This window comes from Amaranthus tricolor, chromosome 4 (assembly GCF_026212465.1).
Source record: "Amaranthus tricolor cultivar Red isolate AtriRed21 chromosome 4, ASM2621246v1, whole genome shotgun sequence".
NCBI lineage: Eukaryota > Viridiplantae > Streptophyta > Magnoliopsida > Caryophyllales > Amaranthaceae > Amaranthus > Amaranthus tricolor.
The window spans coordinates 1802515-1874603 of record NC_080050.1 but is presented as its reverse complement, the minus strand read 5'-3'; the positions used below and the strand labels follow the sequence as shown (position 1 = coordinate 1874603).

The following is a 72089-nucleotide window of genomic DNA, read 5'->3' as shown; positions in this document are numbered from 1 at the left end:
AATAAGTTAAGATGCATCCTATCTGTTTTAGTTTTGAACCATTTGGTAGAAGTCTTGTCACAAAGTTTATCTTTAAAGTTTATGAGGTTTGAGATTCTACTGTGCAACTATTTGGAATGACCCGCCAATTATAGTACTTCGTATTCGTTTTTGTTTTTTAAAAGGAGAGACCTTGCTCTCCTCGTATTAGTTTTTTTAAAGGAGAGACATTCCTCTCCTTGTTCATAACACTCGTCTTGAATCAATCGGCTCTATAAACTGTTTCTATTAGCTTGTGACTTCGTAGGATTATCTATAAAATAAAAATCACTAAAAGTGAATAAGAGGGGATAGGATAAATATGCACAATCTTCGTTTCTTTGAGTTTGTCCCATCATCACAAAAGCTCTCACATGAATTTGGTGAATGGGTTAATCGCAAAGGGACACAGAGTATATCTTGAGACCGTTGATATCTCAGACGAGATATCATCTGTGATAAACGATTTGGTTGTCTTTATTCCAGTTCATTGGTAGCTTTTGTTAAAATTACCATGAAATGAAAGAAAAAACTCTGAGCCATTTCTAAATAGCTTTAGTTTCTTTGTCAGCAGTTTTGATCTGATAATTTTATTCAGTTTCACCTTAACCTTGTGATTTTCAGTTACAGGATAAAGATTCTTCCTATGGGAAGTTATCCACGAATTATGGATACAAGTAACAACACTTATGACCTGTAAGTAGAAACTAGAAACTGCCTTCTATTTTCTTTAGTCTAATCCTTAAATTTGGTATCCTATATATTCATTGATACATGTATCTTGTTTAGATTACATTTTTATTTATAAAAAAAGAAATAGGTCATGAAATTAAGTTCTAAATTTAGCTAGCATCTAAGTCATTAAGGTCAAGAAGAATGTCTTACGATATTATCCCTAATACTATGTTTGGATAATAATTTTGGAGAAGGAGGGAGGGGGGGGGGGGGGGGGGGGGCAGGGAGGGAACGGAAGGGAAGTAACTTTTGTTTGTATAGGTGGGAAGTGAAGGGAAAGGAAGGGAGATGAGAGTTTTCCTCTACATCTTTCCGTCTTTGGAGATATTGAGACCGTAACAAAATTATTCATCTAGTTCCTCCAATTCCCTCCCATTATGTTATCTAACCAAGGGATCCTTCATCTCCCCAAATCCCTCCCCTTCCTTTTCCTCTATTTCCTTCCATCCAAACTCACTCTTAAGAGTTTAGACGTGTTGAAGCCTGTAGGAGTTGGGATGAAAGTAATTTTTAAGTGGTAGATGGAGTGGGACAGTAATGTCTCTCAGACAATGCTTTGTGACTAGAAGACCAAGCTTTTGTGGGACACAGGTTGAGAGGATATCCCGGTTAATAACAAACGTTGGCTATCAAGACACATGAGCTGATGAACAACATTGAGTAAACCGCTAATGTCAAACCCTTTTTGAGCCGAATCCAAAAAGCAAATTAGCTGGCAAATTATTTTACACGAGTCAAACCTCTAACTGCTTGACTACTCATGTGTCTTGGCATTGCTTTGCAAATCAATCTGTAACTAACTTTAATTTCTCCATAGTTGATACTTGGTTCTCGTGGTCTTATTATAATCAGTTTATTATCTTTTGTTCCTTTGATAGGTTTGGGCCCGTAAACTTGTTCTGGAGCACTCGTTATGACAAAGCAATGACACTATACTTAACATGCTTAAAGGACTTTTCCGAGTTTGCCCGGATGAAGGATTTGGAGAACAACATACCTCCTGATAAGTGCTTCAAGCTGCCATATAGGTAAGCGTCTTTTCAGCATTAAGTCTTAAAAAATAGCTTTTGTGTTTGCATTTTTTGCACACTTAACGGCTTGTTGACTAATTGACTTGTCATTAGGGCTTATTATTGTAGTTAAAAACATAATTGATCGGTTAGTGGTGACCTTGGTTTGCTTTCAATGCTACTATCGCCCCTTCATAGTGGTCACTCAAGGCTTGTTTTGTTAGCAGAATTGAGTTAGTTATTTATCTATCTATATATTTATGGAAAAATTACCAGAATTAATACAATCTTTTGTTTATTTCCTTACAATAACACTAACTTTTGATTAACCATAGATAATACCAACTTAGGTAGTGTTTTCCTAAAATGTTAAAAATCCTATAGGAGATTATATGACAAAAAAAATTGGTAAATTAATTAATAAACTAAAGTTGTTATTATTATAGGAAAAAAATCCTCTTAAGTTGGTGTTATTCATGGTTAATCGAAAGTTGGTATTATTATAGGAAAATTAACTAAATGTTGTATTATTCACGGTAATTTTTCCTATATTTATTTATTATACATTTAGATTTCGTTGCGTGTTTTAGTGACAGAAACACCTTATGCTTGGTCGATACACATTAAGAACCATTCGGTGACTTCAGTGCATTTCTTTATATGCACCTAAACACTCGATGTGTCATTTGGTTTAGTCTTCGGACACTTTCTTTGCTTTTCATATATATAATGACAAAGTGGAAGCCTATTTCTGATCTATTGGTCTTATTTCTGATGTGCTTCTTTGACTTTACTAAATGTGGTGGAGCTTTGCTCATTTAAGCTGGGATTTTGATCTCGATATTGTTTTTACAGGATCGAAAATGATAAAGTGGAAGCCTATTCAATCACACAGAGCTTTAACAAACCAGAGAACTGGACCAAAGCTCTCAAATACACTCTATGCAACTTAAAATGGGCGCTCTATTGGTTTGTAGGTAACACGAGTTTTCAGCCTTTGTCTACTTCCTCGCAAGCTGATGTTCCGGCTGCAGGCACTTCATATGTGAAGCGCAGTAACAATTCCAAGTCTGATTCTCGAAATCCAACTGGTCAATGATTTTATCGTCTGCGGTTTTCTACACGTTTGTATATACAAATGAATTTTTGTTTATGTAGCTGATCTCTACCTGTGTATTTCTTTTGTACAGCTTTTGAATTTCGTATATCATACTTTAAATGAATTTTAAATGTTTTTTTTTCTTATCAACATACTAGACTGATTCCCACACCGAACATAATTTATGAATTTTTGAAGAAAATTTACTAATTATATCCATAACTAAGTTATTCACTTTTTGAATTGAAATATATATGTTAAATTAATTTAATTTGAAAACTGTTTTCATTGTTAGATTATAAAAATGTATTACTATTATAATCATGCATTAAAAATGGAATTTTTAGAGTGGGGTATTATTAAATATATTGGAAAAAATACAAAGAATATGATAGTATTATAAATAAGTTGAAAAAAATTATCTATGTAAAAATCATTCAATGAACAATGCAAATTAAAATATTTACTTCAAAAATAATAGGAAAACTTTTTAAAAAAATTTATTACTATTATATATATATATATATATATATATATATATATATATATATATATATATATATATATATATATATATATATATATATATATATATAGATTTAGGATCAAATGAGAAGAGGTCTTAAAATGAGAAAGGTAAGAAGTAATCTAAAGCATTCATTTTTTTTATCAACGGACAGATTTAATTTGTTTAAGTTGATAGTTGCACGCGGTTTTTTCATGTAATATGAACCGGTTTTTTATTGATTAACCGGTTCAATATATAAAGAATCTTTTTTTTTCTCTCTCCTGCTTTACTTTCTCGACATTTTCCTCCCGTTCCATCTTCAAGAATTTTCGTTTGAATCTGCATCTTCCTCCCGTTCTTCAACACTTAAAATTTTCGTTTGAATCTCGACATTTTCATTGTTCTTCAATCGTTCTTCGAATTTATTTCAGGTATTTCTTCAATAAAACTCAACAATGTCGACATTTTTGCTTGTTTTGTGTTGTTGTTTCAGTTCTTGAATTAGTATATAAAACTCAACCGTTCTTGATTTAAGGGTTTATTTTCTTCGATTTTTGGTGTTTATTTGAATATTACTCTAGTATTTGATATTTAGGGTTAAAATCTGTTGATCTTCATTCTGCGATTTTCTCTTGTTCTGCGATTTTACATTTTCATTCGATTTTTAGGGTTTTGATTTTTATTCTCGACATTTTCATTGTTCTTCAATCGTTCTTCGAATTTATTTCAGGTATTTCTTCAATAAAACTCAACAATGTCGACATTTTTGCTTGTTTTGTGTTGTTGTTTCAGTTCTTGAATTAGTATATAAAACTCAACCGTTCTTAATTTAAGGGTTTATTTTCTTCGAGTTTTGGTGTTTATTTGAATGTTACTCTAGTATTTGATATTTAGGGTTAAAATCTGTTGATCTTCATTCTGCGATTTTCTCTTGTTCTGCGATTTTACATTTTCATTCGATTTTTAGGGTTTTGATTTTTATTCTCGACATTTTGATTTTTATTCTGGTATTTGAGTATTATTCTGGTATTTGATTTTTTAGGGTTTTTCATTTGGTTTAATTATGTGATTTAAAATCTTTTATGATGATGACTTCAACTTCGATTATCACACTTTTTTTTAGTTGTCATGGCAAAAACAAGAGGTCGCAGTATTCCAGTTGATATTCCCTCCACTTCTAATTTACATTTGAATTCCAACACAAGAAAGAGAAGAGCTGAGGAAACTGACAATGTACAACAAAGGTCTGTAAGGTAATTTTATCGACTAGTATGTTGAATTCCAACATTGTAATTCCAACAAAGTATTCCAGGTCATCAACATTGTAATTATTCATAGTCATAGTATCCTTTATTGATAACATAGTATCTTTTTCTAAGAACATTGTATATTTTTTTTGTTGTTGCAGATTGAGATCTACTTTTCAAACAAAAAGTAGACCTTCTCAATTGATCAAAATGATGAAGGTTTTCACTGAGAAACAAAAAATCTCAGTGAGAGAGATTGGTTTTGGTGGCCTTCTTAGTTTAAAGTTATGTAGAAATCCATCTGCAATGCTTGGTTGGCTTGTAGATTGTTTTGATCCCGGTAGTTGTATGTTTTCAATAGACTCTTTGAAGTGCTTTCCGATTTCTGAACATGATGTATATGATGTTTTTTGTCTACCTCTGAACCCAAACAATGATGTAGAATTAGTTTCAAGGTGTGCGAATAAGTATAATCCTGATTTTCCCTTGAAACAAGAATTTAGATCCTTTTTTGGTTTTGAAGATACAAATGCAGCAATTCCTTTAGAATTGCTTGAACGAATGATCCCTAAGATGATTGATGGTGGGGATGAGTTCAAGCAACTTTTTGTTTTGCATGCTATTTCTTCTTTCTTAGCCCCTACTCAAAACAGAACAATAGACCTTAAGATTGTAAAGTCCATAGTAGATCCGAATAAGATTAGTACTTTTAATTGGTGTAAGTATGTTCTTGATCAGTTTTGTGACTCTGTTGTTAGATATCGTAAAGGAAAGTTGCAATTTTTTTCTGGATGCATTGTTTTGTTGGAAATTATTTATTTTCATCGTTTGAAATTCAAGAATATCTCTTTGCCATCCTCTTTACCTCTTATCTCTTATTGGACTGATAAGGATGTGTCAAAAAGAATTAAGGAGGAAACATCTGCTAATCATTTTGGCAGTGGTTTAATTTTGAGTATATATCCTGTGAGTGAAACAATGGTTTTTGAGTATGGTCAAGCTGTTGAGTTAAAGGTGAACAACGTTGATATTGGACAACCAAGTGTAAATGAAGAACCCTTCAGAGATCAAACAGTGCAAGACGATGATAAAATTGAGTTTCAGTTGCCGTTGAATGCAATGCGTAATTCTGATATACGCCGATTAGCTGAGGATGTAAGTATGATCTTACTTATTTATGTTGCCTTCAACATTATATTTTTTAATAATAACAAATATTTTTTTTTGAAGACAGTAGCATTCACTTTTGCAACAAAGATTTTTCAAATTCCAAAACAGAACACAGTAGCTATACATAGTCATAGTAACTTTTAATCACAACATAGTATCTTTTTCTAAGAACATAGTAACATTCACTTTTGCAATAAATATTTTTCAAAATTTCAAAACAGAACACAGTAGCTTTTGGAAAATAATCATAACATAGTATTTTTTTTATAATGTCATAGTTACTTTCTTTTGAACAACATTTAACTTTATCTTTACTTATTTTTGTAGGAAATATGTGAGTTGCTGATGCTCATGAGGAGGGACACTCAAGTTGTCTCTGAGTTTTACATGGAGAAAATTAAATTGTTCTTAGAACAAAAACGTTCATTTTCTTCTCCTCCTGTCCCTTTTCCTGATGTTCCTTCTACCTCATCCACACCTTTTTCTGAAACCCAAAGTTTTTTTATGAATCCTACCGTGCTGAATACAATTGATGAAATAGTTGACACAGTTAAATGGGTTTCCTCTATTCCAAGGATGGTGAATGAGGTTTTTGTTGCTGATGAGGGTAATGTAGATGTTGTTAATGATGTACTGGATGAGGTTGAATTGGAACAAGTTAATGATGTGGCAAATAATGTCACTGTTTTCGAAAGCCATGGTTATGAGAATGTATTGATACATGGCAGGGCAAAGTGTTCCATTCCTTTTAGAGGTGTGAATGACAAATTTACGTATGTTTCACATCTGATGAAATCAAACAAAAAATATATGAGAACACTTGGTTCGTTACTTCAAGAATCAGTTGACTATTGTTTTGTTTCTGATAAATGTTTCGACAATAGGTGAGTCTTTTTTTTTGTTTTTTTTTTTTGTGATTTTTGTTTTTTATTATACTTATTTTATTCTTTTTATTTGACAGTGAATTGCTTGTGAATTTTGAGGACAATTTGAGAATTCAAAGGGAAGAGTTTTATACTCTAGGGGATCCCTCAAAGTGTACTCATGTTTCTGTTGTGGATTGTTGGTGTTTATTACTCAATGAAAATGAAAAGAACAAAGAATCTTCCAAAAAGTTCTTTTTTAATGCTAGTTCTAGTGTACGTTTTTTGTCATTTTTATTCTAAATAACTTTTCTTTTATTTTGAACTATTTTTAGTTATTTCATTGTTTATTTTTACAGCTAGCTTTGTTGGATTTTAATAATAGTGGTGGTTCTCAACAAATTGATTTAATTTATGATTCTTGGGTCAAATGGGTGGATTTCAACCAAGTTGATTTGTCTAAGTTTGATCTGGTAAGATATTTTTTTAATGATTGATTGACTTATATAGTCACTATTTTAGTTATTATAGCTACTAATAGGTAGTTAGTACTTGTGCAGTCACTTTTTTTTAGATATATTTATTGATTCAGTGATATATAATATACATATTGTTGTTCCGATACTGAAGGGCAGTCAGTACTTCTTACTTCTTTTGAATATGAAGTTAAGAATAGTGCAATGGATTGACAATGTGAACCATACTGCTATTTCAGAAGAAGAAATTAGAAAGCTAGGTGACACTATGGTATGTGTAGCATTTTATTATCCTGAAAAACCTTTTGCCTATGTTGCTATGATTATGAAATATTTATTAATAAATATTTAAATGAAACTTTTGTAGAAAGATTTGCTGTCAACAATTTTTGATGATAAGATGCAAGCTACTGATGTTATTCCATTATGGAAAATGGAACGAGTTCCCACTGATTGGAAAACGACTGCTAGGACTAACATTGAAAGTGATGTATTCATGATGATGAGCATGCTGTTTTTTGAGGGAACAGTTGATTTCCAGTGTCCAATATTGAATGCAGTTACGATTTTTCTTCTTAATATTATCTTTAAATGTATTTTTTTGAATGACATTCTAATTAAAAGATTCAAACTAAATGTATTTTCTTTTTATGTAGGCTCCATTGAGACATGTTGCAAGAGCTAAGATTGCTGGATCTTTGGTGTTATCTGATTTGAACAAACAAAGATCTAAAGTTTTAGAAGAGGTGTCCAATTTTAAGGATAAAAGACGCTCCATTGGCAAACAAGTTTCTATCAGAAGATTAAAGATTCGTTAATGTGAAGTACAAGATGAAGTTGTGAAGTTTTTAGTTGTACAAACATTTGATGGAACATAGTAGATAATCTAATTACTGTAGTTACTAGATAATCTAATTACTAGATAATCTAATTACTGTAATAATGTGAAGTTTTTTCATGAATATTTGTATAGTATTGGTGTCAAAAATCCGGTTTTGTCTTGATTGGAGCAGATAAGGTATTCATTTGTACGGTCCTCGGTTCAATTCTGGTTTGGCCCATCTTTTTCCCTCACCCTCTCCTGCAATTTAAAAAAGTAAAAGAAAAAAAAAAAAACTTTTGGTGTCTAAGTTAATGGCAATCTGTGAATTTATGATCATATCAAGGGATAAGCTGATTAGTGTGTATGCTAGATTGATACTATATGAAAATAACGAGTTCGATTTTATCAATCCGATTTTGAATTTTCTGCATATATTCATATCAAATCCATGTGATGTAAATATCAAGTGAGATAGTGATTAAGAAACCAAAACGGTTAACATCAGTTGTGTGGAATCATTTTGAAAGGGTGAAGAACGCTGATATATGTTATGCTGATATTTTTGCAACAAAGATTTTTCAGACTTACAAAAGTGAAGACAATAGCTATACATAGTCATAGTAACTTTTAATCACAACATAGTATCTTTTTTTAAGAACATAGTATCATTCACTTTTGCAACAAAAGTTTTTTCAAATTTACAAAACAGAAGACAGTAGCTATACATAGTCATAGTAACTTTTAATAATAACATAGTATCTTTTCCTAAGAACATAGTAGCTATACAAAAGATTTTTCAAAATTACAAAACAGAAGACAATAGCTTTCCATAGTCAATCTGTTCTTAAGCATCAATTTTTAATCTCTTCATCTATGTGTTCTTCAGCATCAATTTTTCTGCATAACAAAAATTTTGCACTTTCATTTACATAATCAAATTATTAAATAAGGATACAATAAAATATAAGCAAATTATATATATTTTATACCTTAAGTGGGGTATCTTTTGTTGATGGGCAATTTCGACTATCATGATAATCAAATTTACCACAAGTTTTGCACCTTCTTTTGGGCTTCTTGCTTTGCTCAATAGTTTGTTCCTTTTCCCCAATTATTCTTTGTCTTTTTCCTTTGTACTTTGATTGGATTGGGTTTTGTATTTCCATTGTCGAAGATGAACTTGTGCCTACTAACAATTCGATTTGTTGTTCTTTAGTAATGTCCACCCTCACATCATCACTTTCCTCCAATTTTCTACTAATATCTTTTAGGTTTTGTAAAAGTGATTGTAAATCACTCTCACTCCGTTGAGCTAAACCTACACAATTGAATATTTCACACCAAACTTCCCCCAACAACTTCCCCACGTTGTTACACTTTTTGCTCTCTTCAATCAGATTCCCATGCAAATCAAAAATAGGCTTCTTTAATGCTAGCTTCGTCCAACGATCTAAAACATATTGCTTTGGTATTTGTGTTATTTGTCTTGCACTCATAACACAAATCGCATGGGAACATAATATTCCTATCCTTTTAAATAACTTGCAATCACAATCTACCTTCAACTCGTCAATCGAACTTCCCAGTATAAATTTCACCTTGTACATCTTACTTACCGTTGAGTCCAAAACAGTTATACTTTCCACACTTTCAATCTTTTCAATATTTTGAATATAAGTTTTGAAACAAGACTTATAAACTTCATTTTGAAAAAGAAATTTTTTTTTCTAGTATAGACTTCACCGGCATGTTTTTCAATCGGCAATGGTGTTTTATATTGTGGGTTTGTGTGAAGTGATTCAGCATTGAGCTTATCTTGTTTGTACCTCTGTGCATCCATTGCACTTTCATAACTCATATAAAATTCAACAAGTGTCATGTGAGGGTTTGAAAAATGGTTGAAGAAACTATTAACACTTTCCGATCGGGATGTAGTTCTCAAAATCCCCCCCAATGGGATATCCCTAAAATATGCGGGTATCCATTGATCTCGTATACTAAATATACTAGTAAACCATTTATCTGTTTGAAGATTGTATTTGGTCATAATTCCCTCCCATTTTTCCTCAAATTCATTTTCTTCTTGATCAATATTCCACACACACCCATTTAATTCTTTCAAAAAATCTTCATTTTTGTTCAATTCCGGTCCAACTTTATCAGTCACTTTACTCATGATGTGCCACATGCAAAGTTTGTGTATTGTGTGTGGAAATACATTTTTAATCGCAATTTTCATTGCAGGGTCTTGATCAGTTATCAAATATGTTGGCATACAATCCCCCATACAATGTAAAAAAGTTCTAAATAACCACTCAAAAGATTTACTATCTTCCTTAGCTAATAAACCTATACTAAATGTAATACAAGACTTATGATGATCTACACCAGTAAAAGGGGCTAAAACCATGCTATACTTATTGGTGTTATAAGTACAATCAAAAGTAACCATTTCTCCAAATAAACAATAATTCTTTCTACTTATCGCATCGGCCCAAAATAAACGTGAAATGTGGTCCTCCTCATCTAAAGCATAATCAAAATAAAACCCCGTGTAAATATCTCTTTTTCTGATAAAATTCTCGATCAACATCTTCCCATCATCTCCTTTAATATATGTTTTCAAATCCCTATGGAAATTCTTAAAATCTTGCATTGTCACTCCCACATTCTCATAACCCCCGACATTTTCCTTAAACAATCTAAAGGATTTAAACGGTCCTATATTAACCCGTGCATTCTTAGATATGAAATTTTTGTGCAACAAAGTCATTTTCCTATTACCCAATAAAAATTGACGCGATGTAGGGCTAACTAGACAATGATTGTGCGCCTCTTCGAATTTTAAAACATGGTATGTTCTCTTCGCTATGTCATATTTCAAAATCAATCTAGCTTTACAACCAATTCTTTTGGTTGATCTCTTATAACGTGCAACAACATCTGCGCTTTTCTTAGGTTTAGGTTTTATGATACCCTCCCTACTACAAACAAAATATTTTAAAAAAACAATACCCTTTTTTTTGTAGGTAGTAGATGAACGTATATCATAACCGCAAATTTCAGCATATTTACCATAAAAATCTAAGGCTTTCTCTAAGTTTTCAAAAGCCATACCAACAAATGGCTTTTTATCAAACTCACAATGACGAATCCACAGTGTTGAACCATTTGGGGTAACTTGTGTAATAGTTCTTGGAGTTTGAGTCCCTGTATAACAATCCAAAGTTTTTCCAAAATTAAAAAAAGAAGACAGTAGCTATGCATTGTCATAGTAACTTTCAATCACAACATAGTATCTTTTTTTAAGAACATAGTAGCATTCACCTTGGCAATAAAGATTTTCAATATTACAAAAAAAAGACAGTAGCTATACATTGTCATAGTAACTTTCAATCACAAAATAGTATCTTTTTCTAAGAACATAGTAGCATTAACCTTGGCAACAAAGATTTTCAATATTACAAAAAAAAGACAGTAGCTATACATTGTCATAGTAACTTTTAATCACAACATAGTATCTTTTTTTAGAAACATAGTAGCATTCACCTTGGCAACAAAGATTTTCAATATTACAAAAAAAAGACAGTAGCTATACATTGTCATAGTAACTTTCAATCACAACATAGTATCTTTTTCTAAGAACATAGTAGCATTCACCTTGGCAACAAAGATTTTCAATATTACAAAAAAAAGACAGTAGCTATACATTGTCATAGTAACTTTTAATCACAACATAGTATCGTTTTTTAAGAACATAGTAGCATTCACCTTGGCAACAAAGATTTTCAATATTACAAAAAAAAAGACAGTAGCTATACATTGTCATAGTAACTTTTAATCACAACATAGTATCTTTTTCTAAGAACATAGTAGCATTCACCTTGGCAACAAAGATTTTTCAAACTTACAAAAGAGAAGACAGTAGCTATACATTGTCATAGTAACTTTTAATCACAACATAGTATCTTTTTCTAAGAACATAGTAGCATTCACCTTGGCAACAAAGATTTTTCAAACTTACAAAAGAGAAGACAGTAGCTATACATTGTCATAGTAACTTTTAATCACAACATAGTATCTTTTTCTAAGAACATAGTAGCATTCACCTTGGCAACAAAGATTTTCAAACTTACAAAAGAGAAGACAGTAGCTATACATTGTCATAGTATTTTTCAATCACAACATAGTATCTTTTTTTAAGAACACAGTAGCATTCACCTTGGCAACAAAGATTTTTCAAAGTTACAAAAGAGAAGACAGTAGCTATACATTGTCATAGTAACTTTTAATCACAACATAGTATCTTTTTTTAAGAACATAGTAGCATTCACCTTGGCAACAAAGATTTTCAAATTTACAAAAAAAAGACAGTAAATGTGCACAATCATAACTTAGTATTTTTTTTTTGAAGAACATAATAACATTACCTTCTGAAAATTCTTTTTCATTGTTGGAAGTTTTTGGTGAATCTTCCATATTAAGCACTTTTTGTAAATCTCAATCTGAGTCTGTTAATCAAAATCAACAAAGAAAACGAAAATGAAAATCTGACACTGAGTTTTGAAGATACATAAATCCTAAAATGTAAATCTTCAATTAGCATACCTTAATTCAAGGGAAGAAGAAGATTCAAATCAAGATCTGAGTCTGTAAATCAAAATTGTAACACCCCGATATTTTCCCGATATTTTCTTCCCGATATATTTAATAATTCATTAATAATATTATTTCTATATATATATATATATATATATATATATATATATATATATATATTATTTATTATTGGGCTTGGTCATGAGATTTGCAATCCTTTTTGGCAATTAGAATTATTTGGGCCCAAACTTTTCCTTAACCCATCTTTTATTTTCAAAAAATAAAAAAAATAAAAAAAAGGAGGGACTCTTGGTGGAGCTTGTAACTCCCTTAGGGTAATGAAGGATCAAGGCATTAATTCCATATAATTAACCCTTCTTAATTCCTAAATTATTTTCATATTGACATCCTTTCAAAATTTCTCCTAATTCACATTCCTAACTTCATCATTTGGTGTTTTCCTTTACAATTGTAAGTGTAATTCTTAATCTATGTTGAATCTTAAGTTTTAATTTAAAATTCTATGATTATTATATGTTTTATCTTATAATTCATGTTTACTTTATGAATTTAAAATTTCATGTATGATTTTGGGATGTATTTTTCTATCTAAATTGATGAAGAATGTTTCTTTTTAGGGTTTTAGATATGTTTATATGTGTGTGAAGGATTTGTTTGATGGATGATTGTAAAGTGTATATATATATATAAAAAATGGATGCTCATAGAAAAATGTATGTGGTGTTAGAAATTTATTTTATTGATTAATAGGAGGAATTTATAATGTTGTTAGAGAAATATATATAAATATATATGTGATGTGTGTGTGTGTACATTGTGTAAAAAGAATTATTTTTGAGGAATAAAAATTAATTTCATAGATGGTCATGAAAATTATGTAAATATTGTCGTTTAGATTTAATAGGAAATAAAGCATTGAAATTTATATTTTTGTGATAAAAAAAAAAATGAAATGACAAAATCCCGTAGGTTTGGAAAATGGTGAAAAAAGGTGTTTTTGGAACATTTTTGGCTTTGAAATTAGGTTAAAAATACTTATACTATGTTATAAATTATGGAAATTGGTACCCCGGGGGTTTTGACGCCTTCCGGACGCAACGGTGAAGTCGGATTTGCAGTTTGACAGTTTTAAATTGCGTTTCTGGACAGATTATGTATGCTGTCCTGTTTTGTGCGTTTACCATGTTATAGTATGTGATGGATGTTCATGATGTGTGTGGTATTCTAGGTGTGGTTGTAATTGTATGTGTGTGTTATGGTTGATTTGAGGAAGGTGTGTATGTGTGCTTATTTGCCGAATACGATTGAACCTTGTAGGAAGTCGATTCGTGACCGGGAATTGAATAGGACGCTTGAGAGTTGGTTATCTTGCTTAAGGTATGTACACGCAGCGAAGTTCGCATTAGTCCGATGTATCATATAATAATGGTATACAAAAGTAAAGTATGGATATATAGTACGAATAATGTTATCTTTCGAATAAATAATTTTTATACATTGTTTTGCTAAGCAGAGGTAGTATGACCTCACTAACCTTAAAGTGGACGTAGTATGACGTCAATTGGTGGAAATGAATTACTCGCGGTATATGGGGGCATTATGAGCCACCGCGGGGGTATGCATACTTAACCATAGGCACCGAAGTAAGGCGAGTGTCTATGGTAGAGACTTGCTTAGGGGTTAGCTCCCCCTAATGTATTGTCTCACTTATGGAGATTGGAGTGTACCGGCAGTATGGCTGGATAGTACAGCAGTATGGCTGACTAATATTTACATGAAAATAATTATTTTTTATTAGCATGATTGAAGCGTACGGTTCTGTGAATTGTCAGCTATTAAATTAAAACTTTCTCTTGCGTTATTATTTATTTGGTATGCGACGATTGCTGACGTGTACTTTTGGTCTTAACGGCCCTGTGATGATATTGTTTCCTATCTGGGCAATGACTAGCAGTAAGTTAAGTTGCAGGTCTGGGGAGTGAGGATTGACCCTTGAAGAAATAAATCATTAGAATATAGAAGTTTGATAAGAACTTCTAAATTAAGTTTAAAGAACATTCGATTTTATGAGGCGATTTTCGTTCTCAAGTTGTAAAAAGTAGATTTAACTTTTCGTTCTTATCCGCTGCTAAGAATTTCTTACATCTAGTAGTTCATAATAACACTAATAGAACTCAATCCGCAAGCTTCCCTTCACTTCAAATCTGTTTTAACTGCCTTCTAACATCCCGGTTTGACTCGGATTATATTTATCTCGTTTTTTTAAAATGTCATTTTCTCTTTTCGTATGACCCGAGTTATTCCGAGATGTTACAACTGGTATCAGAGCGGGAGTTTTATTTAGTGTTATTAATCTAAATTGATAGACTAACGCAAAAAAAAAACAAATGATGACGAGAGTAAAGGGGTAGACATTAAGGGGATATGATGTGTTTTGCTTGGTGTCTTTAAGCATGATGTTATGGATAATTTTGTTGTGTGCTTGTTAGATATTTTGTTGATGAATTATGATATTATTTGAGCTTGGAAATTGATTGTTCCTTTGCTCTTTCTTTCATTCGTGAGTCAAGGATTACGAACATTTTTTTTATCTGTCATGGATAAAGGAAAAAGACCTGCTGAAGGGGAAAGTGGTACCCTAGAAGAACCATGGAGAGCCTTAGTAAATGTACCAGTCTGGGCAGAGATAGAAACATTAAAAATTTGGGACAAGAAAGAAGGAGAGAGTGAGCTAGATTATAAGCGCAGGATGGAGATGATCTATAAAAAGTCTCAACAAGGTTATGAGGGAATAATAGCTGAGGAAATTGCTGAGTTGAATGAGAGAATTGCTCAATTGGAGCGAGAGTTTGATAGATGGGATAGAGGAATGGATGTTGTAGACAATGAGAGATGTAAGAATGCTGAGGCTAGTGGGGCAAGGGCTGAGATTGTTGAGGAGGATGTTTCAGTGGTCGACCCTAACTCAGTTCTGCAGATAGATTTTGATAAGGAGGATCTTGAGGAGGATCTAGGAGAAGATCCCGAGGAAGTCCCCGAAGAAGGTCTGGAGGAAAATACTTGGGGAAATTCCGAGGAGGAGGCTGAAGAGTTTTATGAGGATAGTGCGGAAGGGGGATATAATGCTGATATGGAGGTAGAAGCAGCCGATAGGGAAGATATTATGAGCGAGAGTGATAGTGATATTACAATGTGGAAAGAAATATTACCCGAACCAGAAATTGTTGAGCTTTCAGATTCTAAGGAACAACTAGATATGAGTGACTCCCGACCCATAGAGACACCCACTGATTCTAATAGCACATCCAGTGACGACTCCGGGGATGCTGATTTTGACCCTGACTTATATGAGGAAGATCGGGACCGTATGGATGCATCGCCTTTTACTATATGATCTTGCTTTTGATTGTAGTATTTATGCTTATGATTTTATATGACTATTTCCACGCTAATAATGATGTATGGATATTCTGTCGAGAAGTTTCATCTGTTTTGTTTTGACAATATGGTTAAGAAGAACAGTGATTATTTGGGATTTTGTACCCAAGTATTTTGGAATTTAATAATATGTTATGGCAGAGTATGCAGGTTGAATTATAATATCATCTTAATTTTCTGTTTAATTATTTATAACCTCTTCTCATTAGCTAAATTTGTGAAGTTTGATATATTATGATATTGAAATTTTGTGAATATTGAGCATTAGTATAATTAATTAAAATATTTTTTTTATTTGGCGGAAGCTTAGAAGCCGATTAATAGGCTCAACTTTTTAATTCTACCAACTATTAGAATAAACCTCCTTATCTCTAAGAAGTTATATTAGCCTAAGTTTTGTTTAACCTCGATGATGGAAATAGAATATTTATATATATACCTTGTTTATTAAAATGCCGTATACCTTCCATCATGCCTCTATTCTTGAGAAAGAACGGAAATAGAGGTCACTCTGACCGTGTACTTCGGAACCTAGTGAAAGCCCTAGTTGGTACAAGAAACCCCAGACAGAAATCCTTGGAAGAGAGGGCTTCATCGATTAGTAAGAGAATAGCCCAGAGTAAGCCTTTACTTATGATGGGAAAGGACAATCTTCTGCGCTGGAAAACTGGCTTCGAGAGTTTGACAAACTCTTTAGCGTAGTTCGATGTCCTGCGGAATTTATGGTCGACCAGGCTGCATTTTATCTGGTCGAAGATGCTGACTACTGGTGGACACATAGTAAGGCGAGGCTGATAGTGGAGAATGATGGTGATTTTAGCTGGGAACGTTTTAAGGGAGCGTTAAGGGATCAATTCTACCCACCTCACGTGAGGAAGGATAAGTCAAACAAGTTTGCTAGGTTTGAAATGGGGAATTAACAGTGGATGAGTATTATCAGAAATTTATGGAATTTCAGAAGTTTTGCCCCGAGGACATCCCGACTGAAACAAAGAAAATGCAACGCTTCGAATTGGGTTTATCGTACGAGATTCAAAAACACATTGAGATCGATAGGTACGATACTTTAGACCAGTTATATAAGAGGGCAGCCCAGATATGAAATGTTATTAGGAAGGAGCAGGAGAAGTTGGCCCATAGTGGGGACAAAAGGAGGGAACCTATGTTCTAGAATGCAGAGAGCAGGAGTAATCATGCACAAAACCACTTTAAGAAACACAAAACCTATGGGGTTATCAAGAAAAAGTGTACTAGCCAGGACAGTCAAGTAAAGGTGGGAGAGGTTCGATATCTGAGGCCAGGGTACAGAAACCACTTTATGACCGCAATGGAAAGGAAAGAATTTATAACTGTAGGAGATGCCAGAAAAAAATCATCCAGGGAGAGATTGTCGGGGAGCATTAGTGGACTGTTCTTACTGTGGTAAATCGGGTCATAGAATGTATGAGTGCTATGCTCGATTGGGACAACAAGAGCCTCAAGGGGGGAATCACAGAGGTTTTCTACAATAACGCTTCGATAATGGTCGGAGTGGCAATGACACGAGAAGTGGAAATCAAAACGGTGGTTGTTTTGGTAGAAACCTTAAACCCTGGGGGTGTCTCAAACTTTAGGTTTCAGAGAAATTAATCCGGAATTCAGCAACTTCAAGGGAATGCTAGGAATGAGAAATTTCCTGGACAACGAGGTAGTCAAGGAGGCGCTACCCCAGTCTCTCACAATAATGGCAAACTATCAGCAGTTAACGCTAGGGAAGCAGCACAAGTGTCCGATGTGGTCACAGGTACTTTTTGCATCAATTCAAAGTCTGTTAAAGTTCTTTTTGATTATGGTGCATCGTACTCGTTTATTTCTAAGTCTAGAATTAAAGACTTAGGATTGGAAAATCCCGAGAAAACATCTTTCTCAGTCGCTATCCCTTCCGGAGAGACCTTTCATTGTAGTATATTATTTCGTGGGGTGTCGGTCAATATAGGAAAGACAAAATTCTCGAGTGATTTATTTCTTTGGAAATGGAAGGTCTAGATGTAATCCTTGGGATGGATTGATTGGGTGAATATAAGGCAGTAATAGATTGTGAGGGGCAATCTGTAATGCTAAGCGGACCCCGAGGAGAGAAAGTTAAATATAGAAAGCTTCCCAAGGACCCAAGGTAAAAATCGTATCGTCATTGAAGGTCAGGAAGTTAATCAAGCAAGGGCAACCGTGGTTTCTGTGTAGTATAAGTAAGGTAAAGGAGCGGGAGGTGCGACTTGAGAACATTCCGGTGGTCTGTGATTTTAAGGATGTTTTTCCAGAAGAACTTCTTGGTATGCCGCAAAGAAGGGACGTGGACTTTTCGATTGACTTAATCCCTGGGACAGGGCCAATTTCAAAAGTTCTTTACCGAATGGCCCAAAGGGAGATGGAAGAATTGAAAGTCCAATTGGAGGAGTTGTTGGAGAAGGGTTATATAAGACCCAGTGTGTCGCCCTAAGGAGCCCCGGTGTTGTTTGTAAGGAAAAAGGACGGAACGATGCGTCTCTGCATTGATTACAGAGAACTTAATAAGGTCACTGTTAAGAATAAGTACCCATTACCACGGATTGATGATCTTTTTGATCAGTTACAAGGAGCATGAGTCTTTTCCAAGATTGATCTGCGGTCAGGGTATCATCAGTTACGTATTAAGGAGGAGGATATTAGTAAATCAGCTTTTAGAACCAGATATGGACACTTCGAATTCACCGTGATGCCTTTTGGGTTGACCAACGCACCGGCGGCGTTTATGGGATTGATGAATCGAGTTTTCAACGCGTATCTCGATAAATGTGTGGTGGTGTTCATTGATGATATCTTGGTGTATTCTAAGAGCCCAGAAGAACATCGAGAACATTTAAGGATAGTCTTGCAGATTCTGCGAAAGAATCAGTTGTATGCTAAGTTTTCGAAGTGTGAATTTTGGTTAGAGCAAGTGGCTTTTCTAGGTCACATTGTTTCTAAGGAAGGAATTTCCGTTGATCCAGCAAAAGTAGCAGCTGTTCGGGACTGGTCTACACCCCGAAATGTTACGGATATTCGAAGTTTCTTGGGTTTGACAAGGTACTATCGTCATTTTGTGAAGGATTTTTTTCTCGTGTCGCTCGTCTGCTAACATCCTTGATGAAGAAGGAGAAGAAGTTCGAATGGACCGAGGAGTGTGAGAAGGCATTTCAGTTGTTGAAGGAGAAATTAACTACAGCTTCAGTGTTGACCTTACCTGATCCATCTTTGGAATATTCCGTCTACAGTGATGCTTCCAAACATGGATTAGGTTGTGTTTTAATGCAAGATAGGAACGTAGTGGTGTATGCTTCGCGTCAGCTGAAGACTCATGAGGTGAATTATCTAACACATGACTTGGAATTAGCGGCTGTGGTTTTTGCATTAAAAATCTGGCGTTATTATCTCTATGGTGTCAAATGCAAGATCTTCACGGACCATAAAAGTTTGCAATTTTTTTTGTTCACTCAATCCGAGTTGAATTTGCGCCAACGACGTTGGTTAGAACTTATCAGTGATTATGACTTGGAGATTGCTTATCATGAAGGCCGTGCGAATGTAGTCGCTGATGCTTTGAGCAGAAAATCGAGGCATTCAGTCTTATGGTTAATAACCTCTGAGGAGTTGTGTAAGGAGTTTGAGAGAATGAACTTAGAGATAATCCAAGAAGGGGAGTTGGAAGCCAAGTTGAGTGCATTGTCCATTCAACTTACATTTTTCGAAGAGATTATGTCTAAGCAACTAGAAGACCCCAAGTTCATTAAACTTCGGGAGCAGATGAGTGAAGGGAGAGCTGAAGGTTTTACAATTCATGAGGACGGTAGTCTTCGTTTTAAAGGACGGTGGTGTGTACCGGATGGGTGTGACTCTTTGAAGGAAAAATTATTGAACGAAGCCCATTATTCTAGATACTCGGTTCATCCTGGTGGAGACAAGATTTATCAAGATTTAAAATGCATGTTTTGGTGGTCAGGTATGAAAAAGAATATTGCAGATTTTGTTTCCAAGTGTTTAACGTGTCAAAAGGTTAAGAGTGAACATCAAAGACCAGCTGGGTTACTGCAACCTCTAGAAGTCCCGGTATGGAAGTGGGATGACATTTCTATGGATTTCGTTTTAGGTTTGCCACGAACTAAGGCTGGTATTGATACTCTTTGGGTTATTGTGGATAGGTTTACTAAGTCGGCAAGGTTTATTCCAATGAATTGTAAGTGGGATATGGAACAACTTGCTTGTGCTTATATTAAGTACGTGATTCGCTATCATGGAATACCTCGTACTATTGTTTCTGATCGGGATACTCAATATTTGTCACATTTCTGGAAATCACTACAACAAGCGTTGGGGACCACCATTCTTCATAGTACGTCCTTCCACCCAATGACCGATGGTTAGACGGAACGCGTCAATCAAATTATGGAGGACATGTTGAGAGCGATAGCCATGGAATGGCAAGGTTCATGGGATGAACATTTGGATCTGGTAGAGTTCTCTTATAATAACAGTCACCAAGCTACGATTCAAATGGCTCCGTTTGAAGCACTTTATGGTTGTAAGTGCCGTAGTCCTGTATGCTGGGATGATTTTACTGAATCTGTCACCTTAGGACCTGATATGCTTGTTCAAATGACTGAATAAGTAAAGTTAATTCGCGAGAAAATGAAAGCAACCCAAGATAGACAAAGAATCGTACGCCGATCTTCGACGTCGGCCTGGTGAATTTGAAGTGGGTGACAAGGTTCTACTTCGTGTGTCTCCAATGAAAGGAGTAGTTTGCTTTGGTGCTCGTGGAAAGTTAAGCCAACGTTTCATAGGTCCTTATGACATTGTGGAGAAAGTAGGGAAGTTAGCCTATCGGTTTATATTGCCTAATGCTCTGGGTAAACTGCACGACGTTTTTCACATTTCTCAGTTGAAACGTTACGTTGCATCTTCTTCTCATGTATTAGATCCAGAGCCGTTAGAACTTGATGAGAGCCTAACCTATGAGGAACAGCCTGTCCGGATATTGGATAAGAAGGTCTTTGGTACTCGTCGGAGGGATATCACCATGGTTAAAGTATTATGGTCCAATCACTGCTCACAAGAGGCAACCTGGGAGACGGAAGACTCCATGCGAGAGCAGTATCCTCACCTTTTCTCTCGGGTTAGTAAGTTACGGGGACGTAACTTCGTTAAGGGGGGTAGAAGGCGATAAGATTTTCACGCGATTTATGTTTTGGGTTGCTTTGTGTATGTGTGTATAGAGATTAACTTTGTTTTACTTGTTTTGTGGTTATGTGTTATGATAAGTGTGGTTTTGGGGTCAAAACCTTTTTAAGGGGGGTAGTCTGTAACACCCCGATATTTTCCCGATATATTTAATAATTCACTAATAATATTATTTCTATATATATATATATATATATATTTTATTTATTATTGGGCTTGGTCATGAGATTTGCAATCCTTTTTGGCAATTAGAATTATTTGGGCCCAAATTTTTCCTTAACCCATCTTTTATTTTCAAAAAATAAAAAAAATAAAAAAAAAAGGAGGGACTCTTGGTGGAGCTTGTAACTCCCTTAGGGTAATGAAGGATCAAGGCATTAATTCCATATAATTAACCCTTCTTAATTCCTAAATTATTTTCATATTGACATCCTTTCAAAATTTCTCCTAATTCACATTCCTAACTTCATCATTTGGTGTTTTCCTTTACAATTGTAAGTGTAATTCTTAATCTATGTTGAATCTTAAGTTTTAATTTAAAATTCTATGATTATTATATGTTTTATCTTATAATTCATGTTTACTTTATGAATTTAAAATTTCATGTATGATTTTGGGATGTATTTTTCTATCTAAATTGATGAAGAATGTTTCTTTTTAGGGTTTTAGATATGTTTATATGTGTGTGAAGGATTTGTTTGATGGATGATTGTAAAGTATATATATATATAAAAAAAATGGATGCTCATAGAAAAATGTATGTGGTGTTAGAAATTTATTTTATTGATTAATAGGAGGAATTTATAATGTTGTTAGAGAAATATATATAAATATATATGTGATGTGTGTGTGTGTACATTGTGTAAAAAGAAATATTTTTGAGGAATAAAAATTAATTTCATAGATGGTCATGAAAATTATGTAAATATTGTCGTTTAGATTTAATAGGAAATAAAGCATTGAAATTTATATTTTCGTGATAAAAAAAAAATGAAATGACAAAATCCCGTAGGTTTGGAAAATGGTGAAAAAAGGTGTTTTTGGAACATTTTTGGCTTTGAAATTAGGTTAAAAATACTTATACTATGTTATAAATTATGGAAATTGGTACCCCGGGGGTTTTGACGCCTTCCGGACGCAACGGTGAAGTCGGATTTGCAGTTTGACAGTTTTAAATTGCGTTTCTGGACAGATTATGTATGCTGTCCTGTTTTGTGCGTTTACCATGTTATAGTATGTGATGGATGTTCATGATGTGTGTGGTATTCTAGGTGTGGTTGTAATTGTATGTGTGTGTTATGGTTGATTTGAGGAAGGTGTGTATGTGTGCTTATTTGCCGAATACGATTGAACCTTGTAGGAAGTCGATTCGTGACCGGGAATTGAATAGGACGCTTGAGAGTTGGTTATCTTGCTTAAGGTATGTACACGCAGCGAAGTTCGCATTAGTCCGATGTATCATATAATAATGGTATACAAAAGTAAAGTATGGATATATAGTACGAATAATGTTATCTTTCGAATAAATAATTTTTATACATTGTTTTGCTAAGCAGAGGTAGTATGACCTCACTAACCTTAAAGTGGACGTAGTATGACGTCAATTAGTGGAAATGAATTACTCGCGGTATATGGGGGCATTATGAGCCACCGCGGGGGTATGCATACTTAACCATAGGCACCGAAGTAAGGCGAGTGTCTATGGTAGAGACTTGCTTAGGGGTTAGCTCCCCCTAATGTATTGTCTCACTTATGGAGATTGGAGTGTACCGGCAGTATGGCTGGATAGTACAGCAGTATGGCTGACTAATATTTACATGAAAATAATTATTTTTTATTAGCATGATTGAAGCGTACGGTTCTGTGAATTGTCAGCTATTAAATTAAAACTTTCTCTTGCGTTATTATTTATTTGGTATGCGACGATTGCTGACGTGTACTTTTGGTCTTAACGGCCCTACGATGATATTGTTTCCTATCTGGGCAATGACTAGCAGTAAGTTAAGTTGCAGGTCTGGGGAGTGAGGATTGACCCTTGAAGAAATAAATCATTAGAATATAGAAGTTTGATAAGAACTTCTAAATTAAGTTTAAAGAACATTCGATTTTATGAGGCGATTTTCGTTCTCAAGTTGTAAAAAGTAGATTTAACTTTTCGTTCTTATCCGCTGCTAAGAATTTCTTACATCTAGTAGTTCATAATAACACTAATAGAACTCGATCCGCAAGCTTCCCTTCACTTCAAATCTGTTTTAACTGCCTTCTAACATCCCGGTTTGACTCGGATTATATTTATCTCGTTTTTTTAAAATGTCATTTTCTCTTTTCGTATGACCCGAGTTATTCCGAGATGTTACAAAAATCAACAAAGAAAACGAAAATGTAAATCTGACTCTGAGTTTTGAAGATACTAAATCGAAAACGAAAATGAAAAACTAAGAAATCAATCAAAACAAATCTGAATTTATAAAAGGTACACATAGGAAAACGAAAACAAGTGAAGATTTTTGGCAGACTAAGAAATCAAGAGAAGAGGAACATTTTCGCAGAAGAAAACGGAAACTAAGAAATGAATCAAAACAAATCGAAAAATAAAAACTATAAAATGGTAAATTTCTAATTTGCATACCTTAATTCAATAGAAGAGGAAGATTTCGCAGAAGAAATCGAAGGTTTTTCGAAGGTTTTTCGAAGGTTTTGAAGGTTTTTCGAAGAGTATAGCTTGGAAGAGAAAGGCGCTTGTATTCTTCAAAAAAACCGAATTAGCATTTTTTTTTCCTTGCCCTATTTTTTCCGGCTTGATATCCAGACCATTAGATCTTTGAGAAATCGACGGCTCAAACTCTTTCTCACCCTTCTCATTTTCATACCTCTTCTCATTGTATCTCTCCCCTATATATATATATATATATATATATATATATATATATATATATATATATATATATATATTTGCAATCAAGTTACTTGTCAATTTTGATGGTGTTTTCTTCAGACTAATTTCCTTGTGTTGATGCTTCTATTTTGTTCAATTTCAGATGACTTTAATCATTTAATCTAGACTAGCTAATATAATAAATACATTATTATTAATATCACTTTTTTTTTTGAGACAAGACTAGAAAATCCCATATTAATAAGAGGGAGGAAAATTTTATCTTAATTCTTGTAAGTAGTGAGTATCGACACGTGTTACAGATTGTTTCTTCATTGGTATATTGTATAGATAAATATTTGCAACCAAGTTATCGTCAATTTTGCTTATAATTTTCTTTAGACTAATTTCCTTGGGTTGATGCTTCTATTTTGTTCAATTCAATTTATTTTAAAGAAGCAAAAAAAAGGATTAAAAAGCTAGTGATTTGATAATCATGTTTTCTTGTATATGGCCTAAACCGAAAATATATGTAATCTTGTAGTTGCACCTCTTTTGTGCTACAAAAAAAATTTGTGCCAAAAAAAATAAATTTGTGCCAAATGCATGACCAAAATTTATGGCACACATGCAGTGAACCTCCCTGAAATTATAGCTTTCTGTTACAATCCTAATCCCGAATCCCTTCTATTTATAGCACACTCCAGTATTCCTTCTGCACCAAACCAAACACATTTCCTACATCATTTCGATCTCATCTAGACTCCTACGAAATGACGAACAAAATAGCTTGTTTTCTCGGTTACTTGGCCATTCTTAGCTTGCTATCGGCAAGACCTATTCTTTGTGATCAATCACTCGAAACTGCTCCTTCGTGCACGATTATCATTGCAGATGCTGCTGCTTGCCTACCGTATATTACACAAGACTCTCCTTCACCTTCTGGGCCTTGTTGCGATGGAATCAAGAGTATGGCTGGCATGGCTAACACTCATGAGAACGCGATGAACATTTGCAATTGCTTGAAGTCGAATTTGGCTGGTTTTCAGTACAATCCTTCACTCATTGCTGCATTGCCTAAGAAATGTTCTGTCAATATCAATCTTCCCCCTATTTCCAAAAACATTGACTGCTCCAAGTAATTGATTCTTAACTTCACCCTTGCTATTGTTGAAACAACTGTAGAGCAATGAGTCGGGTTTAGAATTTAGGGTGTTTGGAATATGGTTTTTTGGTTAACAAACATCTTTATAATAGTATGCTGTTGTAGTTAGCTTATTAGCCAATACTGCCAGTTGATCAGAGACCAACCAACAACTCTAACCAACGACTAGATCTCTCTATGGGTGAGTTGGGGGGGGGGGGGGGTATGAACAAAGAATTGGATCAGTCTGTTATGATCTATGTTACACGGACTCTTCATTTTGCTTCACCTACCCGTATCCAATTCTTGATGCTCAGACATTGGTATGCACTTAGGCACTTCATTTTAGGCTTAATATTGAATATTTAGACGTATCTGACACTTAGACACATACCAGTATCCGACATCAGTACCCAAGTCCAAGTAACATAGGTTATGATCAGATGTTAGACTGGCTCTTTTGCGGACTAGTCCTCCATCCACTGGGTCAGCCGTCAACCGGTGAACCTGGGCCGCTTCTATTGGGATATGTTATCTCACATCGATAAATTAATGATGGTGTGCATACTTTATAAGTAATTAGAGTCCTTTCCCCATAGCCATATAATTTTAAAATGATATCTCTTTGGCTTATGAAGTGTGTGTCCCTCGTGTTTCTCTCATAATATGTTAGCATTGCAATAAGTCCATATTGTATCTTTTCTCTGTAGGGTCGGTATTAGGCTAATGGCGATCCAACAAACTCAAAGAGATGCTAAGCTGCACAATCTTAAGAATGATTAGCACTACAGTAAGTCGGCTGAAACTCCTCCTAAACTGTGTTTTCAATAACTTAAACTTCACTTCTTTAGAGTGTGAATTTATGCAGACTTTGCAGGTGTTACAATCATATGTGCAGCGAGTTCGACTGTTCGAAGAAGTCAGGAAGACAACAATATATCAAAGAAATAAAGCATGATTAGATCTATGTAGTTGATTACTTTGAAATATTCCGAGTTTTATGTATTTCTGATTCGGTAAACTATATAAATACTCGAATAATATGATCCAATTACAAGTATTTGGAGTATACCAGTGAGTTCTGAATTCTAATAATCTTCTAATGATATAATATGATATATTCAACCCAAAACAAAACAATCAAAGAGATTTACAATGGATAATATATCAGCCAAATTGACAAAGATGAAAGAAGGAACAATAAATGGAATGAACCACAAAAATACAAGAGTCATTCATAAATAGTGGTTTTCTACATGAGTTATAGGCAGGTAATTTGGTAAATTACTTCTAAGTTAGCTGAAAAGCGACTTTCAAGTCAAAATCAAAGACTTTTGCCTTTTAACCCAGATAATCTCTAATAACAGTCAACAATCAATGACTAAATTTAACTAAAAATCTCTGTAACAGTTGGCTTAACAACTAGAAAATCAGTTAATAGTTAACCAGCCCACAATCATTTGTCAAATTGAAACTTGATGAGCATAATAACTAAAAATGGGGGATGGAAGTGTTAACATAACAAAAGAATCAGCAGCACAATACATTGGTCCTATGTTACTCGGACTCTTCATTTTGCTTCACGTATCCGTGTCCGATCCTTGATCCTCGGACATTGGTATGACACTTAGACGCTTCATTTTAGGTGTAAAGTTGAATACTTAGACGTATACGCCACTTGGACACGTATCAGTATTCGACATTAGTACCCGAGTACAAGTTTCATAGCATTGGTCTAATCCAAGAAAGAGAAGAGTGCTAGCCCTTCATTTATGCACATGACAAATCCATGTCTATTGGGATACAATATTTTGATAGAATTTTAAAAATGAGCCTGAATAACCCAAACAAAGAGTAGAAGAACCGATGAGGTAATCACTTACAAGTCTAAAAAAAGTTCACCGCTAAAACCAAATATATAATTCAATCCAAACCCTTTTTTCTTGGTACATTTGATATTCATGTTTTCATGAATGTGGCCCTGGGTGGGTTCTGAACATGTATGAGATGTCCGACTGCACAGGAAAATTTAAGACCATCAAATATTAGTTGAGTTTACATTGCCTTATTTTTGCTCCGCCCCTAATGCGGCCTAAATGATAAATGCATGCAAACTTGTAGTTACAACACTTTTTGTGCTGCAAAAGCAAATTTGTGCCAAATGCATGACCAAGATTTATGGCACAAATGCACAAATGCAGACACTTATATATATAGCATAATCCAACAATCCTTCCCCAATAAACCAAGCTTATTCCCTGCATTGTTTCGATCTCAGTTAGCTACACGTACACCTACGAATGGCGAACAAAATAGCTTGTTTTCTCGGTTATTTGACCATACTCAGCACAATATTGACAAGACCAAGTCTTTGTGATCAATCACTCGGAACTACTCCTTCGTGCACAACTGTCATTGCAAGCGTTGCTGTTTGTCTACCGTATATTACTTCACAGGGATCTACTTCGCCTTCTAGGCCTTGTTGCGATGGAATTAAGCGTGTGGCAACCATGGCTAACACTCATGAAAACGCGATGAGCATCTGCAATTGCTTGAAGTCGAATTTGGCTGATTTTCAGTACAATCCTTCTCTTGTTGCTGCACTGCCTAAGAAATGTTTTGTCAGTATCAGTCTCCCTCCTATTTCCAATGATACCGATTGTTCCAAGTAATCGATTCTTTCCTTCACGCTTATTACGGTGCAATGAGTCGAATTTAAAGCTTAGTGTGTGAAAATAGCTTTTTGCATGACTTTTTGATTGTTTAAACAGAAAAAAATGTTGGATAAATAACTTTTTAACAAACATCTTTATGACAACTGACTTAAATAGTTGACTTATCAGCCTATACTTTCAGCTAGCAAAACCAGCAAACAACTCCAGCCAACAGTCATTTGCCATACAGGTTGGAGCCAGGGCTGGTCTCTAGGCTAAGAACCAATAATTGGATCAGCCTGTTACAGCCTTATGCTGGTCCAACTACTTGATGGACTAGTCCTGGTTCTAGTCCTCTATTGACTACCTCAGCTCGACATGTGAACTGAACCACTGGCTGCTTTTACTAACACTTTCTTATTGTATCTTTTCTTTGCAGGATCAGTATTGGGCTATTGGCGATCCAACAAACTCAACACGTTTAACTTCACTTGTTTAGAGTGTGAATTCATGTGCAGATTTTGCAGGTGATACAATAATACATGCTCAACTGTTCAGAGATTTCATCAATATATGAAAGAAATAAAGCATTATTAGATCTAAGTAGCTATTTTACTTTAAAATATTCGGAGTTCTTATGTATTTCTGGTTTAGTTATCTATTTAGTGATCTTATATAAATACTCAAAAAACATGATCCATTTTTACAGTACATTAAGTATATCAGTGAGTTCTGAATTCTCGTAATTTTAGTTTATGAGTATTGATTGATTTACTCAAAACAAGTCATAGTGAACATACAAATAATCTCGTGTTGTAAAGGTGTAAAATGAACCGTATTTTGGGTCATATCAAGATATCTTATGGGTATGACTGATATTTAGGCGTTACGATAACTGCATTATTTCCGTTACTACATCACCGTTTTGTTACCCCGATCATGACCGTTACCGCATTCTACATTATGAAACAAATTTAATATATGATTATTGCTTATTGATTGTTGATTAATTAATTGCATAAACCAAATTCACGAATTCGTGCCCACTCCCTTACGCTCTACGTTCAACGCACTCAACTCTTTCGCATCCTCATCTAGGCCTTGTCTTGAGTCACACATTAAATAATTTGACACTTGCACTAACAAAATTACATACACTCTCACCAAATGCATGATACAATTCTTTTCCTAGAAATTGTATATGGTTATACAAATATACTATTGTTTTTTTCATAACCATATTACACATTCGATGTGGGATTTTGCTATTTTAGTGTTGCTACTACAATTCTAATTCTGCAAGTGCTACCGCACTATTCTTCAGGTTCTGCCCTCTTTCAGGGTCTGTCGTCCGAAAGATGCAGGGCCGTAATCACAGAACTGTCACCCTGCGCGGATTTAATTAAAGATGCAGCCGCCTTGCCTGAGGCGGCGTGCTGCCGTGGGATCCACCAAGTGGCTAATGCAGCGAAAAGCCGGCCTGCCGTAGAGGAGGTTTGTGTATGTCTGAAGCAAGGATTAGTTGGTGCTAGCTATGATCCTATAAAACTTCATCAGCTGCCCAAGATATGTGGAGCTAATATCAATTTTCCTCCTGTTAATTGAAATACTGACTGCACTGAATCTTCTATGCAAGATTGGCTCACGTACGCGCAGTTGCGGATCTTGGGCCGTAAGTTAAGTTACCCTTGTACAAATTAGAAACATAAAGTCAGGGGGCCAAGATTTGAATTCTCGACCTTTAGCTCATAATCTGTACTCTTAACGGTTAATCTACATTTTTTATCGTAAATTTTGGAATATATTTCGATTTTATACAATGATCCAAAAAAATTGGATTAGCTTTACTCAATTTTTCATTTTTATACATTCCAATAAATTTATCTAATTTTTATTTTTCGATATTTACTCGCTATATTTTCTCTTTTATTTCTAAATATCCTAATTTTTGAAATTATAATAACTAATTTTTTAATCATTGTGCTAAAAACAAACGAGATAAATAACTTAAAGAAGACGAGTATAAACTTACTTTACTTTTAAGTTATAATTATATAGTTCATGATTTCAAGTTTAAGTTACTTTTGAGAATATTAGAGTAGAATTTAGTGAAATCAAACATTGAGAGAAACTGTTAGGAAAATCTAAATTTTTATCTGTTAGTAGTGGTTGATCAAACCACTACCAACAATTCACAAGTATCCGGTTTTTATGTTACGTGTATAAATATACAAATATTTCCCATTATATGATGTCATATTATCAAGCTCTTATTAGTTCACTGTATTTAATGTCTATCATTTGATAATATCAAATATTTTTCAATGATTCTATTTAATTGTAATTGTTAAATAATACTTCTTTTTATTTACTTTACTTGTACTATTTGATTTTTAAACATTATTCATCAATTACTCTTATTATGTGGTTTGTTCTTAATTTATAAGTCACAACATATTCATGTTGAATCTTATTTGATTCGTCTTATTGTAAATTTTATTAATATTAATTTTTTATAATTTTTACTCAAGCATAATTACAGATATTTATGATTGAAAACGTAAATTGGCAAATGTGTCAAAACCAAATGAGATATTTACAATAAATAGGAGGGAGTATACTTTTATATTTTAATATATTTAAAAATTAGTGTACACTAAAATAATATGAACCAAATTCATACAAGATTTTCTCTATAATAATTTGTACATTAAAATATTTTGAGAATATTATTGAAATACTTTCTCCATGTAAAAATAGATGGATTCTTGCATGATTAGGTTTAAGTCTATAAATAAAAATAATATTATGAAATCAAGCATTTAGTTGAATCTTATTTAATATTTTTTTCTAATGCATTAATGATTTATTAATAATAATTGAAGTTAAACTTTATTTATAAATAATAGAATAATTAAGTCAAAATGATGAGATATTACTAAACTAGGCAAGCGTAATCTAATAAGAAAACAGAAGAAAAATGAAGAAGAAATCCCAAAAGCAAGGCATAAGTCAATAAAATGGTTGGTTAGATTATTTGTACAAAACAAAAACTTAGTTGATTTTGGCCACCAAATTAAAACTTCCAAATTCTGATAAATGGAGAACTTAATGTCTTGTATTGTTCTTTTATATGAACATTCTATCTATGGATGTAACACAAAACATTGACTTTTGAAAAGCAAAATACAGAAAACAAGATAACTAAAAAAACAATGGAAGAAAAAAAATATGTTGTGGAGATAGAGAAAGCCAAAGAAGCAAAAGAAGGGAAACCTTCAGTGGGTCCAGTTTACAGAAGTGTAGCTGCTAAACATGGTTTTCCACCACTTCTTCCTGGAATGGAAACTTGCTGGGATATTTTTCGGTATCATGATTTCTTATGGGTCAATTCAACTAAAAGTTTAAAGCTTAACATAAATTATATATATATATATAGTCTACACGCAACTATTGTTTTTTCAAGCCTAGCGTTATGCTTTCTCTGTTCTGAAATACTTGCTATATTATGGTTGTTGGCACTGTTTATTGCTCATACTTATTTTATTGCGGCTAATGTGTAAGAAAAAAATATCGTCAAGTGAAATCTTATTTGAATCTTCTAATTAGATACTTTAATAACATTAACTTTTTATAATTTTTAGATGCATATAGTTCAATATATAAATGATCAAAATAAAACAATATTAAATTACATAAAAAAGTCAAATGTAGCAAGTATAATAGAACGAGAAAATATATTTTGCTTGAATAAGAAAGAATGGATTTCAAAACCGTTATAATCTTTCATGTTATTAGTTCTGATATCATATCAAAAATCAACTTTATTAAAAACTTAAGCCGATAGTTATAGTTTTTTAACTTTATTATTGTTTGAGAGCAAAGGGTGTATATAGGCTTAGTCATTTGATTGAAAACTTATCATATTGTGTAACTGTTAAGTAAATTATTAGTGATGTATGTGATTTCATAATTGCAGCATATCAGTGAAGAAATACCCAAATAATCAAATGCTTGGATATAATGGAAATGTAAGGGCCTTACAGTTACTCACTGTCATCTTTTTTGTTCTACATATTTTTCTTTAAATTTTGTGTCATATACCTATCAATTAATCTCTTAAACGGATAATTAAGGCTCTAAGATATAATATATACTCAAATACGTTCCTCATACGAAAGCTCTTCGGGCTAGAAGTGTGGATGCAATACATGTCATCCTTATAACTAGCGTTGAATGCGTGACATTTTAAATGAGGGGTGATTGAGATTCAAACTCGTAACCTCTTATTACTTTTGCTCTGATAACATATAAAGGAACTAACTCAACCAAACACTTAAGCGAATGATTAAGACTTTAGAATATATTATATACTCTTAACATGTTCATATCTTTACAGGCAGGAAATTATGTTTGGTTGACATACAAGGAGGTATATGACATTGTTATTAAGGTTGGAGCATCTATTCGTAGCTGTGGTATTAGTAAAGTAAGTTATTTATTTTTAAAATAAAATTTATTTTCTATGAAAAATGGATAATATATTTTCTGATGAATTATTTAATTATTTAAAGATTATTGAATGATTAATTTGAGTAGTTTGTATTTGGATACCAAACAACCAAATTGGCCGTTGGTAGAATAATCCATAAATAATTGTTAATAAATTTAACTTTCCTCTTTTATTTTTTCTTTTACAATTTGATTTTGTTTTACAGGGAGGACGATGTGGTATCTATAGTACTAATTGCCCGAAATGGATGATTAGCATGCAGGTACAATATAGGCTTTATATTTTCTAATCTTTCTATGAGTAGAATACACGGGGTATGATAATAATAATACTTTTAGTATCATATTAGAACGTCTTGCACTAGACAAATCACACGAATTGATACAATGCAATATGTTTTATGAGTCGGGTAATGGTAGTGATGAGGTCTAATGCTACGTACTCGTTGCAGGCCTGTAACGCTCATGGATTGTACAGTGTCCCTCTTTACGATTCTCTTGGTATGAGGCCCCAGTACCTTCTTTCTCCGTTTAAAAAAGCGGTGTTGCTGGCGGATGTGATTTGAGAATATTAACATGATCTGATCGATCAACAGGTGCTGGTGCAGTGGAATATATAATATGTCATGCAGAAGTGTCTATTGCTTTTGTAGAAGAAAACAAGATTTCTGAGGTAACTTACAATGTTTACCTCTTAAGGCTATGTAAATCTTCACAATAATGGTGTTTAGTAGTTGGCTTTTGATTTTCAATTTGCTGATTGGTTAAAAATTAGATTTTAACCACTTGAAAAACTGACTTTTTAAGAAATAATTATTATGTTGGCTTTTATTCATCGACTTTTTGTTTGTTGGCCTATAGATTTTCTAATATTTAGTAAACGAATAATACTTGATTTTATCAAAATTTTCCTAGAACAACTGATTTATCTGTCTATTTTAAAAGTCAAAAAAACAACTAATACTTAAAATTGGTGAAATAAATCAACAACCAACTAGCATTTGTCATACGCGGGATCGATTTAGTGTTTAACCCTATCCACTTGATGATAGGTTCTCAAAACATTGTCCAGTACATCAAAGTACTTGAAAAGTAAGCAAAACTTCTGATGCTATTACTATTTACTAATATGGAGGAAAAATAATGTTATTGGCTTACATAATGTTTTCTGTTATGAAGCACTTGTGAGCTTCGGAAAGTTTAAAAATAATCAAAAGGAACATGCTGAAAGATTTGGCCTGGCTATCTACTCTTGGGATGAGTTTCTGCAACTGGTAAATCTTTTCTTTTAAGAAAAACTTATTACAACACGATATTTCATTACCCAAATATCATTTAATTACTCCCGCATAATTAGAGCTTGAAAGTTATTAGTGATATTAACAAAAAAGTTATTTTTGATTGATCTACGATAGCAAACATCTGCAACTTTAACATCAATAAAAAGTGCTTATGATTTAATGAGTCATTTTGATATTGCTTATTATAATCTGAAATCAAATAATTGTAAATCTTATGACCCCATCGAGAATAAGTGGTTTTTTTTAGAAAAGCTTACACTACCTCCATCTCAAAGATGTATTCGACTTTAATTAAAATAATAGACTCATCTGAGTAAAAAAATGGATCATATCTTTGGTACATTATGAAATAACTTTTTTCCCACCAAGAGGCTAGAGCAAAAAATGTCCATTGTTATTATCATGCTCAAGTAATTTCTTTTAATTGTTTTTATATGATTACGAATTTTTTAAAGGTCATTTCTAACACTTTTCTGAATGAAAATGGCTAAAACAGGGAAACAATCAACAATTTGATCTTCCTACAAAAAAGAAGAGTGAAATTTGCACAATAATGTATACTAGTGGTACAACTAGTGAGCCCAAGGGAGTATTGATTTCCAATGAGACTGTTGTCACTGTTGTATCTGGCATTAATTTCTCATTGCAGAGCATAAATGAAGAGGTTAGTTCAGATTTCATGTACTATAAATCATAATGGCTTAATGGGTGTTTTCAACGTAACATTTTAAAGTAGTTGTTAGTAGTTTATTAATAAAATCAAAAATAATCTTTTTACTAGTCTTATCACTACAAGGGTAAGGTTGCGTACATTCGAACCCCACAAGCCCTACCCTAGGTGAGGTAATGGAATGTGGGTACTAGGTAGTAGTTTAACGAGACTGAAACTCTACTTATAGAAAAAATATTTCTATTATTGTTTGGTAAAGTAATTGTTTAGGTTAGTGGTGCATATATAGTTGTTTTCAGTAACGTTACAAGTTGTAGCATTTCAAAGTCATAAGTAACGTCTTTTCGATTTTCACTACATAAACATCTATCATAGTCGTTTTTAACAAACAGTTTTAATTCGCACAGCTAATTAGACGGTTAAATATAAGTTTAACAACTACAATTATACAGCCACATTTACTTACAGCTAACTACTTTGACTACTAAAAACTAGTTCCCATTGTTTGTTGAACTCTTCCGAAAATGACAGTTAAGGCAGGATGATGTATACCTCTCATATCTTCCTCTAGCACACATCTTCGATCGAGTGGTCGAGGAATTATTCATCTGTACCGGTGCATCAATAGGATATTGGCGAGGAGTAAGTGAAAATCAAGAAGCATTACACAGAATATGCAAGTTTTTGAACACAAACACACACTTATTTTCTCAGTTTTATGCATACAGGATGTGAAACTGCTGTCTGAAGACATCAGAGACCTGAAACCGACACTTCTTTGTTCTGTTCCACGCGTTTTAGACAGGATTTATTCAGGTAAGCATCAGAATTACTGCAATAATACTTCATCTATGGAACACACAAATTCTAAATTTAGAAAGTTTTATAAATTTCTGGTGTGTGAACATGATAATGTCTACTGTTGCACATACTATTTCTGTAAAGTTTGATGATAAGTGATATCCTGACAACTATTTCTGGTGTGATATCAGGTTTGATGGAAAAGATATCTTCTTCTGGGTCTCTGAAGCGTACATTATTCAATATCGCCTACTCCTAGTAAGTTCACGTAACAGCGACATTACCTTACCTTCCAACACGAATGATCAGCTGGTTATTATCATCCATAGGAGTTATCTTATTTGATAAGCCGATTAAATTTAGTCTATTATAATCTAAAATCATTACCTGAATTTATATCATAAATTTGATCACCTTTGTTTTGGAAATTGCAGCAAACTAACTAATATGAACAAAGGATTTAAGCAGGAAGAGGCATCCCCTCTTTTTGATAAGATTGTGTTTAGTAAGGTAATATGATTTGTTTGATGTAAGAGTGTAGACTGATTCATGTATCCTTGAATCTCTTATTAGAAAATACGACAATAATATTTTAATTTCAAGAAATAATAAATGGTAAAATAATATAGTAAAATTAAATACTTATGTTTCCAAAGCAAAAATAATATTAAATTAAATAAATTAAATATAAAATTCTTTCTTATATACAGCCTTAAGAAATATGATTTAATAAATATGCCCTTTAACAAATTTAAGTCGGATGAAATCTTTGTTCTCTTTGTGGCCTTAGGTCAAAGAAGGTCTTGGAGGAAGACTTCGTTTGATCCTTTCCGGAGGAGCACCTCTTGCTTCCGGTGTCGAAACATTCCTGCGTGTAGTGACTTGTGCGCATGTGCTGCAAGGATATGGTATGCAATATTCTATTTGTAGTCCCTTCGTTTTTTTAAAAAGTTTTCATTTGTCATTTTTAAGTGTTTTATTTGTTATTCTCATAAAAAATCTTTTTATTTATATCATAAATTTTTAATAAAAATAACCTCATTCTTTTTCATTTTAATATTTTAATGATGCTTATAGTTTTTACTTTTCTTCCATTAACTTCATTTTAACATTTTTATATTTCTAATGGTTTCCATATGTTTTTTACTAATTTTATAAAAATACTTTTTATTAGTTTTGGTCATCATATTTTTTCCACACTTTCTTTAAATATTTTTTTAATGTTTATGGTCCTTATTTTTCCTCCATCAAATTTATTATTCAATAAAACAATATATTCACTACGTAAAAGGTTCTATTTTCCTTAATTCCCGTAAACTTTCCTTGTCGGAACTTCATTTGGAACGGAGGGAGTATTAACCAAACAATACAACTCTTGCACCAAATAATGAACTACTATCAGTAATAGACAGAATCATACAATTTAAACCCTTTTCCTTTCCCATCCATTATTTTATCTTTCATAATTCTTTACAAACTTAAAAGTACTTGGAAGTTCAAGAATTAACAAAAGATTCGAGAAAAAAGAAATTTATTTATAATTTCTTAACTATTTGGTTTTTCCTGTATCATAGGTCTTACAGAAAGTTGTGCAGCTTCATTCATTGCACAACCTAATGATATGTCAATGATCGGAACCGTGGGCCCTCCTATGCCAAACGTTGATATCTGCTTAGAATCCGTGCCAGAAATGGGGTATGATGCTCTTTCCAGCACTCCACGTGGAGAAATATGCATTCGAGGAAAAACCCTCTTCACTGGTTACTATAAACGAGAAGACCTCACAAACGAAGTCATGGTTGACGGATGGTTCCACACAGGTAATCTGTTAGAGTATATATAATATATCTTGAGGCCTCAACCGTCAGCTTAAACTTTTGATTGAGTTGGTTAATTCCTTGACATGGTATTAGAAAGCAATGTGACAGAAGGTCACGAGTTTGAATCTTAACCACCCCTTATTTAATGTGGAAATATTTAATGCTTATACACATTCACACTTTAAGCCCAAAGGGTTCTCGTTTGAGAGGGCCTGTTTGAGTATATAATATATGTTGGGGTCTCAATCATCAATTTAAGCTTTTTGTTGAGTTTCCTTGATACAGTTTCAGAAGCCAACGTGACAGAAGGTCATTGGTTTGAATCTCAATCACCTCTCATTTAGGATGGAAATATTCAGCGCCTATATGCATCCACACTTCTAGCCCAAAGGGCTCTCGTTTGAGAGGACTTGTTAGCGTATATAACATATATTGGGGCCTCAACCATCGGCTTAAGCTTTTTGTTGAGTTTCCTTAACATGGTATCAGAAGCCAACATAATAGGAGGTCACTAGCTCGAATCTCAACTACCTCTCATTTAAAATAGAATATTTAGCGCCTATGCGCATCCACACTTCTAGTTAGTCAAAAGAATTCTCATGTGAAGGGACGTGTTATGCCTCAACTATCAACTTAAATTTTTTTATTGAGTTGGTTCCTTCACATAATCTTATATTCTTCTTGGTATAAGAAATTTGTTCTTTTCTTCTACATTTGAAATCTGTAAAAAACTATTCAGGGGATATAGGAGAGTGGCAACCAGATGGATGCATGAAGGTCATTGATCGTAAGAAAAACATCTTCAAGCTCTCACAGGGTGAATATGTGTCAGTTGAAAATTTAGAGAATACTTACAGTCTTGCTTCAGAAATTGATGCGGTACACACCTGATCTATATGCTATACATTGGAATATGGCTTATTAGTGCTGAATAGGTTATTAGAACTTTTTAGGAAAATTTCATATGGTAACTCTGAATTTTTAACTTTTAATGTGGTAGACAAACATTTTTGTTAATCCACGTGGTAACTTTTTTAACTTTTCCACGTGGTAGACAAAAAGTAAGTTTTATTGTTAACTTTACGCTATTTTTACGTAACGTAATGACATCTTTTTCAAATAATAAATTTCGATCGTGATCACCCTAACGACCACATATTTTGAAATTCCGTCGAAATAAGTACTTAATTTAATCAAAAACTTAATATTTTGTTTACCACATGAAAAATTTGGAAGCTCCAGGGCACCAAGTGGATTTAAAAAATATTTGTGGAAAAGCCAAAACTTCAGGACCGGGTCACCACATGGAATGCAACTTAACGGTCTTTATTTGAATTATATAATAGACTAACTTAACCTAAAAATTTAAAGAGGAAATGAACATGAATATAAGTTTGCAAATAAGTATCTCACTAATCTAAGTATGTATACTTGTTTCAGATTTGGGTTTATGGAAATAGCTTCCAATCGTTCCTCGTTGCTATTGTCAACCCTAACAAACAGGCTCTTGAACGCTGGGCAGCTGACGAACATGGAGTTGTAGATGATTTCAGTTCATTGTGTCAAAACCCTCAAGCAAAGGCCTACATCCTTACTAGACTTAAGGAGATTGCCAAAGAGAACAAGGTATATGTCACCCAAAATTGTTAAAATCGGGATTAGAATTATCGTTCATCGAGATAGGATAGAATCGTAGGATCGTAAGATTATACAATAAACCTGAAGTTGCTATCTAGTTATAATTGTTCATCTCAAAAGTTTAAGTTTATGAATTAAAATTTCATTCACTTCATCTTTAAGAATGAAATAGAAAACCATTCAATAATTACTTTAAATCTTCCGTTGAAGAAACATATTTTTAAAATTACGATGTTGGATCGCTAAATCGAAAAAAATTAAATGAATAATTGAGAATAAATTTGTAGAATCGAATCGTTATGGTATTATGATTCTACCTCTACAAATTTTATATTAATAAGAATCGTAAAATTCTATTAACTTATGATTCTACCTACGATTCAGATCGCTAACTTGTTTTTTGGATAGTAAAATCATAAAATTGTACATAAGAATCGTGATTTAAAAAAAATGATGTCACGCCATTCCCTTGGTTTTTCCACACCTATCTTTTCAATAACAATTTCAAAAGGTTCAGAAAACGTAAAAACTACTAGACCCATAGTCACTCTATATTAGACATAGGTTGCTCTAGTGGTTAAAGATTCAAGATAGAGTAAATCCCTTATAAAAATTCTCTTATGGTATTCGATGTGATTTTTTCGTCACCCCTTGCAGTTAAAAGGTTTTGAAGAAATCAAGGCCGTGCATCTTGATCATATACCATTTGACATGGATCGTGATCTCCTAACTCCAACTTTTAAGAAAAAGAGGCCTCAATTACTTAAGTATTACAAGGTAACACCTAGAAATAACTAGTTTTACTCAACGTACAATATGTAATCGGTCTCTAACAACTCTGCTCCTACAGGATACGATTGACAACTTATACCAAGAACGAAATGAACAACGACAATCATATTAGAACATCAGCCATCTGCTACGAATCAGACAATGGACATCCTCCATCTAAGATCCATCTCTTGCTTAAAAAGTTATTACAATGATCATATAATGTAATCTTTCGGATTATATGAGATATATTTTATGTGTACATCTACATTTTTCTTCGTTTTTCACTTGAAATAATGTTTTGTTTCTTCAATTCTTTACAAACTCCACCAAAGATTACTTGATTCTTTTAGATAATATAGTATAGTAATGTCAAATAGGGGTGTTTAATGGGTCGGGTCCTCATTTTGAGCCCTTATCCGGCCCATTTTAGTAGGGCTTTATACCAAAAACAGGCCGAGCCGAAACATGCTCTATTATAATTAAAATGAAAAGGGCTATAAAAGGGCTTAATTAGGGTTGAAAATAGGCCTTTGTATATAGCATAATTAATAGATAACATGTGGATTAAGAATTAATACAAATTAAAATAAATTGTAAATAGTGTTAAAAAATCAAATGAGACAAAGTCACTTAAAGGAATATCAAAGAACTATTAAATTGTTGTTTTATAAAAGAGAAGGTATAAGGGAAATTTGGAATAATTCGAAGGTTTCAACTTGTTCAGCAAAAAAAACCCATCCAAATACTACCTTATGCGAAATACTAAAAGTGTCCTTCACCTTTATATCATAATCACGAAAAATAAGATTATAATGTAAAATACAAGGCATGCTTACTCACCTTCTTAACAATATCCACCACGTCAAGATGTCGCTTTATAATTTCCCTAGGAAGCATATTAAGCACACTCTCATCATCAAATTAAACCTCTTGTTTTAATTTTTAGCGTTTTAGCTTAAAAAAACTTTTAAGTTGACTTTAATGCAATTTAACAAATAATTTTTTTTATTTATTCAAACAATTTAAAAGCCAAAAGTTAAATAGTTAGCTAATAAATAAAAAATTATCTGTCAAACACATAGGATTGAAATCATGCATGCAGAAGCATTATTCTACACATGCATTTGACATAGTAGTACAACAAGTACGTACGATGCCAAAACCTCAATCTTCAAAGTCTAGAATCCGCTATATGAACCAATAAGTCCCAATCACAACAAGAATGAATTTGAAAATATGTTAAAAGATGTGAACATGACAAAATTTTACAAGAACAACTAAAAAAATTTGAAGAAGTAGAGAGGAGGAGAATAATTAAGTTAGTAAGATTTTAGAGAGAAGATGAAGAAAAAGGTAAATGATTTGAAGAATGAAATGGTAAGTTAGGTTTGAAGAATGAATTTAAAAAGATTTAAATTGGAGTCCAAAATATAATTTCCGGGTAAAAAATCTTAGACTTTATCGCCTATTTTGTCGCTAAAATGAATTTTAAAAGTGTTGCAGTCCTTATGATAAATATACATATACATATACATATACATATACATATACATATACATATATATATATATACATATATATATATATATATATACATATATATATATATATATACATATATATATATATACATATATATATATATATACATATATATATATATATACATATATATATATATATATATATATATATATATATATATATATATATATATATATATATATATATATATATATATATATATATATATATATATATATATATTGTAGGTACCTTCGACATTTAAAGCTTAATGTCAAGAACAAAGCGTATGTTGAGGCATCAATCTGTAATGCATATCTTACAGAAGAAGTATTATACTTTGTCTCGCTTTAGTTTGGGCCAGACGTTCGATGTAGAGTTAGAGATGTTCCTAGAAATAATGACGGAGGCTTTAATAACGTCAGATCGGGTGTTCTGTCCATATTCACATATCCAATCAAATTCTTGAATTTCAATCTCATTGCTGCAGAGGGAGGAGGAATCGCTACCAGGGGGAAGAAGAAGGTGCAGCTGAAGTCACCTATATCGGCGGGTTGGTTTCTGCGAGCCAGACGTTGTGCATTTTGGTATAAGTTATAATTTCTTTAAGTTTATATATTTACTTTATTTTTATTTTTTTTGTTATAGATTGAATAACCATTCATGAATTTAATCAGGAGCAAGAGCAACAAAAGGACCCCTTCTTCTTATGAGTTGTTTTTTCATACTCATAAAGAGCGAACCAGAGATGGTTTGCAGTGAGTCAATGATAAGGCCGAGGCGATAAATGTAAGTATAAGTTTTTATCTACCTTGTTTTGGTTAGCATCTTTTGGTTGGTTACTTGTTGTGGATTATATTATATATATACATATATTTTAGAAACATTCTTTAGATTAGCTGATGTTGTATGTTGAGGAAATGCTGGATTTTTAGCTGTTTTGGATTCAAACACATATTATTTCTATATTGGTTTACATTTCAGAGGTTACTTAAGTTTCGATTTTGTTAATTTACAGAGGAAAATCTGTCGAATTTTTTTCAAATAGTTTATTTGAATGTTTATAATTATGATTTGTAGAATGAATATAAGCACTTCATTGCACCTTTCCCCGTAGATGCGCCTATCGATGATTCGAACGATGCCTATTTTAAGGCCATTAAAACCATCGAATCACAGGCGCCCATGAAGAACAAGCCCTTTAAGGTTGTCTTTGATGTTGGTGATGCGGCACAACATTATTATGCTGACGTTGTGATGCCGCAATCTCAACACCAAAGCGCTCCTCCTCTGGCACAAATGATGAATGAGAGGCTCGATCATCTGCAACGAGTCATGAATAATATAGATGAACGCCTTAACGATGTCATTTTAAGGGAAGAACATCTGGCCCATGTGGAGTAGCAATGCCAAATGAGGAAAGAGGTAAACCAATTGCTTGAGTTTGTGCGCACTCTTTTCAGGCAGAACAACCTAGCTTCTCAATAACCTCCACCCTAGCTCCTAGACCATTGTTTTTAATTTTTGTAAAATTTGTATTGTATTTGAAACAATTTGGGTTTGTATATGTTATTTGTCAAACAATTTTATTTAATTGTTAATTTGTATAAAGATTTAGTTTCATTTGTATTTGACCTTATATATTTATCGTTTTATTGTTTTGTTTGATCGATAATTTATTTTATTGATATTCCATATTTTATTTATATATTTGATAAAATAATTAATCTGGTCAAAGCCATTGACCACATTTGACCAGATTTATTATTTTAATAATAAAACATTTCGACTGAATACCGACTAAAAAATGGTAGGAAATTAGTCGGAAAATATAACCGCAATTTCTGGTAAAAATCAATTCAAATTTGATATTTAAACTTTCCTACTAAATTCCTACTACTATTTACTCTGAAAATAGTAGGCAAATTTAACCACCTTTTTCGGTAAAATTAGGTCAAATTATAATTTGAACTTTCAAGTTAAGTTTAACTGATAGTTTATTGTTTTGACCGGCATGTCATTATCAATCATAATCAATGTATCCCGCTAATAAAAATTATAATCAGAATCTGAAAAGAATAAAAAACAACAAATTATACGCATAAAGGAAATGCGACAAAGTATGAACAACATGTGGCCTCTAAACTAAGTCACCCTTATTAGCAGTCAAATTTAACATAGATATATAAAATATGATCAAGATTTAGTGAGAGTAGAAAGACAGTAAACCATATTCTTATCATAGGAGGTTACAGTCAAAGAGACCTTCAACACAAAAAGACCCGAAAAAGACGAGTTTGCAAATGTCGGGTCCATTTAACATAAAAGCTGAAGTCAAACTTACATGGCTGGCTGACATGTAGAGAAACAAATTGAAAACAGCTCCACCCCATATGGAATCAGTGATCAAGCCTGATGTCTTCTTAACTTCTTTGTGTAGAGGATAAATACGAATGATCCGTGGGATCCATTGCAAGAAAATCACTAAGTATAACAACCTCTTTGCAGACAACAAACTAACTCTAGACAGATTGTGAATAGGGACAGTTACTACTATCTCAAAACATTCAATATGAAACAAGAATTATTATCATTTTTTATAGATCATATATCATCGTACCTAATGTATTTTGTTTGTAGGAACTATGATTAGGGTCTTGGGAGGGATGAAAGAAGACAATCTATACACATGAAGGAGGATGTGGCAAAAGAGTCCCTTGTATCATCAACTAAAACACTGTAGTGTTAAGGAAACCAACTCAAGCAAAACCTTAAGCTAATAATTGAGGCCTCTGAATATATTATATACTCTGAAATGTGAATGTAATATATGTCCTCCTTATACATGGTGGTTGAATATTTCACTTTTTAAATGAGGGGTGGTTGAGATTTCTGATATCATATAAAAAACCAACTCAACTAAAAGTTTAAGCTAATGGTTAAGTCCACAAAATATGCTATATACTTTAACACAACAAAACACCTAGGAAAGAGATAACACGTTGACCTTTGATACCATGTAAAGGAAACAACTCAACCAAAAGATAAAGCTAATGGTTGAGACGCTAAGAATTGTTATATACTCTAACATGAGACATAATACCTGAGGAAGAGGTAGCACAGCCAAAATATGAACAATGAAGTAGGATGACAGATATGTTTTGGCAATCGTTGCAGGCTGATCGGTGAGGCTGAGTCGAGATGAAGACGAGCCAGGCCCAATATACAACACTAGAAAGATATGCAATAGATAGAACAAATCTGTTGATGTGCGAAGAGTAATTGCAATGATTCTTGAAAGTATCATCAATTTTAATGCATGTTTATCGACATCTATAATTTGAATGTAGAAGAAAAATGGATCACAATTCAATGCAAGAAAACACAACACCAAAAATATTTTGTTCCATGACGGAGGAAGAGAGGCATGACACAAAAGAGTGCGAATGATATTATTTATGGATCGAATTTTTCGTTCGGATTTGCCATTTTGGGATGATGTGTAAGGACAAGAAAAACGAAGTGAAATGCCTCAACTAGTGCAAAATTGACGAAACATATTATTGTCAAATTCACCCCGTTATCGCATTGGAAAGATTTTATATTAAGCTCAAATTGGGTGTTAATAAAAGTATGAAAATTCACAAACACATCATAAACTTGAGATTTGCGATATAACGGAAAAGTCCACAAAAAATTAGTATAATTATCAAGAAAAAGAACATAATATTTATATCCCGATGGACTAGAGATAGGAGATGTCCATAAATCACTATGAATAATATCAAAAGGTTTAGAACTCATAGCCATAGAATTAACAAAAGGTAATTGGATGTGTTTCCCTAAAGGACAAGAATGACAAACAAAATGAGGATCTTTATTACATTTAATTAAACTAGAGGAATACAAAGAATTTAAAACCGCATTGCCCGGATGTCCTAAACGGGAATGCAAAATACTAGAGGAAAAAACGGAAAAAGCTGATGATATTGAGGATGAAGGAGTAGCTCCATGTGCGGATGGAAAAGGATAAAGATCACTCGTGCTATTAGATCTCAGGACGATGCTCCCCGTGGCCAAATCCTTCACAGAAAGCCAAAAGGATCAAATTCAACGGAAACCATATTATCATGAGTGAATTTTCGAACGGAAATGAGATTTTTAATAAGTTTAGATGCATGTAAGACATTTTTGAGGGAAAGGGATTTTTGGGAAAAAGGAAAAGAAACATGCCCGTGACCAAGAACTGGAATTAAATTACCATTACCGACAACAATAGCATTATTAAATTGATGCTTTAAAGGAAAATAAGGAAAAAGAGTACCTTGAGAACGAGTCATGTGGGATGTGGCACCGGTATCCATATAAAATTGCTCATCCGGAGTAGATAAAGAAAGAGTGTTCATTGCATGATCGATGTCCGTAGGAATAAAATTTGAAGAATTATTAGTCCCGGTGTGATAGCTTTGTGCCGGACGTGGCCCAAGAACACCATCAGAATATCCATTGTTTGTAAATTGAGAAGCCCAAGGTGTAGTAGGAAAGGGGGCAGCAGGCTGGGCCCAAGTATGTCCAGCCCAAGAAGGTCTCCCATAATAAGAAGAAGAAGGAGAAGGACTTGGGCCAGAATAATGTATGTTGGGCCGAAATGAATGGGAAGCAGTAGGCCTAGGATGGGGTTGCTGCCAGCGTCCATACCCACTGGTGGAGCCATGGTGGTTGCCACAGTGGGTCAGGCCACCACGACGGGAGTGGCGGTGTCCACCACGGTGGTGAGAAGGGCCGCGGTTGATAAATGGAGTGGAATTTTCAGAAAAAGTACCTTTGTTTGAAGCAAGAAGAGCCGAATCTTGAGCGGGAGAAGTATGCTTATGATAGATCGTTCTTCCAATTCCAACATAGAACGAAGAGTATCAAATGAGGGAATAGGATTCATATGTTGAACCAAAGACCGAAAAGTTTTGTACTTCGAAGTTAACCCATGAAGAACTTGAAGAGCCAAGCGATTGTCGGTGATGGAAGTACCAAGATTATTAAGAGAAGTGGCAATACTTTCAATTTCATTGCAATAAGACTTTACATTGGAAAAGGTGGATAAAGAAATGTCATTAAATTGAGATTCAAGATGAAGGATTCGGGATGTCTTATTATTTTGAAAATTGTTCTCAAGACGAGTCCAAACATCAAAGGCACAATCATCGGGACGAACTATAGTTTGAAGAAGAGAGGGATTAATAGACCCATAAATCCATGTTCTAACAATGTCATCAAGACGTTGCCAATCGGAATCTTTAGGAACTAACACTTTAGAAGAGTCATCGGGAAGAATATGAGATTCCACAAGGTGAGCACGACAATGAAGCTTGAATAAAGTGACCCAAGTATGAAAATTGGAACCATCTTCATTAAGTTGAATGGGAATACTTGTTTTAATGTTAGTAATCAAAGTAGCGGGATGAATTTTGGTGGGAGAGGCCATGAAGAAGAAAGGTTAAAGAAAAGAAGGAAGAAGAGAAAGACAAGGAGATAGAAAAGGGAGTCGGGATCAAAAAAACCGAAGCTTCTGATACCATGTAAGAATGACTCGGTTGCCTTTCTCATTAATGATAATGTCAATATATACAAGATTGTCACTATATTTTAGGAAATTAAATATTTCCTAATATTCTACATAATCACAAAGATTATACAAAATAATGCAAGAAATCAAAGAGATATTATTCTATGATATTCTAAGATATTCTAAATAATTCTAATATTCTAATACTGCTGCTGCACGCATCATATGATCAGAAGTCGTTGTTCCATTTACAACCCGCCCTCTGATCTGAAACATAATACAAATCATGAATCATAGTCAACTGTAAGTTGGGCCGACTTTGAGTTTTGAGAGGGCCAATTATAACCAACTGTAAGCGCCAAGCAGGCATACTAGTAGCCTGTCGCTATTTATTCTGTTTCATTGGATTTGCTATATTCTATTTCCCATATCTGAGAAGAATTGTAGCAAACTCAATTAGACATGAGCGCAAAAACACTACACAATTGACAATTAGTCCATACGATTAACCCATCTATATATACTTTCTTGGTTATGTTTTACTTGGTATTGCACAAGAATTAAGAAATTGGTATCGTTGTGTTATAAAGGCCATTAAAATCTTTAAAGAGATATGCGTAAAAAGGTAATAAGGTATGGGTTAAGGAAAAGGTACAGACAAATAGACATTTACATAGTTATTTTTTTACCAAAAATAATACTTCGTAATGTAGCAAATAATCTAAAACGGTTAAATAAGAAAAGTGTAGCAAGTATAATGGAACGAAGGAGTGTATGTATACCAACTAATCAGGAAGTGTATATCAACTAGTCTTGTATGAGAATGTATCATCATGAGACGAATCCTTATAATTAGTCTATTTCTCTAAGTAATTACTTTTAAATTGTAAATGATCACTTTAAGAATAAGTGATTATTTCAAGACAATAAAGTGTGACCACTTTAAAATTGGAAGTAATCAGTTCTTTAATGTACATTAAGTTTATCCAATAAAATAGTATTACTATGAACCATCTCATTTGAATATATATATATATATATGTGTGTGTGTGTGTGTGTGTGTGTGTGTGTGTGTGTGTGTGTGTGTGTGTGTGTGTGTGTGTGTGTGTGTGTGTGTGTGTGTTATGGATCATATGAAAACCAATTAAAATGATAAAATCTGAAAACAAGTGTACATAAAAGCTTAATTGATGTACATATTTTGGTGGCAATTTTGTAAATAATTGAACATTTTCCAAAAGGTATACATACATGTTTAAAAAGTATACATATTCAGATGACATTTCTGTAAATAATATGAACTTTTTTCTTTACAAAAAAATATACACCCTATAAGATAATATGTACACCTTTTACAATAATAATATGTATAATCTCAGTTTTATTTTCAGTTTTCACCACTTTAGTTGTTTTTACCTGATTCTATATAAATATATATATATATATATATATATAATAATAATAATAATAATAATAATAATAATAATAATAATAATATCTATATCTATGATAAATAAAAGTCTTTTCATTTACGTATAAAGGATAAAACTTCATTTTTTAATTTATGTTGTGACTCTTGATGAGGTTGGTAGACTTAATAAGATTTGCATGGTTTTCATTAAATATAGCTATTATTTAAAAGCATTGATTTTTACTAAATATTGCTATTATTTAGAGTTTAAGGTATTATTAAATTAACAATTGAAGGCTATTCCCACCAAATGCAAATAACAAGTCCCTTGATTACCTCCATTAAATTCTTAGAAAACCATAGTATATGGTTATTATTATTATTAACAATGTGAAAAGCTTAGATTATTCTATAAACTCTACTATATATTTATCAAGTTTCAAGACAAGAAGAAAGAACATCAGTTTTTTTCACACCTCAACTTTATTTCAAAAATGTGTAATTTGTTTATGTCATATTGTTATTTGTATCTTGAGAAGTTTAATGGATATATGGCTTACTAGATTTGGTTTTGGTGTTTATATTATATATGACAATAAAGGAGTGATGAGTTTTGTTATTTTATTTGTTTGTTATATGTGGTATTTTTTTTAATTTACTTTATTCTTCTTATTTCGGTACATTAATAGTTAGATTGAGATCAATAAATTTTCAATTTGGTACAATTTTAATTTATGTGTAAGTTATTATTAGTTTTTCATATTATACCCTTTTTGGTGTAGCAATTGGAATGCAATCAAATACATCTAAAACAATTTGATTTTATAAAACTGCTTTTTTAATAATGAAATTTTTTTATGAAATTTTTTTATGAAATTAAATTAAATAGTATAAAACACATTCTTATTGGTTTGTTTTAATATTCTATCATGATTCCATGATTTATTTTGGATTATTTGGTGCTAAATCATGGTTCTTTCATGGTAAAAAAAGATAGTTATATTCTTCATAAATTATTGCTAATATTTGCATGTCCTTTGACTCTTAGTTTCAATCAGATTTTATTGTAGAAGATGTCTTTAATCAATAAAACTAAGTCATATGATTCATAAATTATATATTGATTTTTTTGAGTATAATAATTAAGTAATAATTTTTTTTGTATAATAATTAAATAATTAATAAGTTTTTTGTGGGATAATAAAATAAAATAATTTAATTGTCTGTATTGATACTTATATATTTATATATACATAAATGTGTTATTATTGTTTAATCATGTTGATTACTTAAACTTTTTTTTTTTTGTAATTTAGAAACATTGGTTTAAAATATTTTATAAATATGTAATAACAAAATCTTTTGAATATCGTGCATAGCACGGGTAAATACCTAGTTATTGGTTATTTTGTAAACAAATTACACGCGCGCGCATATATATAGGAAGAAGATCAAGTGAGAACCATCCTTATATGAGAACCGTGGGAACTAATCTGTTAGATAAAAAAAGAGTTTATTTTCTACATAAAAAGATGTTACTTTTAGTAAAAAAGTGTTACATTTTTTTGAAAAAAAAGATGATACTTTTCAATAAAAAAAGTGCTACTTTCAGAAAAAAAAATTCAGAAGAAAACGCAAAAAAATGAGTTAATTTATATATAAAAAAGTGTTACTTTTCAGAAAAACGTGTTATTTTGTATAAATTTTTGTTTCGAAAAATATATATTTTTTCTAAAAATAACACTTTTTTGAAAAAAAGTACCAGCTTTATATTTATTAAAAAGTAACTTTTTTTGTCCAAAAGTAACACCTTTTCGGTGAACAAGTAACACATTTTTATCGGATATATTAGTTCTTACGATTCTCATATAAGTTTGGTTCTCACTGAAATTTGACTATATATATATATATATATATATATATATATATATATATATATATATATATATATATATATATATATTATCTTGTACATTGTAAATTATTCAGTTAAGATCAATAAAATTCTCTTGCATTTCAATCTCGTTGTTGTGCTTAACTTTCTAATATTTATCTATGTTGAACCTTCACAGTTCGTTTGGTTAGTTGTACTAAATGGTAGTAATGAAAATGATTTATGTTGTAAAATTTTCATCAAAATTTCCATTTCATTCCCATGATAATGAAACTTTAATAAAAAAAAAATTTTTTTTGTTTACCAATTTTCATTGCCACTTAATACGACTTCTCTCAATGGTAATGAGTTGGAATGAATTTTATGAAGAAAATTAGATAGTTAAAATTGGACAAGCATGACCATCAAGGTAGCCAAGAAATTTTTCAACTAAAATTACACTAGTTTTTCATTCTCATTAAAACTGTTTATTTACCACCTATCAAATGGGCCGTCAAAGTTTCAACAAAATAGTTTAAGTTAAAAGAGAAGTGTCCACACAACTAGAAAAGATCCACGTCTTTATTGATGGAAGCTACTAAAGTAAAGTTACTAATACGCCAATTATCATCATCACTATACACTTGCACATTAATTTATATCGAAACAAATTCAGCAATTACTATTTGCTGTTGTTGAAGAACTCCTAGATTAAATTTACAAAATCTATACTATTTGGTGAATATGGTGATACTCTACACATCAAGGGTACAGCTTGAAGCAACAATAACTATAAAGCTAAGAGTTTAGATGCTAATCACCTTCAGAAAGAAAATCAGGCTCAGTTGGCTTTTGCAGGCTGAGAAGGGGTGACCTTGGAAGAATTCTTGCATTTCGGGGACTATTTTGTCGCAGGTTACGAAGTGCATTGGCAGCAAACCTTGAGACGTAAATGGTGGCACCAAAGCTTGGTGAGCGTCCACCCTCCTTTGGTAGAGCGTATTCTTCAGCCTCTCGTATAGATTTCTCAAGCTTCCTTCTGCAGTGCCGCCTCCATGCTGCCTGTATAAAACAGGCTGCCCATGTTCTCCACTGCTGTGAATGAAACCTGAATGCATCACAATTGACAAGTGATTGTTTAAGTTAAAGAAATAGAATAGGGAAATTATCTCTACAATTACTGACTTTTATTAAGAATTAGAACTGAGCTTTGTATGGGCGTCACAAATTCACCATCGGTGCAACTATGTGTAGGAATTTCACTATTGATAAGACAATATAGGATTGAAGTCATGCTGAAGCATTTTTTTGCCCATGCATTAGGCAGAGTTCCGCAACAATGTCAAAGCCTTAATCCAAAAATTTGGGATTTGCTATATGAACCTATAATTCAGTTGGAGTGGTAGTTCACATGAAGTTCTTCGGGCTGATGAAAGAGAAAGATTTACCTAAACGTGTGTCGGAGCTGCTTGCTGTGAAGCCTACGAAATTGTAATGCCACAAATTTTAGATCATCAGGAAACAGCGCAAAGGCTTCAACTTCTGTCTCGCTTTTTACGGTCCTAGTTGAGATGGGCAGATTGGAATAAGAGTGTGGATCTAGGGCCCATGTGAGCAACTCTTCACCACAAAAATCACCAGCCTTGAGGGTAACTGAATTAAAGAAACCAGTTCTTCCACCATTTGTGGTCATAGTTAATAAGCTTCCTCTCATGATAAACAGCATCTCGTTAACAGGATCACCCTCGCGAACAATTTTGCTGTTCTCAGTATAAAGCATCGGTTTAAGACGATCACACAACGCATCTTTCAGTTGCTCGTCCATTTTCGCAAATATGGGAACCTATTGGAAAATATATCGCATAAATAAGAAAATTTAAAAGAACTTAAGTTAAGACAATCACGTTTTACACAAGCGGGATTGTGAGGAATTGGAGAAAGTGAAGATATGCATATCTAGTCGATGCACTCACACTCATTAGAAGATCCAAACAGAGATGCCGCTTGATGTCCCTCCTGAGATCCCTAGGAAGGTTACGAATTATACTCTCTTCATCAACACCTCTTTTTTCTTGCCAATCGTATTGTTCATACCTTCGAATCCTCTCTCTCATGTCCTCTGGAAGCAGACGATGAGACATCCATTGCTCTGCATCTCGTCGTCTGATTCTCATCCCCTCTACTCTTATGGTTGTTGATTGTAGGTATGTCTGTTTAACAAGTAGCCAGAAGAAACTTTTAATTCTTTAATTAAAACCAATTGCTCATGGAAAGTGGAATAGCTAAAAAAATGAAGATACTCCCTTCGTCACCTTGAGTTTGCCCCATTTAGTATTTTTATGTAAGAGCTTTTTGTTTAGTAAGGGGCAAACTCAAAGGGATAATGGGACTCTATCCGGTCAGAGAAGCTTATGCTCTGTCACTCACCTGCATGTTTCCAATAAGCAAGGAAAACAGGACCAGTCCAGCTACACAAATGAAAACTGCAAATAAGTTCTCCCAAATGAAAGTACTTGTTTTCAGATTTTGTCCAAGAGAGCTGCAAGCGAAGTTTGATGTTAATTTAATAGCACTTGCATTTCAACCATTGATTAGATATAGGTTATGGCCCCCAATGCATCTGTTGTAAGTGATTCGCATTTAAATGAGAATACGCTTCTTTTGGTTTCTATAAGTCTCTATAAATAAAGAGGCATAAAGGAGAAAAGTATGGTGTGATGTCATTTTCATTTAGGAAGTTAAATTTATGTCTCTATTTCCGGATACATAAAGGGGATCACACAAAATAGAAAACATTGCATTTGGAACGTCTAACTTACGCTTCCAATCTAAGAGATTTTCCAAAATTAAACATGACTACCATGAATCATAAACAAGGTATGTTGTTTGATATTTTTATATATTATTTCATGGATTTACATGTATTTATGGGCATTATTGTTTAAGTATAAATTCTAATACATCATATTTGGTAGCTTAAAAGAGTTTGCAACATCTCAAAATATGCATATATCATAAAACATGAACCAAATCTACTTCAGTAATTACTGGATTGATTAACTGGCTAATTAAGTGCTTACCTGAGATTTCGAAGGCCCCACCAGAAACAGTAAAATAGTTTTTTCCAAAAATGAGTGGATTGCACAACTTCTGATTGAAGAGCATCATAAAACAAGCCAAAGTTAAAAACACTGAAATCAGTTATTTCATCAGGGTCTACTAGCTTGCAGTAAGAACTGTTGAATGCTGAAGCTCTGTGTTTGTCGTTGCAATACAACGACAGATGGTTACATCCTTCCCCAATACATGAAATATGCCAGCATTTTCCTTGCCGATCTATAGAAAAAAGATACCAAACTGCTCCAAACACCTGCATTTTCACTCCAAAAGAGTTATTTGATGTGAACAGCAGATAAACTCAGACCCTTCTGCTGGCTTGCAGCACAGCGAAAGACTTGTATGAGCATTGGGCAGACTGACAGACTGCTTTGAATTTTATATGAAATGCTTATTTTTGATGTAGCATATAACATACAGTCAATATACATTTTATATAGCAGTTTGGTAATAAGAATCATAATGACAGAGATTTGACGAAGTCATAAAGACAATGTAATGGACATTAATAAGCAGTTTGAACTTACATGGCTTGCTAGCATGTACAAGAACAGATTGAGAGCAGCTCCAGCCCAAGCTGTTTCAGTAATTATGCCTGATGTCCTTGCTACTCCCTTGTATAAAGGAAAAATCCGAATGAACCGTGGGATATATTGGATGAAAATCACTAATTTCAACAAACCCTTTGAAGTCAAACGACCTCCACCCATCAACTTTGGAAAGATAATCAAAACTGACATCTGGAGAAAAAGAAAAACATGTCGACATGAGAAAAGAACTAATTTTTGACCAATCCTATAAGCAAACAATGATGTATCCTTTTTTATTGAATAATTGCAGCAATAACATAGAAGAATGAGTACCTGAGGTAAGGGTAAGACAGCAAGTATGTCCACAAAGAAGTAAGAAGAGATATATCTTTTAGCTATAGCAGCATGGTCTGTGATTAATTCACCTCTTCCAAGCACTCGAGATGGAGGAGCAACAAAGCCAGTACGGAACTGCAAGATAATATGAAGTATATAGAACAAGTCTGTAAACGTGCGAAGAAAACAAGCTATGATTTCCAAGTTCACGTCCAGCTTGAGGCATTTCTTAGCACCATCTATCACAGGGATGTAAAGGAATAATGGGTCGCAGGCCATTGCAAGAAAACATGAGATTAGAAACATCTTATTCCATTTCTGTACCAATGGCCCCTGGGGATCAAGAATAATCTCCTGCTTTCCCAGCTTCTTAGTAGATTGATTCTTGAGCACCTTAAAGTTCAGAGATTCTCCAAAGGTTCTCATTCCTGGAGAACCTCTCTGAAATCCTCGACGGATAACATCAAAAGCTGAGCCGAATTGTGCTACATTCTCAGGATGTGGCAATGGTCTTTGAGTAGGATAAAGTGGTTGATCGGAACTAGTTGACCCTTCTGAATTGCGACCCTCAAACCTGAAAAAAACATGCAATGTGGCTAAATCTAACTTAGAACAACAGCCGTATTGGCGAAGTTTGGTAAATGGCTTTTTAGTTAGCTTTTAGGTTCTTTTGGCTTATGGCTTTTTCGGTTGGACAAAAAGCCAAAAAAAGTGTTTTATAAATGATTTTTCACCAAAATGAAAAAGCTAACTTAGTTTTTCAATTGCTTTTGGCTTGTTTTTCTACTTTTTTTCTTTAAGACTTTGATAAACAGCGAACAACCAATATCTAATTTTACTGAACATCTTCCTAAACAACTAGCTTACAAAACCAAAAAGACAACCAACATGCTCAACACTTCTAGCTGGTCAAACAAGCCAACTAAAAAAAGCCAACAGTCATTTGCCAAACACCCTTATACGAATATATTTGACGGAAAATCTCAAATACTTACACATTAACCAGACTAGTTAAATTCAACTATCAAGATTCAAGACTAGGGAGCTAGACCCAGATTCAGACCCTAATATTGGACACAGACTCGGACCCAGATTCATAGGGTCTGAAAAATTTAGACTCGTACCCAGAACTTTAGGGTCTGACGGTTCTAGGATTTTGATATAAGTCCAAAACAATTTTATTTTATTTTCTTGAATTTTTTTTAAACATATATACAAATTTTCAACCATCCGTATACAATTATTTAAACATTTTCGACTAAAAAGGATCTTGCCATACTTTATACTAATTGAGCGAATAAATATATGAATCTTTTCAACATACAAGTTCTTATAACGAAATATTTATCAAGTCTTTTAATTTTAAAAGTATAAATACAACTACCACATTTCAAATTACATGAACCGACAAAGTTTAAAATCACTTAATATTCAGAAACAAAACGAAATTTCAAATCAAACAATTAAATACACATGATAGTTAATATATAATTTGAAAAAAAATGGTGCATATGGGTCCATGGGTCGGATTTGGGTCTCAAACGTGTGGACCCGGACTCGGACCCGGACCCGAAGGTCATGGATCCAGATCCCACCCAAATCCATAGGGTCTAAAAATAGGTGGATCTAGAGTTCTAGACCCTTATAATTAGGGTCGGGTCGGGTCGGGTCTAGATCCTTAAGGTCCAAAACCCATGCCCATCCCTATTCAAGACCCCTTCCCTACACTCCTATAGATAACTCATGTAGTAAAGATGGTTTTACACTATCGTTTGACAGTATGCTAGAAGCCTAGTGCTCGTCTGGATATGTGCACAAGTGTCAGAATGGTAGAAGAGGCTGCAGGGGCTGCTGCTGTTTTGTGGGGGTGTCCAAGTTGAAGTTGAGACACGACCTTGATGGTGCCTTGTTTTATTTGCAGATACATAACAGTGGTGGTTTTGTGGGTTTTACTATGAAGTGCCCTTAGCTTTAGCAATATGTTTGTGGACCTATATAAGGTCATTAGGAAAGCTGGAGAAAGCAGAGTTGTCTCCAAGAAGAGCCTAAACTCAGAGGAGAATGTTTCATAGAAGAGAGCGAGAGTGAAGCTCATAAGAGCACTGAGAGTGAGAGCTAATTGAGGGTTATCTATGTTAGGAGAAAACCTATGTTGCTCGGACTCTTCATCTTGCTTCATGTACCCATGTCCGATCCTTGATGCTAAGACATTGGTATGGCACTTGGCACTTTATTTTAGGCGTAAAATTGAATATTTAGACGTATACGACACTTGAACTCGTACCAGTATCCGACATCAATACTTGAGTCCAAGTAACATAGGAGCAAATTATGAGATCTTGTGATTTCATTTGGAGTGTTTGTAATGGCTATTTTTTCGTGGTTACTGCAATAAATGAGAATACAATGAAACCCATGCGAAAACACTAGAAAATTACCTTACACCTCTGTCTCGATTGTCGTTCATATAATTCATAAATTGAGATAGCTGCAAACCTCCTGACATGATTATAGGCTTGTCCTGAACCAGTTCACAATTTGCACCTTATCTAAAAGCTAGAGATGGCACCCTCCGTTACTTAATTTGGCCCTGCCACATATAGATATTCAAGTTTAGAATTTTATTGCAATGGCTGAATAATACTAATAGTTTAGGCCTCATCACTTTTCTTCATGTTTCATAAACCAAATCCGTCCAGTATCATAAGGATCAAGGGAGAAGTCTCAACTTACATGTACACTCAATCACTTCCCATCCCATTTGAGTTATGATATGAGTGCTAGTCAAACACATTTTTACTTCCTTACACAATATTCTACCCCCTCTCATATTTACACTATGGTTTCAAGTACAATCAATGAGTGCCAACTAAATATAAATACGTGAAATAACTATGAACAAAAGTATCCGTCCAGATAGGCATGAGTTTTGAGCTTATTTATGTTTGCAACGATAGCAAAAGCCCAAAATAATTGTAGAGGTGTGACTGTGTGAGGATGAGAACTAAGATAGGGATTAAACATTTTAAAATACTATGTAACAACTTCATTAAGACGTTTAAAAAATAATTATGTAAATAATACTCCGTCCGTTGATTAAAGTTGATCTATTTGTCATTTTGGGTTGTTCTATTTGTTATTTCCATTAATAATCGTTCTGATTTATATTATAAATTTTGAATAAAATTAACCTTATTCATCCTCATTTTAATATTTTAATAATGTTTATGGTCCCCACATATATTTCACTAACTTCATTTTCACATTTTCATTATTGTTTATGGTCCTCACATATTTTTCATAAACTTTATAAAAATATTTTATAATAATTATATTTTTTTCTATTAAATATCTTTTAATATTTTTTTTACATGGTTATGGTCCTCAGTTTTGCTTCATTAAATTTATTATTCAATAAAATAATATTTTTTTTGTTCCTCAAAGAAGTGTCTATTTCTTATTTTAGGTATTTTATTTGTTATTCTCATAAAATATATTTCTATTCGTATCATAATATTTTGGACAAAAAATAGTCTTGTTCATCCTCGTTTTAATATTTTAATAATGTTTATAGTCCCCACATATCTTCTACTAATTTTATTTTAAAATTTTTATATTCCTTGTGATCCCCTTGTGTTTTTCACTAACTCTATAAAGATATTTTTTTATTAGTTGTGATCTCCATATATTTTCATTAACTTTCTTTTAATATTTTTTAAATATTTATAATCTCTACTTTTTCTTCATTAAATTTATTATTAAATAAAATAATATTTATATTCTTTAACTCTCAACATTTCTTGTTAGAACTTATATAAGTAATGGGGGAGTATATCCATAATTTATTCGCAGTAAAAAACTTTAAAAAATTGATGTCTCGCAAGGACCATCACAATTTTTAACGTCGGAAAAAGAATGGTAGTGGAAATATTGTTGGTATTCTTGATCAAAGAAAAATTATCTAATACTCCTACCTGATAGTCTATAGGTTTGCTTCTCATAGAAGCAATAACCTAATTAAAAATTATAATTTGATAATTAACAAATCAATTAAAATATGAAATTGCTTTTGAATTACTACTTACTCTTTCTACTACTGTAAAATAATTAATAAAAATATCAGCTTACACTATTACAGCAAACTACGACGCAGAAAATGGCCGCAATTCAACGAACACCTAACCATCCTGTAAAAAAAATCCAAAAAATTATTTGAAATTGCAGCGAATTATTATGCGCCAGAAGCAATTTCACATCAAAACGATTAAGTAAAAATGATCCAAAATTCACTAACCATTGTAACCAGAACGAAAAATTAATGATCAACAAAAGTGAATTGTCGCTAAAAAAACTAAAAATTGAAGTGTTGAACAATGAACTAAGCTTAATAAGTTCGAAAATGGAGGAAATGAGGGAGAAATGAACTGCGTACTAGTAGTTTATATGGAGACTGGAGTATATTGAGGGAAATTGGAAGGAAATTTCGTGGATAAAGGGGTTATTAATTTATGAAATAATGAAATTGCCTCTCGTTTTTTAGGGGGAAAATTATTATATTTCTTTATGAATTAACTACTCGCCTTCTCGAATTAAAAGACCAATGTAAATGTGAATGTGACCATTGACTTGGACTTTTTGTGCATAAAGCAAGTCAAATTCTTTTTTTTTTAGAAAAATTATATTTGTACGGATTTTTTAAAATACTGATAGCTTGAAAGAAGAGGAGAGCATGGAGAGAGGCATCGAGAATTAATATAGGATCTAATATATACTCTAATTGGAACAAAATTTAATTTTATGAACAGATTATTTATTTAGCGATAAAGTGGGATTTTAGGCGAGAAAGCTGAAAACAGTTAGTTACGTGAGAAAAGTCAAAAAATGTTAAGAATCTAGGTTGTAATAATATGAGCTTTATCTTCATATACTCATATAATACATTAATATAATACTATGTTTTGGTATTCACACGGTAAATCTGGATTATCGGTGATTCCACGTCATAGACAAACCTTTTCTTTAATTCACGTGGTGACCTTAAGCTTCAATTTTTTCACATGGTAGACAAAAGGAAAATATTTTTATCAACTTTACGCTATTTTTCATAAACATAATGACCTTTTTTCAAATAATAGTTATACCGATCACCCTAATTGGCCACATATTTCGTATTGACAGTCGAAATAAGTACTTAATTTAACCAAAAATTTAACATTTTGTCTACAAATGAAAAAGTTGAAAGCTTAGGGTCACCATGTGAATTTATTGTCTACCACGTGAAAAACCAAAAACTCAAGGTTACCACATGAAATTTAATATGTACATAGCTAGCAAATTATTGGTAAACCACACTAAAATTATATATAATATTTATTGTTTTCTGTTTATCTTTCTAAGATCGGATACTTAAAACATATTTGCTTCGTTGACAATGAGACCAATCGACCATTATATGTAGTGTTAAAGTTTACTCATCTTTGAGGATGGAGGACTTTTGTTTACTAATCTATCTATAATCTATAATTATTACTAAAACAAAATACTACTGACATCATCACTATTTAAAATTGCTTAGGTGTCATAATCTCAATAAAAATTTCCCTTCAATACTCAATGATAATATCATTATTTTTAGAATCAATTACTAACTACAACTTTAAAGTTTAGTCATTTTAGAATAAACATTCTCAACGTTTTTTTTTTTTTACAAACAACAGCCTTCAAATTACCAAACACGACATCGATACAGCCACTTCACCGGATGACCTGCTAAATGACTGTTGACCAAGGCAAATGACATTTGACTTTCAATTAAATTCATTACTCTAACCTAATTTACCCAATTACCTCCAATTAAAACCCTTCTTTTCCAACCTCTCTCTAACCTTCCCAATCACCACCATTCTCCTACCTCAACACCACCACCACCACCATTAAAACCCCTCCTTTAATAACAGCTCATCAAAATCATCACCATTCTCCTATCTCAACACCACTACCACCACCATTATTGTAATTTTGATGGGTCGTTATTAAAGGAGGAGTTTTAATGGTGTTGGTGGTGGTGGTGGTGGTGTTGAGGTAAGAGAATGGTGGTGATTGGGGAAGGTTAAAGAGAGGTTGGGAAAGAAGGGTTTAATTGGGGTTAATTGGATAAATTAGGTTAGATTATTGAATTTAATTGAAAATCAAAGGTCATTTACCTTAGTTAACAGTCATTTAACAGGTCATCCGGTGAAGTGGTTGTATCGATGTTATGTATGGTAATTCGAAGGTTGTTGTTTGTTAAAAAAAAAAAAAAAAGCTTTTGAGGCTGTTTATTCTAAAATGACTAAACTTTAAGGTTGTAGCTAATAATTGATTCTATTTTTATGACTACTTTTTTTATCTTTGACTACTCACATTACTTAATGTATTAGAAAATCATGTAGTATATTATTTTTTTCAATTATTTATAAAATCTTTTTTATTTTATTTATTAAATGAATATTATTTAGTGCATTGAATATTTTGAGATGGTTAAAACATAATATACTTTTATTAGGATTTTTTTTGTTATTTATACAATTGGTTTATTAAATGCAATGCTTAATTCTAATATGATTTAAGTTGTGACTATTTTTATGTAAGTCAATTTATATTTTTCATGACAAAAACTATTTTTTTCATTTAAACTTTTATAAAATAATTTTACATAAATTTTGTGTTAAACTTGATTTTAAAATGTGTTCTTAATAGTTGTAATACTTTATATAAATTAATGTAATTTACATCGAAAAATTTAATTAAACAGTGCATCGCATGAGCACTATCTAATAAGTAAGAAAGTATTAACTCTGATCTTGTCCTATTATCCTTTGTTCACATGAATTTGCTAACGGCAATCATATTTTCTCTTACTAAATGTAAGTTTAAGAGTATTAAATATTGGTAATAAAATCATAAAATAAAAAGGTACATGTTATTTAAAAAAACAAAGTCTTAAATAAGTGATCCTTTTCCCATCAAAAAAAATAAATAAATAAGTGATGCCTTTCCATCAAAAAAAAAAAAGTGATGCTTTTCCATAAAAAAAAAATAAAATAAGTGATGCTTTTTTGCATGTTCAATAAAGTTTTGGGTTTATTAATTTTAAGTTGATAATTTTTTGAGTCTTTACAGTTTCTAATATAGTTGCCTAAATATAGATATAGATTTAGTGTATCTCACTCATAGAAATTCAATTTAATAATATTAGGCATTTACCAAATTAGTTGTAAGAAAATTTAAATTAATTATAATAATTAGATAAAATTAAAAAAAAATGCAGAAACCATTACATTTTTTTTACTGATTTTCTTATGTAATTTAGTATTCTAAAGTTCAAGCTCCACGTTGGGTGTTTGATAATTACCTTTAGACTTTTTGCTTTTTTATTAGTTAAAAAGCTAATAAATATATTTATTAAATAACTTTTTTAAAGCCAAAAAGAAAAGGAAATTTAGCTAGAATAATCTAATTTTTTATTGATTTTCCTATAATAATCTCAACTTTTGATTAATAATGAATAATCCTAATTTTAAAGTCACTTAACCAAGAACATTGTTGCTAAAACGGTGACTAGTTTTTCCAGGTTAATTGTCACACACAAAAAAATAAAATAATTTAAAATTTAAAGTTAAAATCAAAAATAAAATTTACTTGATTTCTTTTTTAATTTTTTACCTTGATTCGTTCTTTTCAAGCACCCCATATAGTTTGGATTAGTCATGGTTAATCAAAAGTTGTGATTATTGTAGGAAAATCAATAAAAAATTTGATTATTCTAAGTAAATTTTCCAAAAAAAAACCTAATTTTCTTGATTTTTTCAATGATTTTGATTTGTTGGCCACTTTTTCTTTAATAATAGTCAATACATAATTTTATTAAACATCTCTCTAAACAACTTAATTTTACTAAGCATTTCTCTAAATAATTAGTATATTAATCCAGCTAAATTTAAAACTAACATAAATAACTAATAAGTTTAACTGGTGAAAAAAATCAACTAAAAAAAATCAAAAATCATATGTCAAACATCCGAATAGGCATACCACTTCTATTAAATTATTGTTATTTGTTACAATTTAAGGCTTTAGTTGATATTATATTTTATTACATCTTTATTTTCGCTGATTAGCTAATTTCTTTATCTCTTAATCCCATTTTTAATCTATTTTCTCTCTTCATCTAATTTTACATTTTTCTTTATTCTTTCTTTCACTACTATGTAGTCTCGACCAAACATGAAACAGAATGAAATACTTAAGTAGACAGCATTGAATGGACAAGGTACCCAATGGAATAAGAGTACATTTCAAGCCGCAAAATGTTTGGTTAGTAACTAGCGTACAAAATTATTACTCCTTAAATGAATATTAATAATTCTATCTTTCAACCATCCACTATAAATAATCTCATCTTTAGATCTTTTAATAATCTAACTTTTGCTTTTAATTTGTTGTTTACTAATATACTATGCTGATCAGTAGGTCTCCTCTCCGACCCAACCCATTAAACCTTAATGTCCACTTACATTATCTTTAATGCCTACTTACTTTATTCTTAATGCCTACTTACATTATACTTAATGCTCACAAAAAAAGTACTTAAAATGCTTACTTATAATGTTCTTAATGTCTACCAGAAAATTTAGCCTACTTAATGTCTACTTATAATATTTATAATGCCTACTTACATTGTACTTACGGCTCGTTTTGTTTAGTGGTACTAAATGGTAGTAATAGGAATAATTTATAATGTAAAATTTCATGAAAAGTTTCATATCTTTCCCATGAAAAATAAACTTTTATCACAAAAAAGTTTTTTTGTTCACAAACCTAATACCACATTTCCCAATGGTAATGCATTGGAATGAATTTTATGAAGAAATTGAAATGATTGAAGTTGGATAAGCATGACCATCAAGGTAGCCAAGATATTTTTAACTAAAATTACACTAGTTTTTCATTCTCATCTCCATTGTTTATTACTACCTACAAAATGGGCCGTTAATGCTCACCGAGTAAGTACTTAAGTATTTACAATATTTTATATGTCTACTTACAATATTCTTAATACATACGAGAAACTTACTCTATATTTTCCTTTTTGGGCCAACCCACAAAAATTTGGAAAATTTGAAAAAAATATAATGTTTTAATGAATTTATTCAAAAAACAAGCTTCGTTCAAACTTTATTCCCAAAATAAGCGTCCTTGGATCCAAAGCTAGGCTTGGTGTATACTGCACTTATTAACAACGAATTAAAAGAAACGGTCAAAAGTTTAGTCAAACCTCAAGTCGCTGTTACTAACAGCGAAATAAAGGTTGACTGGTCAAACCCTTATGTCGCTGTTAGTAACAGCGAGTTCAGGCATGCTTAAATACAACAGCCTTCTTCCTCCTTCCTCATTTCACCCGATTTCGTATCAGCGACCTAACCCACGAAATCTCGCTCTCCTTTCCACCATTAAAATCAACTTCAATCCTTCAATTAATCTCATCAAATTCCAAGGTTCAACTACTAATTAGTTCTGTCATCTTCCTACATTCACTTAAGGTACTTTTTTGGTATTGTTTTTCTTTTTTCGAAAAATGAGGGTTCACAAATTCTTCATCAATTTTCACATAAATGCAGGTTCATAAACATACAATTTACTACTTCTTATTGATCTACAACTTATTAAGGTACCTTTTTATTGTATATTTTTTAGTTCTGTTTGTTTTTAAAAAGTATGTCATTTATAGTGGTCATTTACACTTAAACTCTATGAATATGTCAAATGTACTTGTTATTTGCCATGATATTCATAATGAGGTTGTTTGTTCATGAATTTAATGTAGAAAATGTTTGAGTTTAATGTAGAGAATGTTTGAATCCAAACCCTAAATTTGAGTTTAATGTAGAGAATGTTTGAATGCAAACCCTAAATTTAATCAATGATGTTATATAATTTTATATTTATGAACTTGATGGTGATGTTGATTTTGTACGTATTGTTGTAGAAATGGCTTCATTTCGTGTGACTGTTGTATGTTTTTGGAATGGTTCAATTTGATTAAGTAGTAGCAATGTTAAGTATGTTGGGGGAAGATGTAAACTGTTTGCATCCAACTTAAACATGGATTTAAATGAATTTAAACATTTTATATGCTCTAAGATTGGCATTGACACTACAAGAAGTACTGCTAATGTAAGTTTTAAATACAATATGAGTGGAGAATTGTTAGCTCTTCTGGTTGAGGATAAGGAGGCTATAGATGCAATGTGGGAGTAGTCAAAGTCTACCTCTATTCCTTCCTTAGAGTTATATGTAGAAGAGGTACCCCTAGGGAATCAAGATGTCAATGTTGTAGAAACAAATGCATTCCTGAAGTAACTTCTTATGCTCCTTCTTCTACGCCCTTTCCTACCCAAGAAACCCAAAATCTCATTATGCCATCTTCCTCTTCTCCTTCTAATGATGATACTTTTAACTTAGATGATACAAATGAGCCTTGGAATGATGTTAATAGTGAGAGTAATGAATTCGTTGAAGCTCCTTCTGAGGACGAATTAGGTGTTGATGAGGAGGCTCTAGCTAATGAGATGACCTTAGGCAACATTCCAACATCGTTGCTCCTACACCTTATGCACTAGTTCCCCCTCTAGATGAACACGTTGAGGACAACTCTTGGAGGTCTTGGGCATGTGATACAACCTACACCAATAAAGGAGAGTTTCAAAAGGATATGATGTTTGATAATAAGGATGCCTTATTGGACGCTGTTAGATTGTATGATATTCGTAAAAACGTTGAGAACCGAACTGAGACTTCGAATCAAACTGTGCTCACCTTGAAGTGTAAGAGACGGTGTGCTTGGAGGCTAAGGGCTAGAAAAAGTTCCTATTCACCTTCATGGGAGATTGTTACATATAAAGGGAAGCATGGGAGTTGTGTATTAAGTACTGAAAATGTGTCAGCTGGACACATTTATTTGACATGTTTCGTGATTAACAATGTTATTAGAAATTGTTTTGCTAAAGACCCATCAATTAAGGTCTCTGTGGTGCGACAAATGGTAAAAGACCAATTTGGTGTCGAAGTGATCTATAAGCGGGCATGGTGTGCTAAACAGCAAGCCCTTCTCTCCATCTATGGGACATGGGAAAACTCTTATCCTCTCCTTCCACACTTCTTGAAAGCAATGCAAGTTTCTAACCTCGGGACTGTAGTTGAGTGGTTCTTTAAGGAAGATAATGATGTTGGTGTGTACGTTCGTCCTAGTATTAGAACTTTCCAACGTGTGTTCTGGGCTTTTAAACCAAGTATTGAGGGGTTCAAGTATTGCAAATCCCTTATTGCCATTGATGGAACACACTTGTACGGTAAGTATCGCCATACATTATTGACTGCGATTGTTCAAGATGGCAACAAGGGAATCTTCCCACTTGCATTTGCTTTGGTAGAGAAGGAATGCATAACTACGTGGTGTTGGATTATGGTGTGTATTCGTAAGCATGTGATGCATAGTCTAGGTTTATGTATTATTTCTGATAGACATGCGCGCATTCTAGCAACATTGGAGGAGCCGGAATTGCAACCTCCAAATGCCCATCATAGGTTTTGCTTGCGGCATTTGTTAAGTAACTTCAACCGTCAAATGGGTAACGTGAAAGTGAAGAAGATATATGGAAGGACTGCAGAGCAAAGACAACCACATAAGGTCATCGAGGGATTGAAGGCTATTGGTGTTGCTAAACGAGAAGCTCTTTTTGGATTGATCACGTTGGGGGTATGTGTAAATGGTCAATATGTCATGATGGAGGGTATAGGTATGGTGTTACAAATACCAACTTAGCCGAAGTATTCAATAACGTGATGAAGGGTGTACCGTGTACGTTTCTTGCCTATAACTACTCTTGTGGAGTTCACCTTTTACCGTGTTAATGATAATTTTGTTAAAAGACGCGAGAATGCAAATGCATGGCTAATTGGGGGAAGTAAGTACACTTCACAAGCCACAAGAATTATCATCCGTAACACTGAAAAGGAAAACTTCCATGAGATCACCGCATTTGACTACAGACGAGGCCTTTTTCAAGTTAAGACTGGACGTGGTAATAGAGGATCCGCCAAGGGTGGTGAAATACAAAGTTGGATTTTAAAGAGATGAAATGCACTTGTAACAAACCCTCCATATATCACTTACCTTGTTCTCATGTTTTTGCTATATGTATTAAAAGACACTTATCGTATGAGCGTTTTGTGGACTCTTGCTACAATACCCAGAGCTATGTTAATACATATGAATCTATATTCATGTCGTTGATTGATAAGAGGTCATGGCCTCAATACACCGGTGTTGAGGTGATACACGATCCAGATCACATTCATTGACTAGGGAGACCTAAGTCAAGGAGGATCACCAACGAGATGGACAAAGGATCAAGGAGACGCAACGCTTGTCGACGGTGTGGTAGTGAAGGTCACAACACTAGAACTTGCACGTCAAGGTAAACAGTATATGTGTTTGAGTATAGAAACATAAAGACTATGGAAACAAATAAATAACATAATTAAACAATTTGAGTGTTTCTTAAGTCTTTTTACGTATAATCATAACTACAACTAAGTTATTGTTCAATTACAGTAGAGATGGATCCAGCAGCTCCAAGCCCTCGCGACCCTAGTGTGCTGACGATGCAGGCGGATCACAGGAGCAGTGTACTATGGGATGTCCAGGTTAGTCAACTTTAGTATTTTGAATGTATATGCCTTAATACTTAACTTTATGCTAACATAATCTTTGCGTTCAGGTGCCCGACACAGAGACCATATACACTAGGCATCCCGACTCTGCTCCGTGGGAGATTGACACACGGATCATCCCGTACATTCAGCGAGCGAGGTTGTACGACTTCCACCTCATCGCTTATGGGAGAGTCAATCAGGTGCTAGTCACGGCTTTAGTCGAGCGGTGGCGCCAAGAAACACATACCTTCCACCTACCTCTAGGTGAAGCTACTGTCACTTTACTTGACTACAGTAGCTGTGCTTACACGGCTTCCCATCGAGGGACATGACGTCTGTACCGTTGGACGCCAACTCGAAAATTGGCAAGATATAGTGCATAGGGTATTAGGAGTTCGACCTCCCCCAGTGGTGGTAAAAGGGAGTGGGTTGCGCGTAACATGGCTTGCGCAGAACTTCTCGCACCTCCCTGAAGGTGCTGATGAGGCTACCATTGAGAGATACACTAAGGTGTATCTCTTATATCTGATTGGTGCTGTCTTGTTCTCCGACAAGACTGGCAATAGGGTACAGCTTTTGTACTTGACGTTGCTTGATGCGCCATGGGAGATCATCTCCGTTTACAGCTGGGGTTCCGCAGCCCTAGCTTATCTGTACAAGAGACTGTGTGACGCTTCACGGAAGAACGTGAAGGAGATCGTTGGGCCCCTGATTATTCTCCAGGTAATACTAGCTTTACACGTTAACGCTTTGTTTCTTAATTTGTTCTCATGTTTCGTTTACTTACTTATATCTGTAACTCATAGCTTTGGGCGTGGGAGCACATTCTCATTGGGCAACCGATAAGGACTGTGGGACGTGGTGCATTTGCGCCACCAATTCTTCCACCCCCACATGTGTCGTATAGATCGCGGTGGTCCTTTGATGGACGTAAAAGGACCCACACAGGATCTGGAGTGGGGATCTATCGCGATCAATTCGATCTACTACGAGCTGACCAGGTAAAGACTTACACTTACTAATCTTGTAACTATCACATTGCGTAATTTATTAATTACATTTTCACATGTAGTTTTGATGGGAACCTTACCCCGCTGAGGCATACGTTGCATTGCCTCAGCACTCGGGGCTATTTTCAGGGGTGTGGTGAGCCTCTGTACCTTTGATATGCTTTGACATAGTCAAAGTGCATCTCCCTGAGCGCGTACTGCGCCCATATTGGATGGTACAGGGCATCCTGCCGCCTTGTGACACAGTGGCGGATCTCCATCACAACTCACGCAAGGGTCGGGAGCCCAAGAACTGGTTGGAGATCAACTGGCGCCATATAGCTCGTTGGGATCACAGGCTAGAGCTGCTGGCCCAAGGTGCACCGATCGAAGCTGTAGGTGCACCTACTTCGGCGGATTACATGTCGAGGTTCCTCTCCATCACTCATCGATGGATGACACCACGAGGTATCATCGTGACCGCCCAGTACGCTCCCGCAGCACCAACGATGACACAATTTGTAAATAATCTTCAACGTTGATTATTATCCATAGAATTTACATGTTATACATTTCATTAATACTTCAGGCTTAATGCATGCACAGGGCATTGCAGCTGTCATCAGCTCCACTTTTTCCCAGGAGGATCCTATACGAGAGATTGACCAAGCCAAGACATACTCCTAGGGACACAGTTTCAGCACTTCATTCCAGAAGTCTCTGTGCCTGACACCACTATAGACGAGCAGGGGTCATCTCATCATGTCGACGTTCATCTTAAGGAGGTAGACTTAACGTGCCCCCACTATGGTGTCGGGTCCTCACAGGGTGCTGGATCATCCCAGTATCAATCACCTCCCCTACCCGAGCGTCATGCAATAGCCGCTTACTATCGTAGGAGGCGTCGTAAATCGTTACAATTAGACAGGGTACAGGAGGAGGAATAACATTAGTATACTGTTTGTATATATTGAACATTAGTAACACTTTGTATATATTGAACATTTGTACATATTGTGTATAATTTGTAATATATATGTAGATGTATATATTTTTATCGTATTATCACATATTTATTATGAATGAAATGATGTTAATTAATCTAAGTTTTTGGCGATGAATCATTCTGCCAAGAATTAAGTATGAATTTAATCAAAATCAAACAAATAATCATATTTAAAGAAGGAAAAATGCTCTCGAAAATTCAACGTAATTTCATTCATGTTCAACGAATCCATATCAAATTACATAGTTCATTCGTTAAGTTAAATCACCGCCACTAACTAAGATTGCTTCTTCAACTTTCTCATAATCCTTTCAGTCTCTTCTTTCCTATGTTCCATCATCTATTTGTCTCTTGAGATTAAATACCTCATCTTTAAGCTCTTGTTTTTCTTTTTCAAGCCATTTGGTACCCTTCGGAGCAACCCACCTAAAGTACGTGCATCCGAATCCTTCATCCAAGTAGAAAGGACAAGCGACAAAATCACGGCCAGGATCGACGTCGCTCCAATCTGTATTAATCTCAACTCCATAACCACAATCACAAAGCTCTTCAATAGAATGCTCATGTGACATCTACAGAACACATATGATATAGTAATATAAATAAACATTCCAAAATAATATTAACATTTATACATTGAGAACAATATTAACATAATACTTTATGTTACTTTCAATATCAATTAACTAGAACAAGAATGATGGACTTTGAATACAATGAAGTAGAGAAATGATGGAGTTATTTATGGAACATAATAACAACGGTTATTTTCAACTTCATAACGGCTATTTTTCAATTTTACAACGGCTAGTTTAAATCATACAAAAAAGTCAATAAAAGTCAAAATTTTAGTCAAGCCTGAAGTCGCTATTAGTAACAGCGACATTAAGGTTTGACCAGTCAACCTTTAAGTCGCTTACTAACAGCGACTTCAAGCTTAATTAAAATTTTGACCATTTCTTTTAATTTGCTGTTAGTAAAAGCGAGAATACACCAAGCCTAGCTTTGGAGTCAAGAGCGCTTATTTTGGGAATAAAGTTTGGCCAAAGCTTATTTTTTGAATAAAATTGTTAAAAAATTTTTTTTTTCAAATTTCCCAAAAATTTGCATATACTAATAGCAAAAATAAGACAAATGTTAATTATTAGAAAATTTAAAAATACTCTTAAAGCAAACTAATGAAAAAAATTAAATATTTAAAAAATAATACAAATATAGAATTACTCACAACGAACGAATGAAAAATTAACATTAATGTCAATTTTTCCTTTTAAAAAGATATTTTTTATGGGATATAAGGATATTTTATGATATTGTTGGCTGGAATACATGGACAAGTCTTTGGACTGGCGTGTCCGACACGGACACGCGAAAATCCGTGTCCAACACGCCAAATGTAGTGTCCAATATTTTAATATTTTTCCGGACATGCGGACACGGCAAGGACACGGAAGGGACACGGCAAGCAGTCAAGGACACTTTTTTTATAAAAAAAATAAAAATAAAAAAATTGATTTTGTTTAAGGTATTTTCACTCTTTATCCTAAATCCTAATATTAATCTTGTTCTAATCTTTAATCTTAGTGTTAATTTTAAATTCTTAATCTTGAAAAGTTTGTAATTTAAATTTTGAAAAGTTGAAATGTTGTTCTTGATTTTTTTGTATATCCTCTTTGAATATTTGTTAATTGTTATTTGTTAATGCTAAATTGTTAATGTGTTATTTGTTAATCTTAATTTTTAAATCTTAAATTTACCTATTTATTTGGTTTTCTTTGATTTGGTTTGTATGACTATTTTTAAATACTCATGTTGTTTATATGGTACTTATTTGCATTTTATGTGAATTTTATTTTTTTAAAATGTTTATTTACATATATCAAATGAAAGATTGTAAAATTATCTTTAATTTGATATATTTATTATATTACCATTTTCGTGTCCCCGTGTCCGCCATCTTTAAGTTGGCGTTTTCCCGTACCCGTGTCGTGTCCGTGTTCGTTTTAGCGCAACCTAAATTGTTGGGAAGCATTTTCGCATATAATATTCTGTATTCATAATATTAATATCCACTCAAATGGGCCCACCATACTATTGTTTGTGCCTTGAATCTTGACATACAATCTCAATTTATAATTGCTAGAAAAGGGAGCATGGGGAAAATGTGGGTGCACTTTCTCAAGTTATCATCACCAATGAATCCAAAAGAACATTATACAGATATTAGATGAACATAAAATATATCCTGGATTTGAAAACAAGACATCTAAATGATGGGTATTCTGTGTAGCATTACTATTTCTCAATATATCATTAGATTGGCATAATACAATCGACGACAAATGAACAGTCGGCACCAGTTTAAGACTTTGTTAAAATCTGACGACAGCTGATAGCACGTTCCTAATCCCTTCCGAGCTTCTGCGAGAAGTATTGTAGATGGCAATACAACTGTTTTTGGTTCGTTTCAAGAGTATTATTCGGAGTCCACTGACCAGGAATTCGGTTCAGGTTTTATGACGGGGAGTTCGGGAAGAGATGAACAGAAACTGGAATCAGGGTTTCTCCTCATCAGATTGATCAGGAGGGCCTGGGATTGAATCGACAAAGAACTCCTCCACTGAATCAAAATGAAAGAAAGTTTAAAATAAGCAAATTGTTTCCGTTTCAATATTAGTAATTTTAAGTTAAAGCTAAGAACAAGAGGAGACTTGCGAATAGTACCTATATCCTCGTTATCTGGTGAATCGAGCAAGATATCAGAATCAGATGGCAAAAAAGGTGAGCCAGGATAGTTTCCCAAAGGCCCAAGATCTGCGAATTTTCATCGGAACATAATGAGCATATTAGAAACCGAACATGGTAAGCGCATTTTTATGCATTAATTGAAGCAATTTACGACAAAAAACAACTTCAAAAAAGTATCGACCATCAACCAAGTATACATGACTCTCAGAACTCTCCAATAATTCATGCTTGGACATGCGGTGATTCAAGCATTGAAATATAATAGCTGCACTTGAGAGTAAAATGAATATAATCAGATAAATTGCAGATTTGACTAATGATTCAGTATCACTTTGGTCGTACACTATGTAAAACACGATTCACCCTTCAAGAGGTAGATAAAAGTATTTTGTTGTTGCATTGAATCCTTCCCCTCCAAGAAAAACAATTTTTCAATGGGCCAAAGATTTTATAGTTCTTTGGTTTTGAAATATAATGGACTATATTAAGATTGCCTATTAAATGATTTGCACTTATTAATGTAAGTTTGAGATGATATTTGTTACCATGGTACAATCCGAAACAATCACATAGTTATCACTAATAGGGTCAAGTTGCGTAAATCCGACCCCACTAAACTCCGCTTAGGTGGAAGCCATTTACTGATGTTAAGTTTAACCAAATGTTGTTGAGTTGGTGCGGCAATCTATTTTGATTCCTGTATTTGTAACGGCATGCTTATTAATGATCTTCACCAACTTGGCAAGATAGTGAAATCACAAATGCACTCACAACTCATGTGGATTGTCCCACATAAAAGGGAGGAAATCAC

General features: G+C 33.2%; 6 protein-coding genes across 8 annotated transcripts in view; 4 read left to right on the top strand and 2 right to left on the bottom strand.

Moving 5' to 3' along the window:
- The window catches only part of LOC130809608 (beclin-1-like protein), a 7722-nt gene extending 4710 nt beyond the window's left edge, over nucleotides 1-3012 (top strand). The window contains exons 9-11 of the mRNA XM_057675341.1: nucleotides 643-714; nucleotides 1632-1781; nucleotides 2619-3012. Of these exons, the coding sequence (XP_057531324.1) occupies nucleotides 643-714; nucleotides 1632-1781; nucleotides 2619-2862 (466 nt within the window). The 3' untranslated portion in view covers nucleotides 2863-3012. The remainder of the gene's footprint in view (nucleotides 1-642; nucleotides 715-1631; nucleotides 1782-2618) is intronic.
- Nucleotides 3013-24847: 21835 nt separating this feature from the next.
- On the top strand, nucleotides 24848-26316 carry LOC130809611 (non-specific lipid-transfer protein A-like). Of its 2 annotated transcripts, none has more exons than XM_057675345.1 (3): nucleotides 24848-25252; nucleotides 25969-26048; nucleotides 26136-26316. In XM_057675345.1, the coding sequence occupies exons 1-2, from the start codon at nucleotides 24888-24890 to the stop codon at nucleotides 26039-26041; spliced, it is 438 nt and encodes a 145-aa protein (XP_057531328.1). In that variant the 5' UTR covers nucleotides 24848-24887; the 3' UTR covers nucleotides 26042-26048; nucleotides 26136-26316. The 2 variants fall into 2 exon arrangements, with proteins under 2 accessions (XP_057531328.1, XP_057531327.1); XM_057675344.1 differs by having other exon boundaries at nucleotides 26127-26316.
- A 1206-nt stretch (nucleotides 26317-27522) lies between these two features.
- Nucleotides 27523-28537, top strand: LOC130809610 (non-specific lipid-transfer protein 2-like). Of its 2 annotated transcripts, XR_009040882.1 has the most exons (3): nucleotides 27523-27926; nucleotides 28102-28257; nucleotides 28352-28537. XR_009040882.1 is itself a non-coding variant. In XM_057675343.1 (2 exons), the coding sequence occupies exons 1-2, from the start codon at nucleotides 27559-27561 to the stop codon at nucleotides 28395-28397; spliced, it is 414 nt and encodes a 137-aa protein (XP_057531326.1). In that variant the 5' UTR covers nucleotides 27523-27558; the 3' UTR covers nucleotides 28398-28537. The 2 variants fall into 2 exon arrangements, 1 of the variants encoding a protein (XP_057531326.1); XM_057675343.1 differs by lacking the exon at nucleotides 28102-28257.
- Nucleotides 28538-31004: 2467 nt separating this feature from the next.
- On the top strand, nucleotides 31005-39738 carry LOC130809607 (long chain acyl-CoA synthetase 4-like). Its single transcript, XM_057675340.1, has 19 exons — nucleotides 31005-31279; nucleotides 31892-31943; nucleotides 32312-32401; nucleotides 32631-32687; nucleotides 32877-32925; nucleotides 33021-33097; nucleotides 33477-33516; nucleotides 33604-33698; nucleotides 34222-34389; nucleotides 34927-35037; nucleotides 35124-35211; nucleotides 35388-35454; nucleotides 35631-35706; nucleotides 35987-36104; nucleotides 36771-37016; nucleotides 37756-37895; nucleotides 38457-38642; nucleotides 39312-39431; nucleotides 39505-39738. The coding sequence occupies exons 1-19, from the start codon at nucleotides 31128-31130 to the stop codon at nucleotides 39556-39558; spliced, it is 1986 nt and encodes a 661-aa protein (XP_057531323.1). The 5' UTR covers nucleotides 31005-31127; the 3' UTR covers nucleotides 39559-39738.
- Nucleotides 39739-50360: 10622 nt separating this feature from the next.
- On the bottom strand, nucleotides 50361-58353 carry LOC130809606 (cyclic nucleotide-gated ion channel 1-like). Its single transcript, XM_057675339.1, has 10 exons — nucleotides 58074-58353; nucleotides 57908-57966; nucleotides 56218-56369; nucleotides 53777-54353; nucleotides 53441-53653; nucleotides 52877-53166; nucleotides 52224-52335; nucleotides 51770-52006; nucleotides 51245-51639; nucleotides 50361-50904 (listed from the first exon to the last, which is right to left on the bottom strand). The coding sequence occupies exons 3-10, from the start codon at nucleotides 56283-56285 to the stop codon at nucleotides 50610-50612; spliced, it is 2187 nt and encodes a 728-aa protein (XP_057531322.1). The 5' UTR covers nucleotides 56286-56369; nucleotides 57908-57966; nucleotides 58074-58353; the 3' UTR covers nucleotides 50361-50609.
- A 12331-nt stretch (nucleotides 58354-70684) lies between these two features.
- The window catches only part of LOC130809609 (uncharacterized), an 8088-nt gene continuing 6683 nt past the window's right edge, over nucleotides 70685-72089 (bottom strand). The window contains exons 8-9 of the mRNA XM_057675342.1: nucleotides 71255-71344; nucleotides 70685-71150 (exon numbers count right to left, since the gene is read on the bottom strand). Of these exons, the coding sequence (XP_057531325.1) occupies nucleotides 71086-71150; nucleotides 71255-71344 (155 nt within the window). The 3' untranslated portion in view covers nucleotides 70685-71085. The remainder of the gene's footprint in view (nucleotides 71151-71254; nucleotides 71345-72089) is intronic.

Excerpts from the sequence above, each read along its gene's own strand:
- LOC130809611 (XM_057675345.1), top strand. The coding sequence starts at position 24,888 with ATGACGAACAAAATAGCTTGTTTTCTCGGTTACTTGGCCATTCTTAGC. Across the intron at positions 25,253-25,968 it reads AAAAACATTGACTGCTCCAA|GGTCGGTATTAGGCTAATGG; the intron begins GTAATTGATTCT and ends TTTTCTCTGTAG.
- LOC130809610 (XM_057675343.1), top strand. The coding sequence starts at position 27,559 with ATGGCGAACAAAATAGCTTGTTTTCTCGGTTATTTGACCATACTCAGC. Across the intron at positions 27,927-28,351 it reads AATGATACCGATTGTTCCAA|GATCAGTATTGGGCTATTGG; the intron begins GTAATCGATTCT and ends TTTTCTTTGCAG.
- LOC130809607 (XM_057675340.1), top strand. The coding sequence starts at position 31,128 with ATGGAAGAAAAAAAATATGTTGTGGAGATAGAGAAAGCCAAAGAAGCA. Across the intron at positions 32,926-33,020 it reads CCCTCTTTACGATTCTCTTG|GTGCTGGTGCAGTGGAATAT; the intron begins GTATGAGGCCCC and ends ATCGATCAACAG. Across the intron at positions 37,017-37,755 it reads TGACGGATGGTTCCACACAG|GGGATATAGGAGAGTGGCAA; the intron begins GTAATCTGTTAG and ends AAAACTATTCAG.
- LOC130809606 (XM_057675339.1), bottom strand. The coding sequence starts at position 56,285 with ATGTCAGGAGGTTTGCAGCTATCTCAATTTATGAATTATATGAACGAC. Across the intron at positions 53,167-53,440 it reads TGTACATGCTAGCAAGCCAT|GTGTTTGGAGCAGTTTGGTA; the intron begins GTAAGTTCAAAC and ends GTGAAAATGCAG. Across the intron at positions 52,336-52,876 it reads TGGGGCCTTCGAAATCTCAG|CTCTCTTGGACAAAATCTGA; the intron begins GTAAGCACTTAA and ends CTTCGCTTGCAG.